This window comes from Epinephelus lanceolatus, chromosome 16, assembly GCF_041903045.1.
Source record: "Epinephelus lanceolatus isolate andai-2023 chromosome 16, ASM4190304v1, whole genome shotgun sequence".
NCBI classification, from domain to species: domain Eukaryota; kingdom Metazoa; phylum Chordata; class Actinopteri; order Perciformes; family Serranidae; genus Epinephelus; species Epinephelus lanceolatus.
Window position 1 is genome coordinate 9,399,367 of NC_135749.1, and position 72,068 is coordinate 9,471,434.

The 72,068-nt window shown below is 41.6% G+C and overlaps 1 protein-coding gene across 2 annotated transcripts; it reads left to right on the top strand.

The window, feature by feature from the left end:
* Nucleotides 1–20,085: 20,085 nt before the first annotated feature.
* lrrc3b (leucine rich repeat containing 3B) lies at nucleotides 20,086–55,133 on the top strand. 2 transcript variants are annotated; one of them, XM_033636741.2, is made up of 2 exons: nucleotides 20,086–20,286; nucleotides 45,692–55,133. In XM_033636741.2, the coding sequence occupies exon 2, from the start codon at nucleotides 45,838–45,840 to the stop codon at nucleotides 46,618–46,620; it is 783 nt and encodes a 260-aa protein (XP_033492632.1). In that variant the 5' UTR covers nucleotides 20,086–20,286; nucleotides 45,692–45,837; the 3' UTR covers nucleotides 46,621–55,133. The 2 variants fall into 2 exon arrangements, with proteins under 2 accessions (XP_033492632.1, XP_033492631.1); XM_033636740.2 differs by having other exon boundaries at nucleotides 20,086–20,267.
* Nucleotides 55,134–72,068: the final 16,935 nt, after the last annotated feature.

Here is a 72,068-nt window from a genome sequence, read left to right on the forward strand (position 1 = left end):
CTGGCAGTCGACCAACTGAATTAGGTTTCTTTTGTCAGACTCCAGCTGCTGTGAGAGGCAGCAAAACATCCTTTCATTTTACAGTTACAGTTTACTAATAAAACTCATGAGCCTCAAAACCAGCCACAACTCAGCCCTGAGCAGAGTGACCGTCCTCTACTGACCAATCAGACTGCAGTGTTCACAGCTCCACCTTTTAGTACCAGATCTATGTGCTAGGTACCCCAACAGAGGGGGCACCAAACATGGGGACGGTACGGAACTGTTCCATTGGTACCATCCATGACAGATAAAAAGCGTACCGATCTGAACTGAACAGTACTGCTCGCTGGAAACAGGGTCAAGCGACTAACGTCACTTTTTTACTTGTGGTGATTGCATTTACGCTCAAAAATCATAAAAATGGCGTTCATTTGTGAAGATTATCATGGTGCAAGTGCAAACGTGTAAGTATCATAAACATCACCATAGAGTTTATTTTCTGCAATAATCCTAAATCCAATGGGAAAATTCCATTGGATTAGCACTCAATTATGCTGTTGTAGTATAAAGGCTAAAATCTGTTATTGAAGGTTGAAACTACAGTATTATATCTTTTGAACAATGTTAATATACACTGAATGTAGTAGAAATACTTGTTTACAATTCCATAAACAAGTAAAACAAAGTGTATGAGGTAATATTGTTGTGTAATTATATTGTTTGTTAAAATCAATCCATCTTTAAAAAACAAACAAAAAGGCATACATTATTAGCATAAGATACCCATTCGCTTTTGTGTGATATTTGAAATGTAACGTCAATCAATGCAGTGAGCATGTATTTTAGTCCTTGACAGAGCTGGATCTCTGCTTTACCTTTAGTTACAGGTTTTAAAAGGCAGAAAAGCAATAAGAGTGAGCTCAGGATTTTGTCAGCTTTAAGTCTTGCATACTTGCCACTTGACAGTATACTGACCTCTCTGTGGGGTTTTTCAGGCAAAGCGACAGTGTGTTGCCCATGGTGTGCGAGCATGTCAAGTGTTATTAATGTCAGACCAGGGAAGGGAGAAGGAAGACCACAGCCACCACTGTCAGTGCAGCAAATGTACTGTAGAGGTTATTACACCAAATATCAGGGGAAACAGCCTGCCCTGCTCACTGTGAGAATCTGTCAGTCCTGACCCAGCCGAGAGGATCCACACGCCTGCTGTAGCGACCATATACAACCCTGTATACTGAAGGAGTCTGGAAATAGCTACGACATACTATCCAATTAAATACAGTTTGTTTCGATTGACATAATATTAACTAATGGGTTAATCAGGTGCCAAGCAGCAGATGTTATATGATCACCTCTGTTTGTTTGTTGGTGTTGACCTTGAACTGTAAATTAGTGTGAGCACATAAATGTTCCCAGAAGAATCTAACTGTGTGGTTTCTGTTACCCTACGACCTTTATTCAGGAGCCACCTGCAGGCCGAACTTTACCCAATTTTACACATCGGCATTTGGTCTGAAAACGATTTAGTGGCAGGGGGCAATGGCCAATATTCTGGAGGTTGCAGTGATGCAGGATGGTGGATATCAGGGCCTAGACTTCCTCTTTCTTGCGCTGGTCATTGTCTACAGTCCGATTTGCAATTCGTCTCAGCAAGAATGGAGTTGGAGTTGAGATACGGCAAATCTCTATAAAAGAAATTTTTAAAAGCTGATATTAACCTCCGACCATTCCACTGTAAGGGCTTCTGTCATTGAATTATATAAGTGTCAACATACACTGAAATTAAAGGGCCTTTTTTCAGTGTTTGCCTTAATATTGCTTGAGAAAATATGCTGTAGATGACAATAACTGAGACCTAACAGCTGGAAAAGACAGCAGTACACAGCATGAAGCCTCATTTAGTCTAAAATCAAAGTAGATCATCACAGAAAGCAACATTTGGGTAAAACAGTGTACTGAATCTGTGATAATGTGAAAAACATATTCAGCCATGACAGAAACTATTTCGGAGCTTACTACTATGATGCCAGGAACCTGTTCAAAAGTGCACTCAAGGCCAGGAGTGTCATTGACTACAAGACCCATAAGCCACCGGGCCAATTGCTTGCTCAAGATTGGATCTGTGAGCTGAGAAGCAAGGCAGGCCCTTCCTTTCAACACCGGCCCTTGTTTGCTATTGTAGCTCATGGTGAGAACGTGGAAGCTCCTATTGGCTCAAGTGAGGTGTCAAACAAAAGGTCAGTGTTCAGTCACCATTTTCATATCAAGATGTCGGCATATTTTCGAGCAAACTGGAGTTATGTGTACAGTAAGAAGAGAAATATGAGCATTTGAAATGATGCAGTGGTAGTTCATGGATATCTATGGATGTAATACTGTCACGTGTCAGTTCAAGGAGGACCCAAATGCAAACCGGTTGAAATTTCAACAAAAAGCGAGGTTTAATGTAGCCGATAGAAAACGTCCAGTACAGGCAGGCAACTCAAAGTCCAAACGAAAATGAATCCAAACAGAACACCATGCAGGAAATGACACCAGGAACACGGGATGAGCACAAGGAATGAACACAGGCAGAACATGGGATGAATACAAGAAAGAATGCAGGAACGACCACAGACGAACTGACAAACAACAAAGAGAAAAAAACACACAGGTATACACAGAAAACTAATCACAAGAATGAGACACAGCTGGAGTAGGTGAACACGGGAAAAGCAGGGTAATGGAGACTGGCTAACAACAAGGGTGTGGAGGGAAACACTGGGGTGGAGCAAACAAGACTAAGGTCCCGTTTATATGACGATTTCAACTGAAAACTGTAAACTTTAGTTGCTTTTGGCCGATCGTTCACACAACAGCAGCGTTTTGGGTGCCTGAAAAGGAAATGTTTTGAAAAGAGTGCAATTTTTTGGAAACGGCAGCGTCTCCGTTGTCATGTAAACGTATATGCGATATGCAGTTCCTCTGAAAACTGAGACTTTTCGCTCATGCGCATTACAGTTCCAGTCACTAGGCATGTGCGAGAAAGTCGACCATCACAACAACAATGCCGAGCTCTGTTTGTGCTGCTTGCCCTGTTGAATTTATCAACGCTTCTCCAGCAAAGTGTGGATCTACTGTAGCAACTCCACCTCATCGTCCGTCCAGACAAAGTTATCTGTGCATGCTTTTGCCATTGTGTCTTCTTTGTTTTGGTTTGTAAACACTGCGTTGTAGAGGAAGGCGCTTCATGCCGTGGTGTTGCTTTGAAAATTTACACTGCCACCCATTGGCCTGGCGTGCATACTACAGCGTTTCCAGTAGATTTTGCAGCTCTGTGTGAATGGGGATTGTTTCAATAACATCGTCATATAAACGCAGAAGTTTGTTAAAATGCAAAGGACAGACTTTTCAGTTTTTAGAGAGACCGTTGTCGTCTAAACAGGGCCTAATACAGAACAGATGTGAAGGGAAGAGTCTGGGAACAGGGAAGAACTAATGAGACAGGTGTGACAAAACAGGTGGGACAAAGACAGGAAGTGAAACCAGGCCAGACACAGGAGGAGAGAATCTACAAAATAAAACAGGAAGCAGATTAAACATGAATGAAAACATGAAACAAGGAAACACAAACAGAAAACTCCAAAACAAAATCCACAGGATAACAGGATATAGACAAACCCAGCATCATGACAAATAATGTGTTAGGACCAAATATTTCACTGGATTTAGATCATGTGGAACTTTGGAAGTGTACGAGGATGTTTTTTGTTTGAACATAATCAGTCTCTGGATTATGATAAGGCATAATCGATGAGTTATGACTCTGTTTGTCTGACAGAAGTGTTTATTGAACCTGCTATGGTGGTTGAATGCACAAACACAACCTTTTTTCCTTACAGGTTACAGGGCGAACAGAACGTGCCTCTGACAGAGGTGAAACTCTTCTAGTCTTTTCATTAAACACCAGCCAAAGGCAAGGTTTTAATGTCATGTGCTTATTGGAGTGTTAGTTTGGATTATATTCCTGAAGCTTTGGGTGAGACGACTAAAAGAGACATATTATTTTGCATATAAAGGAGGCAAAAATGTGTGTCGCTTCCCTCTTTTTAAACGAAAGAGATTTAAGTGTTTGCTTCAGTACGACCTTTGTCTTCTCTCCTCTGCACAGTTTTAGGCAATTATCATCCATAATGTGAATAAAGTCTTCAAACATAACTGTTGAGGCTTGCTTCTAAATATAGACCAAGATATTCAACCCAGCAGTCTGCTTTAGTTTTTCCTGCAGATCGAAACATGACCGAGAGAGTCGACTGTATTTCAGTGCTGTGAAGTGTTAATGAACTGTAAATGACAGAGAAGGTGTTCCTCATTCTTTCATATCGAAGTTAGGATGAGGATGAATGTGAGAGTCTTCCCAGAGGGGCAAGATGAGAAGATCAGAGGGTGGAATGGTTGGATAATCATGTCCCCTTCATATTTAATTGCTGTATGAAGGTAGGCCATTTTTAGCCCTTTTATCAGCGGGGCGTATATGTGTGCCTTCACTGTGTGTGTGTGTGTGTGTGTGTGTGTGTGTGTGTGTGTGTCAGTGTTGCACTGAACTAGTTGCCACCATTCAATAACTCTTTTCTTTGTGGCGGCGTACTTACAGCAAATCACAGACATTTTGTTTGATCCAGTGTTGTTGACTTTGGCTTTTATTTAACAAAAGACCTCTTTCTAACAATTACATCATGCTGAGTCAAAGATGAATGTGCCACATTTAAGCCTTATAAAAATATCTTTGGGTTATTGTCAAGACTTGAGACAAATATACCAGCCTCAGCTCTGCACAAAAACATAAAAATATTGAAAGTCGACAGCTGCAATGTCTATTTCACTCCCTAATATAAAAGTGTGGAACAATAAAAAGTCCTTTTTACATAGAGATTGCACTATAGGGCCACTGCGAGGTCCCTTCTTCATATCGCCTTTGCACTTTCACACAGAACCAAACAACAACGGCATCGAGCCGCTCAGTGTGTGATTTTAAGGGCGCGACATGTAACACAACAACACGTTTCCATGTCCAGATACGATGTGCAAGGTACCCTGGATGCGTTGGTTGTTGACATTCTGGGATGCTCTGTCAAGTTCTGCCTGTTAAATGCATTGTCTTCTTTCAAAATACATTTCTGTTTTTACAGGAAATTTAACGTTTACATACAGTCTCTTTCAAAATAAAGGCACTACATCAGTACAGCACTGCGGTTGGGTTTAGGCAACAGATACACATGGTTAGGTTTAGGAAAAAAGATCAGGGAACTGAGGCTGTTAACAGCTCCCCCGTCAGAGCTAGGGCCCCAGGGAAGTGCGCCGGGCTTTAAAGCCAATTTTCATAGTGGCGAAATGGTGGTACTGCAGTTCCCAGAGTCCAGTGGTGTAGTGGAGGGTATATGCAGGTATATGGGGTATACCCACCTTGCGATCCTTTCATGTTAACCAGGTGTAAAACTCAGAACACCAAAGGTCATATTTGTCACTTTGGCAAACGTTACTGGCAAACGACCTAATCTGTCATTTAGGTTTGAGGACATGTTTGCTTAATACATGCCTGCCAGTTCAAGTCACAAGTCATATGTTGGTTCAAACACTGCATCATATACAAATGTTTGAACCAGCCACCGTTACCAGCGACTGGCTGCATATCATGCTGACGTTAAAGGACGGCTTTTTTGTCTGTGTCTGATGCTGGCAGTCACAGTGTGACATATAACTTACACACTGGCAGCGCCTTATAAACAATAACAACAGCATTAACATGGCAAAAACAATTATTTACCGTCTAGTCACGATACCAAAATCTTTGTTTCGGTACCGATACCAATATGAATGTCGATACTTTTCTATACTTTTCGGTACTTTTCCTAAGGAAAAGTCCTTTTGGATACAAACCTTTAGAACAATAAATAGTAGGGGTGTAACAGTACCAAAAAAATCATGGTTCGGTAAGTATCTCGATACGGACGTCACAGTTTGGTTGCTCAAATGTTTCACCAAGTTTGTGTTGTCTCGTGTTGTCTCCCTTTGCGAGGCAGACTTTGTCTTGTCTTTTTTCACGTGCACCAGCTGCGAATGTTGATACAGGTGTTGTCATACACACCACTTGCGCAATATGTGCTCCAATAGGAACAAGGAAGGCGTTTGTGTGCATAAATGAATTAAATAAATTAATGAATTGAATCAATTTAAAAAGTACCGGTATTTTCCAAATGCAGTATAGTACCGTTTGGAATACTCTACTATTTTAGTACCGGTATACCGTGCAACACTATTACCGTCCCTTTTCTATGGCAGCTGATCTCATCTTATGCTCGGTCAGTAAAGAGTTACTGGACCTCATTGTTTTCCCAATTGGTGGGCATTTTCGGCTGTTCTTCATCTTCCTTGAGTTAGCTGCTAACTGATATCAGCTACTTTATAAAATCCCGCAGTGGGCCACATGCATAACACATCATTAAAATGTCACATGTATCCCATGATCCCGTCCTGCTGGCTGTTCCATTTACACAGATATTGCTACGATGCTATTACTACCTCCACCTTAAAGGCAAGACAACTCTGACCCCCGATTCCACGATTCCATGTAACTTTTATACAGAACAATGAGGCGGCATAATGGCGTAAAATTCCCGCGTTGAAGAGTCAGTGTAAAAGGGGCTTAGGCCTGCTGATGATTTTGTGTTTGTTTCATACAGCCTTAAGGCCTTTGCACACCAAAGTCTGTATTTTTAATCTGAAATTGTTGCATGTTTAAAAAGAAATACAACCTCACATTGTGTCAATGACGTTTACACACTGATGCCTTGTTTTCACATCTGTGTATGTGTGCAAGTCAACTGGAAGTCCATTCAGTCCTGTGAGAACCTGCGTGATTTCCAATGTGTTTGTGAATCTCCTCCTTCTGTTTTTTGATAAATGAAACTATTTTCTGGTTTCTTTATTCCTCCATGACAGTGAACTGAGTATCTTTGACATTTGTGGACGCCATCTTGGGCTTCGGGAAACACTGAACGACATTTCTCACCTTTGTTTAACATTTTATGGACCAAACGATTGATTAATTGAGAAAATAATCGACAGATTAATCAACAATGAAAATAATTGTTAGCTGCAGGCCCACAAGTCATTATGAGAATATCTGGACCAAAGCACTCAGCAGACAGATGGATGGAAAGGATGACCGATGGATTAATAGAGAGATATATGGTAATCAGGCCTATTCAGACTGAACAAATTAAATGCATCTATAAATGAACATGGACTCATAAATTCATTTCATTCCTTTTTATCTTCTTTGAACAGATATAAAAGCGAGGACATACTGTCTCTGATCAGCGCCAGTTAAAGAAATCCCTCCATCTGTGCTCCGCTGTCAAACTCTCCGCCATCGCTCAGCATGTCTCACCACTGAGACTCTACTAACCCACTGTATCAGAGCGGCTGACCTTTACACCCGAGCATCACAGATCGATAAAACGTTATTGGATGGTCATGTTGATGTTCAAAGAAACAGTCAGGGGCCATTGTATCCACATTCAATACCATAATAATTCATGAATGATTCATGAGTAGTTGATGTTCCTTCTGCGAGGATAAAAAAATCATTTGTTAAATTCTGGGACCAAAGTGTTTCTTCCATCGGGCCTCTGTGTGTAAATATGTGTAACATTACTTGATTGGAAATTGTTAATGAACACATGAGTCATCCCGTGACATTTGAACAGGAAGCATTGTTTATGCTTCACACCAGGTGAATGGCACGATGAGCTGTGTACTGCGCAGATAAAAGCTCTCTACGCATTTATTATGCTTCTCTTTCCTCCGTCTGTATACACAGCATATAATTATCTCCAGGCTACGGGGAAACTGACCACTTAATTAGGGCAGGAACAAATTATGATCCTGTTTCCTGTAAGCATAATGGAATTCCTACTCCATGTTTGGTCCCTCTAAACATCAGTGGAAACACACCAAAGGAGTCTTGGGAACACAGTGAACACGGGTGTTGGCCCTCTCGCTGTGGGATAATGACTCATCTTGTGCTAATGAGCCTTTCGGAGATGCACTTGTCGTAGTAAATGAGCAGTTCAGCTGAGCAAAGTTGGCGCCTCGTGACAACCGAGTTGCCAGGGGATTTAAAAGACAATACCAAGTATCATCTTAACCAGCCTGACGTCTCAGTATTCCTGTTCCTGATAACGTGTAAACCTAATCATAATATCAATTGTCCAGCTATAATCACAACAATAAGAATAAGTACAATTTTTCAGGTTAAATCCTCCCATTGACCTCAGATGTATTAAAGAAATTAGCAAGGATCAATATCCATCAAATTGGGCACCTTTCCAGAGGTCCTAAACCATAATGGCCCCTTAGCCCCATGCTTACTGGGCTTCAAGTGGTACCAGTGTTAAATTTGGCACCTCATTTTGATTGCCCCTGTGGACATCAAGTGTTAGGACATCTGTAAATCAGTCAGTGGAGGCTGGTGGCTTTTAAAAGGGCAATATAATGGCTGTCGGACAGCAATGTAAAGTGGTAAAAATAATCTGTTGCCTGGCACAAAAATACTGCTTTGGCCTCTCCTCTATGGGGACTGAATTTTTATATAAGTCACCTGTTTACATTTTTTCAAGGCTTAAAGAAACAGTCAGTTTTATAGAAATAACTTTTGGCATATTTGCAGAAACTGTTACAACATCTACACCGAAAAATTCAAGCCTGATTCCAAGGTTCTGTCCAAGCCTGACCTGAGCCCAAACCACAGCAACAGTTTTGGGCCCAACACAAATTTAAAGCCAAATCTCTACTGTAAAAAAATGTGTTATTTGTATATATATTTTTTTAATATTAAAATATTTATTTCTTCTCTGTTACTTAAATAGTCTGTCGTCTCTCATGCACCACAGGTCGGGCAGAGTGGGCTGCACCCCTCGGTGAGTCTAGTGTGCACGGCAGTCCATGCTGATGCAGCACGCAGATAATTGCCACTCTTTGCTGCATGTAATGCACATCTCTCCTACTACCAGGGAGGCTGAAGCAAACACTGACGCTCACTCTCTCTTTCTCTTGTTTTCATCACTCGAACATGCTCTATCTCTCTGCCCCGATTCTCCACTGTATGCTCTGTTGTCAAGTCGAGCCCAGTTGTGCTCAGGCAGAGAATCAGAGCTCTACATAAGACAGACAGTCTGTGAAAAATATCAGGTTTCTCCTTCCACTTCATTGCTTTAAGTGGCATCCGCTTGAATCTACCACAGCTCATGGAAAGCAACCAATCAGAGCTGAGGACTATCCAACCCAGCTGTCAACCATGTCAATCATTGTTGTGAACTGCAGTCAAACTGTTAAACTATACACCGCTGATGAAATCTGAAACAAGATTCTAGTGCTGCATCGCATATTTATCTTCTGAAATGTTTATATAAATATATTTTAGTGTTCTGTTCAGCTGTGAAATGAGAAGGTTGGTCCTGTTGGTGGGCAGTACTTTGTTTTGGCTCAGCTGTTGTCAATGTGGACACTTTGCTTTGTCATGAAATATTGACAGCTTTGTCAATGATTTCACGTCAGATACCACTTTCATGGCGGTATAATACACACGAGGTGGCTATTTCTGACAAACAATCACAGGACTTTCTTCCAGGAGAATACTGTTTGTTTCCCGCTGTGAAACTAAAAGTTAATGGAGTTACTTTGATAACGACATAGTGTGCTAGTACGTGTAGGATGCTACATTAGAGACATATATGACATGATGACGTGACATTACATTAGTAAGACCCATGCTTGTTTTAAGCCAAACCACTTTTGTTGCCTAAACATAAGGAAATAAACGTATATACTACAATTCTAAGTGTTTTACCTCTGTAGTTAACTTAGTTACAACACTTGTAACAAGTGTTGAGAAACTGTTTGTGAACGTCCAAAACCAGTGCAGGTGGCTACCTTGTGCATCATATTTTGACTTTTAGGGCACTAATAAAGTGGCAGAATTTGATGAGGTGGGATGAGAACAGGTTGGGCAGCTGGGTCACATTTTAATGAATAATAAAATAAACTCAGTGTGTCTCAGTTGTTCTCACTTGAATATATAAGTTTAATTACAAAACAAATCTGATGTTATTGTCATTGGCACAGCACATGCACATGGACAGAGACAAACCAAAAACTTAAAGTACAGCACCATCATTCCAGCCTGATACAGTGTCCGCCCCACGTCACTGAGACCCTCGTATCATCACATCACCAGACAAGAGTCAGACAGAGTGTGTGCGTTGCTCGGGAGCATCAGCAAGGTCAACCTCTTATCTTTAAGACAGGAGACTCTCAACATAAGACATGCAAAATGTGAAGGGCAGTGATGCTTCTTAAGTCAGCTACATGTCGATGCACAGATTTAACATCCTTAGGAGACACAGAGTCGAGCATTTCTTTATGATCGAAAATTCCACCACTATCTATCGCCCAAGAGAATTTATGGTGACGCAGCACATGTGGATTTTGGGTACTTTACCTCAAATTAACCAGTCAAAAATGAATCAGAGATCAAGAAGGAAATGTAAATCAAGCAAAGACATACAATGAATCCACTTCTAACTAATACATGTAAATAAATCAAATTTAAACAGTCAACTGTAAACAAAAATTTACAGTAGAACTAAGGATTCTGTTTTACATTTCCTTTGTCAAACTACTGTCAAATGGTGAACAGCTCAACCAGGTGATAACTTTAACAAGCAGAGTCTGAATCACCGTATGAGTAAGTGTGTATTCAGGATGAAAAGATAGGTGGAACTGACTCTGATCAGAGGAAATCTTAGTAAAACATAACCAGAAGAGTGAAGTAGTTGTAAAAAGAAACATTATGATTAATTTAATTTAATTTGATTCAATCAAATTTTGTTTTTATTTTATTTTATTTTATTTTACAGGGACAGTGCACAGCTACTTTCACCTGCAGTCCCTGGGCAGGAAAATGAGAATAAATCCTCTGCTAAAAGACGCTATTATATAAAAAACACACATTAGAGTCTGTGGCAGTTGTTAACAGAAATTAAACAAATGTGATCACAAGGATGCACAAAGGATCGTCAAACCTGGGATCATCCCCCTCTAACCTAAGCCAGCCTTAGAATTAAACCTGACAGAAATGTAGCTGCGAAAACAGAACAACTGGACCCATTAAAAAAAACAAAGAAACAAAAGCAATAATCTACATCAATCTCTCATCTTATTGAGGATTCCTACAAAGATTGTATAGTTTCTTTTATAGAGGTTATAGAATGAGAACAAACTGAACTCAAGCACTTACTTAGATACACTGGTCACTTCATATTTGGTCCTGTCCTTGATGAGCAGTTCAGTACTGTGTGTAGAGCTCAGTACCTTGTGTACACGAGACATATTGACACCTGGAGGTTGATAATATCGATTAACCTGCGACACGAGGAAATCAACTGCTTCCCTCTGTGAGTCCAGGAGGTGAGATCAGTGTCGACCTGTAAGATAACGACATTCATTAGTTTCATCAACCCAGATCATACCGGTTAAACATTTCCCAATGTAATGTAATGAATGGAATTGGATTAAGCTCTGGTGGATGATATGAATGTGGCAATCGGTGACACAAACAACAGGCTAACTCTAATCTGCCATCATTTTCAGAATTAAATCAGCGGTATCATGAAAACTACATCTTCAAAGTGTGATGTTATCGTCTACTGTTGAGTGACAATCATTAAAAGGTTAGTGATCAGCTGAGCCCTTGTGCTCGGGTAATACTTTTATTTCGTCCTCGCAGGGGAGCATCTCCACCTGTGCCGGGGAGGAGAGACATGGCCGCCCACAACCACACAGTGACACCAACCGCTCATGTGGCTTAAATCCATTCTGACTTCTCCTCCACCTGTAGGGCGGTTCCCGTTGTTAGCCGCACTTGGTATGGGCCTCTCTGTCTAAGGGCCTTTTGAGCACCTGAAAGTCTCAACCAAGGTCTGAACCAAGGTTTGTATTTGTGGACGTGCTCTTTCATCCTCTTGGAGTGGAGTCCTTGTGAGTTTTTCCAGCTGACTCTTTATAAACGTGTCACCTACTGTCCTCATGTGCTACTGTGGCTCAAGCTGCATTGTTCACGGACAAACTGCAACCCACACTGTACGTTTACTACACTCTGATTATCACCACCTGTCTGCCCTGAATGTAGCCACCTGCACTCTCTCTGTTGGGAAACCACACACACTCTACGCTCTTATCACATGACGATACCCTGCCAAAACTTTCTGCAATTAGCATGAAAGTCCATTCAAAAAAAATCTTTGCACACTGGAAACAAGCCAAACCATGGTTCAGTTTGATCCACACTGAGACCACCTGTTTCCATCACACCAAGGTTCAGCTGTTTAGTCCTGACTGTGGTCCAAGGGAGGATTCACATCTTTAATTTTGGTTCGGATTAAACTGAATGCCTGCAGTTATTAGTTCTGCCTGAGAATGAGTGCATCTCTGCTTTGGTGTGTGGAGGAGGCACTGCAGACAGCAGCATATCTCTGTCTGGTGAGAGGAGGAGATGACAATGTTCCAAATTGTTTACCATATTGTTCACTATTGGCTGGCAAAACAGTAATTCAGCAAGGATGAGTTTAAGTATCTGTTCCATTAAAAAAGGCAAATACTATGAATAAGTACCTCATACAACCTCACCTCAAAAAATCTAAACTTTCCCTTTAAGGGCAATTCATACTTTCTGCATGTCTACGATTTGATCCACGAGACGAAATGTTATCATCTGTCATGTCTACGAAGGTCCGTTTTGGTGAGGTCCAAAATTGTGACCATATGCCTCGGCATGCTCAAGTTACAAAATATAACCTCTTGTTCGACAGTTTAGTTCAGCTGGTGGCATATGTATCTATTTTTTTTTAATAAAAATAAAAATCCAAGTGTCTTTCAAAGAGGGGGTGCCAGGAGATCTGCCGTTACTCACATTTATATGATTTATTTTTCAAGGAATACAAAGTCAGCCAATGGCGTTGAAGCTCTGACAAGAAATCATGCAAACACTGCTGAGAAATGAAAATGCCTGCCTTACAAGTGGAATTATCTGAGAGACAGATGTGTTGTTCCACTTGTTGCCATCAACTGGAAAAGACGAGCATGGGTCAGGAAAGTGGCGTGCGTGAATGTTAGATTGACACAGACCCAAAATTGTGGTATAAATGGAACAATGTGTGCATCTGTGTGACCTGTTCAAGTCTGCAGCTGTCTGCAGATAAGGTATGCACAAGCTTTTGGAAAACAGGAAGTATGGTGATGATATCAGGGGACAAAGTCGAAGGTCAGTGTGCAAATGTCCACAGCAAACTTTACGCAGGTGAAACAAACAGATGGAAAAACAGTTGGACAGATGGAGGCAGACACAAAACCTCTGCTGCTTGCCTGAGGAAAACATGTCATCGAACAAACTGTATTGTATGAGTGCTGTTATTTTATCAGAGGTGGACACCACTTGAGTCATGGCTGATTTACTGTACACATGTCCTGTCCTCTCGTGTTAGGTTTGACTGAGGGTGAAGAATGATAGACTGTCAGGCAGACGGCTGTGGCCTGGATTGGTAGGAATGTGCAGTGCTCTGACCTGGTTCTCTTTGGGTCGGTGTGACCTGCTCAAACACTGGGACGATTTCACGAGCAAACACCTCTCATAACTTTGATATTCCACAACATGGTTTCATATTCAGCTGCAGAAATGAAGCTGAAATCTTACTGATGACAAAGACCTCTGTCATAGACACATTGTTCAGATATACTCTACAGATATAGATAGAACATGTGTCTGTAATCCCTGGTATGCCACAGCACCAGCAGCTGGAGGTGCACAATACTACCACTAACAATAGATCAGCACAATAACTGTCCTTTGGAAATGAATTGTCATTAACACACACACACGTACACACAAACACAAACACACATGCAAGATCTATTGCCTGTCTGCCAAATGATGCCTTCCCATTCATTTCATCTGCTCTCTACATGGTGAACACCACAGCTGCATCAAGTTGCTGCAGTCGGCTACAACAATACCAGGAAACCAAGTGATTACCTTTTCAAAATAAAAGCGAAGCATTTGCTACTTTGGGGAGCAGAGTGTTTCAAACACTATCTGACAGACAGGTTAGCTAGCTTATAAGACGCCCTATTGAGGCCTGCATGGCCAATGACTTAATTCAAATATGGTGTAACAGAAGTCCAACTTCATACAGAGATAAGGTGTTAGAAGTATTGATAAATGGTTAGAATAAAAGATAGATGAACAGTTAAACAGAAATAAGTAGATTAAATTAATGAATAAATGGTTTGATTAACTCAGAACAAAAATATAAATGGCAGATGGATTATCTTGGAAAAGGAGAAATGCTCACTAACACAGATTTTAACACATTTTCAACCAAACTGAGAGAAACAAGTGTTATGTGTGCATTTATTCACATCAGACATTTATTTTAAACTCATATAAAATGTTGCATTTATATACTGTTTTGTCATTACATTGGCAAAAAATTATTTTTAAAAATGGTTGAAATGGTTAGCTCTGGACAAGTGATTAAAATACACGGCAAAAACTAATGGATAAATGGTTGAAATATTTACCTATAAGCACTGGTTACATAGTTTAAATAGATAAAAGCAACAGAGTGCTTCGGGGATAACATTTTCTAGGCTAACCTGGATTTTAGTGTCGCCCTGGTTCCCTAAACAAAAAGCCAATGGGATTTCTCGATTGGAAGTTTTGTTCAGCAAGATAATCTTCACAGATAAACACCACTTTCATGGTTTTTGAACTGTAAATGCAATCACCAGAAGTAAAAAACATTAGGCTATAAACACACTACACTACTATGGTCACATGATGTCATCGTCTCCACCACAACAAGGCTGTAAAAGTTCAGTGTGATGACATTTAACGTCCCCGACAGTGGCTAAATGGCTAAATTTTGCCATTTAGCCACTTGCTAGCAACTGCCTTTTTTAAGACACGTAAAAGCTTAAAGGAGCAATAAGCGAAATCGTTTCACTGCTAGGTTCGTTGTTGTGCACTGCCTGTAGAGCAAAACAAAGTGTGTCATGAGCCACTCCTCCCTCTATCTCTGCTCTCCAACACCCCCCACCCCCCCAACTCGCCTCGTCTGTGCCGGCGAGTACCGCAGCATCTCCACGGACTATCACATCCAGACGGTCCTGGTGTTTCTTCCGCAGGCTCCACTTCACTCAGCTTCACTCAGCTGCCCGATATACCCGCTGCTTCTTCCCACATTAACCTGAATAACAAACCAGGGCTCGGTGCTCCGGTTGGATCCAAATGGAAAGCCGCTAGCTGGGAAGCTAGCGGAGGCTAACTGGTTGTGTTAGCAGCTGAGTGAAGTGGAGCATGAGGAAGAAGCACCGGTTAGCCCCCGCTTTCACTGCAGGCAGATTCACTTGCCACAGGGGCGAGGAAATAAAACCTAAACAGCCAACTTAATTTAGCAGTTAGCAATGTCTTTCACTCACTCTCGGTCTCTGCTGTGTTTAGCTATTTCCCTGCTTTCCTGTTAGCGTTAGCACTACTCGGCTGCCACACTAATGCTCCAACTCCAACTGAGCCAGGAGCCGGGCTCACAGTCTCATGGAGAAGAGTTGGAACGTTAGCGTGGCAGCCCATTAGTGCTAACGTCCCCACGCTTTTCCGCCAGGCTCAGTGAGTCGGAGCCGAGAAGCGTGGGGATGTTAGCGTTAGCACTAGTCGGCTGCCATGCTAACGTTCCGGGACCCTGCTTCTCGGCTCTGGCGAGCTCTAGCGTGTGTAGCACTAGTTGGCTGCCATGCTAAGGTTCCGGGAGCCTGCTTAAGCGTGGGGACGTTAGCGTTAGCACTAGTTGGCTGCCATGCTAACGTTCCAACTCTTCTCCGTGAGCCCGTGAGCCCGGCTCATGGAGAAGAGAGGAATGAACGTACATGAATGAACGTACATGAACGCGCAGCCAGACTGGCTTGTAAACAATGGGCTGGAGATCAACACAGAGAGAGGGTGTGTGAGGTCATGTTATACTCCATATGAAATTACACCTCTAGTTCTTCACATAGCAATTTTTTAATTCCTTCAATCTAGAAATGAAGAATTTCGCTTATTGCTCCTTTAAAGAGCGAGGTATTTACTGACTGATTTTATATCGCAAAACCACAAACCAAAGACCTTATTTCAGGCATCTAACCAAACTGACTTTGATATGAGGGAAAAGAAAAGAGTCAAGAAAACACGAAGTAAGCTCAGCAAATATGATGATTTATCCGTGGGTCTCCCTCATACTGTTTGGAATAAGATGAATTTGGAGTTTGAAGAAACTTCAAAATCTAAAATGTAATTTTAAGATGCAAACACAGACGCTTAGAACACAACACTGTCAAAGTCGAGAGGACGAAGCAGAGATGAGGAGTCAACAGAGTGCTGGCAGAAGGAGGTAGGCTCTCTTACAAAGTGAATCTGCTGACTCAGGTTTGGTTTTGATTCTCAAGTAGCTGCTTGTGTCAAAACCTTTTATTGTTACTGTTTATCTAAAGTGTGGAATAAATGCTTGTCACACTGGTCACTGCTCAACAGCAAAAGGAACAGACGGACTGATGAGAACTACCCCAGCTGGAGATACAGAGATAGATTCAAATCATGAAGCTGCTGTGAACTGATTAATACAAAAATTAATGAAATGTTATGTTTTACATTCAATAGTGTGTTTGTATATTGCCTGGTTTTATCATTTAGTTCCCAATACATCTAAGCACCCACTTCTGCTGACTTAAAAATACCACTCTTTTAACTAGTTTAACTCTTATTGGTAAGAACAAGTGGGTTGTTTTAGCCCTCCAAATATCTTCCATAACATCAACCTCAGGGGCGTAAATATAGACAGTGCAGGCAGTGTGGTTGCACTGGGGCCTTTGAGGTGGGGGGCCCATAGAGAGAGTGGGCCCGCCAACAATGTGTTGGGTGGAGAATGGGCCCTTATGAGTGACTGCCACCTTGGAAATCCCTGTGTTCAAAGAAGAACTCTCATTACATTAAAAACATGATTGTTCCAAATAAACTGTAATAAATTGTCAAATTTAACGAATAATTTCTAATTTTCTTTGGTATTTTTGTGATATACAGATATGCAATGATGATTGCTGGGTAATATATAAGTTAATGTTATTTAATGTCAAGTGTCTGATCATGTGACGAGATGATATGTGCACTATAGTGTACACTATCAGGCCTGTCATAGCAGTGAGCACCGGGGCCTGTTGTACGCCACTGATGAACCTCTCTGCTCTAACATGGAGCTGGAAAACGTAGAGCTGTGTGTATAGCCAGAGGCCAACAGCTGATTATATTGGCTGTGATAAAATTAGCGTGCATATTAGTCATTTGATTAACTCTCTCATTTATGAACTCCTTCAACTGCCATTTAGTCCAGATTAATGGAAGAGCATCAACGTGATAAATTCTCAGTGGTTTGGTTGATTGTAAATGTGTTTGGGCACTAAAGTAAATACTGTAAAAGGCAAAGTGTTTGTGAGTCAGAGGTAATTCAAAGTTTGCATACAAGGTGTCCATCTTAAGGTGACTCTCGTGATCTGGCCCTGTTCCATTCTCCGCACATGACCTCACCATGTCAAACGTCTGTTTTCTTGCACAGTTCAAGGCTGGACATTTTGTTTGGCATCTTTGTCTGAGGCATCCGTTGTGAAAGACTTCCGCTCTCCTCATGTCTGTTTTGACCACTCGCTAACTCTATGAAACATACAGCAGAACAGACCTGACATTGCTGTTACACAAGAGCATCTTGGTTGTAAGGCTGTGTCGCTTGGATCTGCAGACAGAACAGAGATGGGAGAAGGCAGTCTGAAGCTTTTCCCAGCCTCGCTCTGATGTCTTTTTGGGTCTCGCTGACCTCACCGATGAGGCTATTATTATCCATAATGTTTTTCAGCCAGTTCAACCTGAACTCCAGAGATATATTGTAACTTTATCTGGAGATTTCGGCTATATCCCATGACCTTCTTTAGCTAATGGTACTGGGTCAAAAGGAGGCAGTGGGATACCAAATGCCTGTAAAGTTTGTGTGCCTCAATGTTAAACTTTTATTATTCATCAGTGACTTGTAACTGTTTTTTATTTTCTAATTTGAAGCCTAACTTCACTTTCCTTCCTAGGTTAAGGAAAGTGAAGTTATGTAGGTTTGGTTAAGGAAAGGAGTGTTGCGTGGTTTAGGAAAAGAATCATGGCTGGGTCTCGTTACGTTGCATACTTAATGCAAAGTTGCAGAGGTGAGGTTCAGAAGTTATGTAGATTAGGTTAAGGAAAGTGAAGTTACGTAGGTTAGGTTAAGGAAAGTGAAGTTATGTAGGTTTGGTTAAGGAAAGGAGTGTTGTGTGGTTTAGGAAAAGAATCATAGCTGGGTCTCGTTATGTTACATACTTAATGCAAAGTTACGTAGGTTAGATTAAGGAAAAGAATTTTGGTTGGGTGTTATCATGTTACGTAGGCCCTACTTAATGCAAAGTTGCACAAGTTAGGTTCAGAAGAGTAAAGTTACAGTTAAGGAAAATAATTATGGTCAGGTGTCATCACATGACGTACTTAATGTAAAGTTAGGTAGGTTAGGTTAAGGAAAGGAGTGTTATGTTGGCTGGGTTCAGGAAAAGAGTCATGGCTGGGTGTTGTTAAGTTTGACAGGTGTCAGCAGGCTTTACTATCTAAACAGCCATTTTTGGCAAAAACATTTTTTAAGAAATCTGTTTGGAGCCGCAATACATGTTTGTGCCGTATAGCGTTGGCAACACAGCCTATTTTTATCTACATTAGCCTATGAACATTCCTAATAGGTCTAAATCAGCATTCAATAATGTATCACAACAAAGTAGCTGCTCTGCTGTGAGATATTTATGATTGTTTGGTACTTGGCAGCATTAGTGGTTGAAGCAAACAAATCTGTCCACTCATTATTTTCCCCTTTTTCCATTTTATTTTAGATGTTTTCTTTTTCAGATTTGGAATCAATAGCCTCACTGAGGAGACTCAAGCTTAGCCATCGATATAGAGATTTGGCAAATTTTACAGATTTAGAGAAGGTGACGTCTGACACGCATTGTTGACAAGATGTTAAGACTTTTTTTTTATATTCAGGCTTTTCAGTGTGTAGGCTACACATTTATACAACTGGAAAATGCAAGAATCACTTTCAGGCTACAGCAATGTTAAACAAAAAATAAAATGTTACAAACATAACTGGTATTCAGTTCCATATATTTTTTGTCAAGGCCACAGGGAGCCACTGGAGAAGAGGCTAAAGAGCCACAGGTTGCCTAGCAATAAGTTAGGATCAGAAGAGTAAAGTTATGTAGGTTAAATTTTGGAAAGTAAAGTTAGTTTTAGGAGAAGAATTATGGTTTGCCATCATCAGGTAAAATGTTTAATGTAAGGGCAGTCTCCTGGGGGAAAGTCCTGTGTTTGTTTGTCCCATCCACACGCCAGCCTGCCTCCTTATGCAGACTTTTGCTCTTTGTACTACCTCCTTCTTTACTCATCAGTGCATTTGTCACATGGTTGCAGCCTTCACAGTGATGTAGGTTATATAAATGACTGGCTCATGGTTATGTTATGAATTCTGGTGCATTAATTTTCATAGGTATACATGTGAACAGAACATGAGAACAGCCTGACAGGCTACATACATGCACAGATTGGAGGACGTGGGTCAGTATAGGCTCAGCATCTCATTTTCACTCTGGCACCTCCAAACATGTTCATATGTCCCTTCATGTTACACATTACAGTCCATGAACTGGTTTCCTAAATGTTTTGTTTGTGTTGTTTTCAGTGTATAACAAACATGAAAATATCCAGAACAAAACTTAGATGCATTTGTATTTATAATTTGTTTATTCTGCTTTATTTCTAACATATCTTACATTACATACAGGAGTAAATTACTCACACAGGGACTCTGTTTTACACTGGAGGTTGCCACCGGACGTGGTGCTGTCTCTGTTCCCCGCTCACTTCACATAGAGAACCCCTCCCATTCTCCCCATTCACTCCTGTGCAGTGTTTTATACTGAAAGGTAAAGATGCGAATTCACACTGCGACTTGTACATCAGTGAGCGGATACATGAGCAGGCAGGCTGCCCTCACAGCCTGTCTGAGCTGCTTCATGTGATAAGACCGTTTCCACTCCACCAGGTAATGACTGTGTCTGCAGGTGAGGAGACTTGTGTCGCCTGTTGCTCTTATGCCTGTCTGCTGTATTATGTTTGCGCTGTCTGTCCTCTGCATGGTCGCTGCCGCTATTTATTTCTGCACGGAGGATTTGTTTTTGGTAAATCTGACCCACAATGTAAATATTGTCTGATTATAAATGTGCACTTGAGCTTTGTATTGTGTATGCTGTGTTTTCTTTTCATAATCAGACAACATTAAGCTTTGATTTGGTGTCGGCAGCTCAGGTAGGCTGATGCGTGATGTTTTCACAGGGAACGTCCCGCCAGACGCCATTTGAAAAAAAACTAATTGAGCTTTCTTCGGTTATTACCGAGAAGACACAACATACAAAAATAAACCAAATAAGTATTTGAGATGTTTAAAAGCCACGCATTCATTCGGCGTATGAATAAGCCACAAATTTCGCTTAATTTTGATGCAAAACACCATCTTTACGCTGCTTCGCTGCAGTTTCTGTCGATCTTTTACCAATGAAACGCACCGCGGAGGGCGGTAGCGACCAATGCGAACCATCTATAAAAGTTAAAATGCTGTTGAAATAATAGCTGCTGTGTGTGTTCAATGTGAGCCGAAATATAGTGTTGCCCTTAAAGATTAATAATCTGCGTTTTATTTGACAGCAAGCCCAACAGTTACCTGGCAGTGAATACGGATATATTAAAATGCTAAATTATTAAATTGAGTTTTGCGTGACGTTCTTTCCATTTACGAGGCGCATCGGGGCCACAGTTAAGGCAATGTTAAGTTTATTGGACTGGAAACGCTGATAACATTACGTCTGTGTGTGAAGCTAATTGTCTTGTTATCTGCTGCTGTTTACCCAGGTCATATAAACGCCCTGCTGTGTTTGCAAAGCCTCGTCTGTGTCATATGATAGCAGGGCTTTAAATCAAATGCATGCGGCAATTCAATAGTTGTGTTCACGCAGGGGAGGTTTTTTTTTCCTCCACATGTGAGGCAACAGCTGGATTCTCCGGGGATTCTCGGTGTATCCCTGCTGTCCGTGCAGACCTCAGGTGCATCCCGGTCACAGGGTGTTGTGTTGATGCATATTTGGTTATTCATAGAGCCTGTCACAGTCTCAAGGCGGCAACCAGACTCCTGTCAGACGAGGTAAACCCCACAACAGTTATGGAGTCCTGTCTCATTGGAATAGAGACAGCCTTTAGAGGAGCTCGATTAAAACCTGCCTCTTTAATGTTTTATATTTTAAGGCTGAGTGTCAATTGGTATTCAGACCCACACAGGCTATCAGTAACTTTTAGAAATAGCCAAATTTTCAAGTGGACTCTGGCAGAAGAATGTTGGAAAGGAGGGACACATTAAAATGATTACCTTATAGTGCTGTTATCTTGTCTTTAATATGGGCTGAACTGAAGAGGTTAAATCTTGTGTTTGATTGTTTGTAAGGCACGAGACAGTTTGTGCAATAACATGATAATAGTATAATTGTTGAATGAGTTATTTGCAGATGAGGAGACTTATGTCTGGGACTGCAGCTAACAATTATGTTTGTCAGATGTCTGACAGAACACAAAGATATTTGATTCACAACATATCAAATCACATAAAGCAGCCAGTCCTTAAAATTGAGCGGTATCTAGACAGTATTTAAATAATAAATCGATGATCAAAATAGTTGCAGATTAATTTTAGTTTTTTTAACTCTGTGATATACTGTGCAAAAACATGTTCACAGTATAACTGGTTCTGGCCATTTTGAGAGGATGTGTCAACCTTTATTTGTTCTGTCATATTATCTGTTTTATTTCCAAGCACAAAAGTCTAAATGCATCGGAAGCCTTCTCCAAACTGTCCCGAATAAAATTCTAGCATCAAAATTGTAATTATTTTACAGGGCTGGATAACGAACTGTGATTGCGTTCTTGGCACAGACCAAAATGTGTCTGTAGCATCAAGAATGGTGCCAAATATCAAGTGCTTGCTCAGATCGTTAGGCTTGTTTAACATGACTTATTGAGTCCTTAAATCATGTCTGACTTTGGCTTAGTTGATTTGGACAGAGCTTTTTTTATTCAGGCTAACACTGAGGCATTGATAAATAAAAAACAAACATGTATACACTCCTAAAAGTATCATATAGCCACAGATATAAGGTCCTGGCCTGGTTTTTGTTAGAGTAAATGTAGTCTTCTTTACATATACCAAGTCTAAACATGTCAGAATTAGTCTGTAAAGTACCCATCGTGACTCAGTGTCATGTTTTTGGGTATTCCTTACTTTATTTTTTATTTTGCACAAAGCAGATAAACAGTATCAGTACATTGTCTCAGTTTAATGAACATTTAAAAACCAATTTTACTTCTTAACTGAAAAATAATTAGTGAATCCCTGTGATTCAGATGCGCTCCAAAATGTAATGGGTTCTTTCTTGGCTCATGCTACACCCTTATATCAAGTTTCATGAATGGTGCCAGTAGAACTCTGCTGACAAACAAACCAAACTGAAAACATAACCAATAACAAAGGTAATAATAATAGTAGTATTAACATTTCCACAGGCAGCTGCAGGATGAGATTGTCTGCTCTCAACAGACAATAGATAATAGCTTAAACACTGCTGATGAAGGTATTTTAATGAGGACAAAAATTGTCAAAATGGAGCGATTGTGATCTGTGACCAATGAATACATAATATTAGATCATGTCCATCATGACCAACACCTGCTGCTTTTCCAGTGGTTAGGGCCAGAGCAAGGAAAAGTTCTGGATGCCAGATGATAAGGCTAAGGCTCCATTACCAGTTACCTAGTTAATAGTGCGTAGTTAAGAACTATTGAATAATTTGCGGCATGGTAGTACAGTGGTTAGCATTGTCGCCTCACAGCAAGAGGATTCCTGGTCCGAACCTTGGGTGGGGGAGCCCCTCTGTGCAGAGCTTGCATGTTCTCTCGGGTACTCCCAGGTACTCTACCTCCCACAGTCCAAAGACATGCAGGTTAATTGGTGACTCTAAATTGTCCGTAGGTGTGAATGTGAGTGTGAATGGTTGTCTGTCTCTATGTGTCAGCCCTGTGATAGACTGGTGACCTGTCCATGGTGTACCCCCGCCCCTAACAGGATTAGCGGTTTGGGAAGTGAACAAATATTTAACTATTATATCCCACGACCAATTGACCTATGGCTAAGCCACGCCCCCTCCACTCACTCGGACAAACTATCAACATTCAGTGACCGGCAGGTGTCACAGTACACGGCATTTCGCAGGAGGCAATTGATGATTTTTGGGGACATAACGATCAGATGTCATTGAGAAGTAACCAAAAGGGCCTAAACTACGCATTGGAGGGATATATTCATCATTTTATTGTTGAGAAGGTCGATAAAAAGCTTAAATTACAAGCCAAAATTTACAGGTCACAGTGTACGCTTGTGAACCGCATCTCGTTGCCGTCACAACAAGTTAAAGTGCCACTGAAGTTAAGGTTTTTGGCTCAGAATATGAGAAAAGGATAACGCCCTTTTTACCATCTTTACCAAGAGTGTCTCTCCGTTAGTTTGGTGCTACAGTATTTACACTGAATCATTCAGCATAACGTTTGCCAACCTTTGTTATCTCTGTGATTACAGATAAATTAATGAAGCTAAGCTCCAGAAGTTAACGTTAGCTTAACTAGAGCCCTTTGGACAACAGCTAACAATGATGTACGATCACCAAAGTACAAAACTAGAACAAAATAGGCTAATGAACTCCCAGCAAACAAGGTGACATGATGAACAACGCAGCTAGGAGCTAACGTTAGGCTAACTTTAGCTAACGTTAGCTAGAGATGTTAAAGATAACTTTATATTTCTTTCCAGCAAAGTGACAATATGTTGCCTCAAACACGATGTTGACTTACCTTAGAATAGATGTAGACATCATTGTTAATCTTATTCACATTGAGTTGATGTTGTGGTCTAACGTTACCACACAACTTTATCCAAAGGAGACACTTTTCTCGGTTGAGATGTGGTTTAAAGTGTAAAAAATACACCTGGTCGCCCAGCCTCTCAGGATACCTTGTGTCAGAGTTGCATGTACCCCATGCACACCGTTTGACCATTTTTAAACTTCAAATCTCCACAAAAGCTCATAAAACCGAACAAAACTGACTTTCTGTAATGCATTTCAATGAACGTCCAGGCAGAGAATGTCAGAGTGTATGGGAATGGCTATACGCACTGTGATTGGCTCATCGCGTTTGAGGGCGGGGCTTAGCCATAGGTCAATTTCCCCACCGGAGACAAATAAAGTTATTTATTGATTAATCAATCATATCATAATAGTTACTGGGATGTAATTGGTCTTTTCTTATTATTTTTTGGCCACTAGAGGGCAACAGAACACTGACATTATTACTGTATAAATTTGTTATGGCATGTGTTGGCTAATGGCTGCCAAATACACCTATTACAACATGTCTGGCAGATCGAGCAGCATTAGCCTTCATTTGGAGTCATATTCATAAACAATATTCAAGCCAAAATTCACTCTCCTGTTAGTTGCATGTCAGTCCCTTGAGAAAAATACCTGGCTCTTAAAGGGGAACTAACCTTTTTTTCAACCTGGGCCCTATTTTCCGATCTACTTTTGTCTAAATGAGTGATAAGATGTTCAATATTTGACATTTCTCCAGTACGAAGCTAGGGCTGACCTGCCTGCAGCCTGTGAGCGTGCGCTATATTAAATAATAGGGTACTCAGACAGCGTCAAACAACGTCAAAGTACGTCCACTAAAAGTGCATTTTTTCACACAGATAGGCTCGGATTGTTAGCATAATTATCTGACAACATAACAGAAAGGAGAAAAGAACGTCTGTGTTGACCTTTAGCTTGAATCGAACATGTTCCTCTGCCTGTTGCTACTCCCTCTCTCTCCTCGTCCACTCTTCAGTTTCAATGAGTTCTGCGTCTATGTACGTCCGTGTACTGGAGAAATGTCAAATATTGAACATCCTATCACTCATTTAGACAAAAGTACATCAGAAAATAGGGCCCAGGTTGAAAAAAACATTAGTTCCCCTTTAAGCTGCTTAATGCCCCACTGTGGTCACGAATTGTGTCAGTTTGCTGTTCGGTGCTCGGTTCAAAAGCTACCTGCTGGTGAGAGCACCAAAACAGTAATAAAACAACCAGCTGAAAGATACTAAAGGGTCCATCAGTGACTCTTTCACATAACAAATAGCTGTTTGATCCATTGTTAATAGGATATTATTTGTGTAGCTCAAAAGAGTACGTTATTTTGTGCTCTAAAAGTGAAGAAGACAACCTGTTGGTTAAATTGGTAAGACGATGTATCGTCCCTCCAAACTGATGTAAAAACGTGGCAGGTTACGTAGTCGTGATCTTCAAACATTTTGATTTTAATAACATTAAGCTTATCAGTCTTTTCTGAGTCACAGATATCACCTGATATTTTAGCCTGGCTGGTCACCAGCATGACCAGCACAGATGCCAGCTTAAACCAGCACCAGCAAGACCACCAACATAGACTGGTCACCAGCATGAACAGCAAATGTGCCCAAAACACATTCTAATCTGCACATTTGCTGTGAGGTTTTGGGGCTGTGGTATGTCAGCTCTGCCAGCCCTGCCTTGTAATTTGTCTCGCTGAAAAAAAGAAAAACACAGGGACCGTAAGTGCTTCCTCAGTAGACTAATAATTCTTTGATTGCAAGCTCCTCCCTTCTCAGGAAAATCACAAACATCCTGATTGCAGGCAATTTGATGCAGGAGGAGCCGTCCTTATTTTCCTCAAATGTGCATCCTTTAAAAATAGAGCTATACTACTCAGTGATAACCCAGTGGCAGAATAAACAGATGACTGCTGTGTATGGATCAGACTGCTATAATGGCCTTATTCTCAGCATGTTGATATTTTGCCAATCTGTTTTGCAAATTATGATGTATTAGAGTTTTAAGGGCTTTCCAACTGACATCAGCTGATTGGAAAATTGGCAGCTTGATGGAGTAATGCTGACCCCAGCTTACTGCTCTGTCCAATCTATTTTATGTCATTGTTACAATGATGTTACTCTCTTTATACAGACTCTACATTCAGTGAATGTAGAGTCTGTAGGCAAACCCCGGAGATCTTGAAGAAGAGCGGAAGAGCCCTGGTTTCCGGTTGTAGGCTGTTTGTAGTCTGCGTGATATTGACGGATCACGTTTGAGCCGGCTGCAGTTGTTGCCAGGTTAAACGGTCCGTGCGGTGAACTAACGAGGCGCAACATAATTGGCGTCACTGCAAACTCTGAATCCATCGCAATGGTTCAGCATATTTACTTATATATAAACGGAAGTCGGAAACGGAAATTCGCCTCCTCCGCCCAAATCGGGGGTCTGCCCCCCGAGGCTGTATCGCCGTCTGCCGGAAGTCAGACGCCGAATACAGCCGATGGCTTCCGAGAATACAATGATGTCAATGCTTTATGCTTTAAAACTGCATTGATTTTTTTGGCCACTTGGGGGCAGCGGAAAAAGCACCAAACTGACATAAAATGAATCCATATTAACTTGTTGTGGCTAACATGTTAGCAGATCATTTCCTCCTTACTCATCCAGCAGACACAGAGCAACATCAGCATTCATTTGGAGTCTAGATGATGAATTTAAGTCTAATATTCACGCTCTGGTTCAGTCTCCACTAACTCCTTAGCTGCTAAATCCTCCACTATGTTCACCAGCTGGTTGCTAACATTGTGTCTCTGTTGTTTGGTGCTGAACAGGTAGTTTACTCTTTTGGGTGAGATGATGATGATTGATGAGAGCAGTGAGACTGAACCAAAGCAGATGAAAAATTGAAACAATAAGTTCAACAAGGTTTAAATGCTCGCTGGAGCTGAGGGGAACTGCAGGTGATGATTCTCTGTGGGTTTGTCCCTTTGAGCAACATTTCCATATTATACATTTGTGCATATGTGTCATTTTAACCATTGAAAAAATGTTGACTGGAGCTGCTTCAATATGAGGTTGTCTAATAGTCAGGGTTTTGTAAATTAGAAGTAAAAATTTTAGATTAGACCCCATTGTGGCGTCATATATTGTAAGGGGGCTGTTGAAGCTGTATTAGAATAGGAAACCCCCTATGGAGTCTAGACGCGGGCGGTGGTGGTGTTGGTGGGGATGAGATGAAGAGAGATGTGATGAGGAGTGGACTTTTGATGAGCTAGACCTGGACATAGGACGTGGTGACTGGGGTGTAGGAGGGTGCAAAGATTCTGCCCGAAATGACATCTGACAGCAGCAGTAGAGAGGAAAACAGATTTAAAGTTTGTCAGCAGCAACATGATTGGCTGATAGAGATCGTGGCTTGGTTTGAGCTGATTGGAAGAAGTGGGGGAGTGAGGTAGAGCGAACTGTGAATGTGAATGAAGAATGTAGATAGCATTTGTTCTTGTGCCATCATTTTTAAGAAGGTCGACATTGCCTCAGTTCCTCTGAGGGTCATGAGATGCTACCCCCAATTAGATGCTAACTGTGATGAAGTGAATGAGAAACCCCCCTCAATCTGTCTCTGAAATGCACAGTCAGTCATTTTTTCTTGCAAGAAGTTAGATTATTAAAAAATAATGCCACCTTTTCTGATGATCCATGCAATTAATTTGAAATGATTCCTTCATCCAGTCAGTCAGCAGACCAGGTTCTGCTGACTGAAGCTTGTTGAGATGTTACACACAGGTTACATACTGTTCCAACATTATTTTAACAGCTATGTATTCATGTGTGTGTTGTTATGTAGTCATGACTTGATCGATATCGACATATCGTCATGAAAAATGTTGAAACAAATGTCAAGGCTTCAAACGAGGTGCTCATTGGATCGTCTATAAATGTTTGAAGACCGCTTTCCAATGGAGGAATCAAGGGGCGCTGCATCCGAGAGTTTTGATAATTTAACGAGACAACCTGACGAGCATGTCCACTTCACTCACAAGTGCTCTTCTTTTCATTCATCACACAAATATATCCATCCACTATAAATGTTTTAAAAGTCTGAAAATGTGTGTTGGTATCTCCATTTGTATGAATCATCTATTCATGGCTCCTGCTGACATGATGCCGATATACTACTGATTTGTTTTGAAGTGTAATTGCTGTCTGGAACGTTCATGTGAAGCATGTTTTATGTTCTTGTAGATGTATAAAGCCCAGAACTTTGTACCATAAGTGCTGCCTGTGGGGAGGTAAAGGCAAGAAAGACGCTTGTCTGAGGGCCTTGACATGCCAAGCCAACTGTCGGCCATAGGTCAATGTCTGGTTGTCAGTGTGCGCCTGTTGCCCTAGTTTCTGCGGTGCATCGTGCACCATTGACACTGGTCGGCTCTTGTTGGTCCTTGTTGGCCCTTTTATGGCCAGTTCAGCATGTTGAATCGGGGCTGGCAGTGAAGAAAATCACTTTGATTGGCAGTTATGCTCAGTGCACGAGGAGAGAGACAGAGGTGAGCTAGGTTGTCAAGAGGGCGTGAGATAAAAAACAAAGTTACTCGTCCTGAAGTTTCTCGCATTAAAGGTTTTTTGGGGAGTTTTTCCTTGTCTGCTGTGAGGGACCAAGGACACAGGGAGTCGTATGCTGTAAAGCCCTCTGAGGATAATTTTGATTTGTGATATTGAGCTTTGTTTGAAGAGAGATAGTTGCACATCCAACTGTCTCAGATGCAGATGCGTTGGAAGATATCACTTGAGTCTTTGAACAGTAAATTCTGCACACTAGTCTTTCTCACACTCTTGAGGAAAGTCCAGGAGGACCGAGATGTTAGTGTTACTAATAAACCGTGAAGCTGAGCAGGAGCAGTGTGCAGGGTTTTCTGATATTGGGCTTCAAAAATAAGATTGAATTCAACTGAATTTTTTTTGTCTTTGAGCTGAAATGGTTCATTTGTGCTATTGTTCACAAGCGCAGGGTAAGACTACCACCGCCTGCTGGTATGGAGAGGTACTTTCTCTCAGGCAGGTGCAGAACATATGTGCTAGTTGGCTGTTTGCTGTAGGTTTTACTGTGTTTTCATGGGCAGCTTTTTGGCCAAGACACAGGCGACATGAGACAACACAACAGTCTGCCGTCATCGCCACTAATTTATGATGTCGGTTTGATGTGTCTAAATCTTAAGGACAGATTGTGGGTTTGGTTAAATATTGCTGAATAACATGAGTTTTGAGTTGTGCTTCAAGTGAGTGCTGAGTTTTTCCATCCACTTCCCAGACACTATGCGCCTTTCATAACCATAACCAAATGCTGTGAGTGTGTAGGCTACACCTAAAATGTTGATAAGAAACATACTTGGAGTGGGAATACCTTAAATCTGGAAACATTTTTGCCGTTGTATGTAGAGATGAAAAACATGTCTCTACTTACTCCCACTGTACAAAAATGAAGCCAAAATATCCCAGATATGGCCGCTGCCATCTTGCGCTTGTGATGTCATTTGAAGCAGAAGTTCCTGCCATCTGACCAGGCCTTTTCTAGCATCAGATAACTAGTTATAACCAAACTTATCCAAACTAGAATTGCCGCCCCTCAGTTGTATGTCTCCGTGCACCACTCAAGTTGTTCTTACAGTTAACATCCATGTCTGTGACAACATGGATGCCTCACACTCATCTTTGCCCATCAGCATCTATACAATCAGCACAATTTCAAGGTGGACACCCAGGATTAGTGTCACCAATGAAGTATCTGACCAAATATTTTCCCTTCTGTGCCTGAAATATTAAATTAAATAATGGCCAGAAAAGTGTTTTGTGCAGAACATTATGATGTCACAGTGAAGTTGACCTTTGACCTTTTGGATATAAAATGTTATCACTTCATTATTTTATACTATCAGACATTTGTGTGAAGTTTTGTTTTAATTAGTGTATTTATTCTTGAGGTTACAGTGACCTTGACCGTTGGACTATGACCACAAAACTCTGATCAGTTTATTCTTCGGTCCAAGTGGACGTTTGTGCCAAAATTGCAGAAATTCCCCAGGGTATTCTTAAGATATTTTGATCACGAGATTTAGATGTATGCAAGGTCACAGCAACCTTGGCCTTTAACCCTTGACCACCAAAATCTAATCAGTACATCTTCGAGTCCAAGTGAACGTTTGTGCCAAATTGGAAGAAATTCCCTCAGGGCCTTTTTGAGACAATATTGTCACTTGCCAGTTCAGGAAGGACCCAAATGCAGACTGACAGGCGGGTTTAGGTTTTAACAGGAAGCGAGCTTTAATACAGCAGACAAAAAAAACATTCAGATACAACAGGCAAACAAAAGTCCAAGTGAAAGCTGAACAAAAACCAAACCGAAAACCAACCAGGAAAAACACAAACACAAGATATCAGGCAGGACATGGAGCATGGACGACATCAAGAACACAGGGATTAACGCAGGGATGAATGCAGGATGAACAACAGAAAGCCTGACAAAGAACAAAGGGAAACACACAGGTATATATACACAGAAAACTAATCACAAGAACGAGACACAGCTGGAGTAGGTGGACACGGGCAAGAGGAGGGAAATGAGATTGGCTTACAACAAGGGTGTGGAGGGGAACACTAGGGTGGAGCAAACAAGGCTAATACAAAACAGGTATGAGGGGAAGACTCTGGGAACAGGGAAGGACGAACGAGACAGGAAGACAGGAAGTAACACACGACACATGAGGAGAGAATTTACAAAATAAAACAGGAAGCAGATTAAACATGAATGAACAACATGAAACAAGGAACATAAACAAAAAACTCCAAAACAAAGTCCACAAGATAACAGAATAAAAAAAACTCAGGATCATGACAATTATGTTCACAAGAATGAGACAGACAAGGTCACAGTGATCTTGACCTTTGACCCATGACTACCAAAATCAGTTCATTGTTGAGTCCAAGTGGACATATGTGCCAAATTTGACAACTGCAGGGCAGTGATTCTAAATTACTTTGGCCCTTACCCCAGTAGCTTACAGGAAGGGGTGGGATTTATGACCTACACTGCAGCCAGCCACCAGGGGGCGATCAGAATATTTTGGCTTCATTTTTGGGGAGTTGTCATGTTCTCCATCTTTATCATACAGTCTGCACATAAACACTCTTCCCTTTAGACACAGCCAGGCAATATTTCTTATGGACTTATTCGTCACAGGCCTTCTGAGACCTTAAAATGTAACTGAGACATCAAAAAACTAAACTTACCAGCCAAACCCAGATAAAAGCACCCACACAATGCATGTACAGAAGTCCCATTGGATGTCTCACACCTCCGACAGTCTGTAAAATCTTTAAGTCAGGGTCTGTCTAGCATCCAGACAATCCAGTAGAAACAGTCTTAAACTGAGTAAGTGGAGTTCTTAAATTCCTTGATAGCTTTTTTAATTACTCTCCGCAGAATTGTTCTGTCTCTGTGAATGGGACATTTAATTATGTTTCCCATGCCAGCCTTGAATCATTAGGCACCTTAATTTACTGGTACATAATCAATGAATAATGGCGGTAGGTTTCATAACCCCGGCCAAGAATCCTTGAAATACTGCAAAGAAAAATTGAACTCTTGAGGAGTTGTTCAGGAACCTCTGACCCAACACAGGAGACCTCTCGGTTGCACGTACAGCTTGAAATTCTGTGTAGGAACACCAATGTCTTCCTACCTTCCGAAAACATTCAATTTCAGAGTATTACACAAATCCCTGTGTGTAAGGAATCCTCTGGTTACCCCGCTGTATTCAATTTGGGGCTTAACCAGATGGTAGATGTTGGATTTTCGATACTGCGACATAGGTTAGTTTTAAACACAGCAGAAGTTTTAGCCTGTAGATGAGATGAGATGGGGTGAGACTGTAGTTCACGAGGTTAAATGGAATTGTGTTTCACTGGGAGGAAAAGCAGAGAGCAGACCTTTCTCCGTCTCAAATTAAAAAGGACCTTTCACAGCCAGCACAGCCTCATTTTATAATGTCTAATATCCAATGCAGAGTGATAGAACAGAGGTCATGGAGGTCATACTTTCTCACACTAGGCTGGCTTTTGAAGTTCCCCCTGCTGCATCCTCACTGCTCCACTGCAGGTTGGAATATTTATGTAGTTACTGTATGTGTAAGTGTATGAAGTCACTTCTGAAAGGCCTCCTTTCTCAACATCAATAGCATAAAAAAGGTCATTAGTCATAGTTTTGGCTTCTAAAATGCAAATCCTTTGTTAAAATGGTTCAAATGAGCATTTACTGCAGTGAAGTTTAGGCAACTGAAGCTACTTAGTTAAAGAGCAGCTGCATTATTATTATTATGTTCTTGTTTGTTTCTTTTTTGAGGTTTTTGTATCGTTCTGTATCTTCCCAGTAGTTGTGTTATATATTTAAATTCAAATTTTTGTTGATTTATGTATATTTTAGAGTCAAAATGCTATTTTCCATGGGCGTATTGTGAGACAATGGGCCCCTGGGCACAGACATGCAGAGGGCCCCACCCCTTTTCTTACATAAGAGCAAGAGAGAAAGACTTTGTGGTGGTTTTGCCTCTTTTTTTGTAGTTGTTATGCATCTCTTCATGGTTGTTATGCATCTTTTTGCGGTCTCGTGTCTCTCTGTATTTATTTTGTATCTCTTTGTGTTATTTTTGCCCCATTTTATAGTCATTTTATGTCTCGTAGTTGTTTTGTGTGTCTTTTAGGTAAATGTGTGCCTTTTTTTGGTCATTTTGTGCCTCCTGATATTATTTTGCCCCTTTTTGCAGTTGTTTTGTGTCTCTTTGTGTTGTTTTTGCTCCTTTTTGTAGTCGTTTTGTGTCTCTTTGTGTTATTTTTGCTCCTTTTTGTAGTCGTTTTGTGTCTCTTTGTGTTATTTTTGCCCCATTTTGTAGTCGTTTTGTGTCTCTTTGTGTTATTTTTGCCCCTTTATGTAGTTGTTTTGTGTCTCTTTGAGATAATTGCGTGCCTTTTTTGGTCATTTTGTGTGTCTTTGTCTTATTTTTGCCCCTTTTTTGTAGTCATTTTGTGTGTCTTTGTCTTATTTTTGCCCCATTTTGTAGTCATTTTGTGTTTCTGTGTTATTTTTGCTCCTTTTTGTAGTCATTTTGTGTCTCTTTGTGTTATTTTTGCCCCATTTTGTAGTCATTTTGTGTTTCTGTGTTATTTTTGCTCCTTTTTGTAGTCGTTTTGTGTCTCTTTGTCTTATTTTTGCCCCATTTTGTAGTCATTTTGTGTTTCTGTGTTATTTTTGCTCCTTTTTGTAGTCGTTTTGTGTCTCTGTTATTTTTGCCCCTCTTTGTAGTGATTTTGTGTCTCTGTGTTATTTTTGCCCCTTTTTGTAGTTGTTTTGGTTCTCTTTGAGATAATTGTGTGCCTTTTTGGTCATTCTGTGCCTCCTGATGTTATTTTGCCCCTTTTTGTAGTCGTTTTGTGTCTCTTTGTGTTATTTTTGCCCCATTTTGTAGTCGTTTTGTGTCTCTTTGTTATTTTTGCTCCTTTTTGTAGTTGTTTTGTGTCTCTTTGAGATAATTGTGTACCTTTTTTGGCTATTTTGTGCCTCCTGATGTTATTTTGCCCCTTTTTGTAGTTGTTTTGTGTCTCTTTGTTTCATATTTACCCCCTTTTGTAGTTATTTTGCATCTCTTTGCAATTCCTTTACATATTTTTGTGGTCATTTTGAGTCTCATTGTGGTTGGTATGCGTTAATTTTGAATGACATTTTGCAGGTGAAGGCCAGGGTGGCCCCTGACACTTCGGGCCCCTGGGCCTGTGCCCGGTATACCCGTTCAGTAATCCGTCCAAGCTATTTACCCTTGTAAAAACTTTATCCCACCTCAGCTGATGTGGGTTTTTGCATGATGACATCGCTATATATAAAGACTTGTCATTGATCTTGCTGCTGGTTTGGAGAACCGGATGAATACCAGTATGGAAACTGCACAATGTACTGTTGACGCCCCGTAGGGTCACAATGTTCTCAATGTCACACAATAACACAAACTAAATGATAGAGGCAGCGATAGACTGCATATTGTGTATAACAATTCCTGTGTGCTGTGAGATAAAGTCACTATTTCTGTCAATGGAGTCTGGTGACTTTGAAGAAGGAGATATAACAGCTTCAGTTCACCGTCAAAAAGAGCTGTCTGGTGGCCAGGTAAAGGGGTAAAGACACATCCAACTATAGCATACGCATAACTGATATGGATTTTTTAGTTGGACCTTTTTGAGGGGGGTAGATTCTATTTTACTGCTGCCCCTGTCCACAGTAACCAGACTCCTTTGATAGAACAGCAACTTTACCTCATCAGACAAAGGAGAGTGGCTAGTCCTTACAGCTGCCTCTGATTGGTTAGTTAGTTTGTGTTATTGTGTGACATTCACAACCAAACAAACTTGGTGTCCACAGCAGTACTTTGCTTAGCTTATGTGCCCCGGTATCTCTGTCTGCTTCTCTTCAAACTGGGAGTGTTGTGTCCGTAATCTTCTGCAGGTAATACACTGACTGTGGGTTTAAAATATGTCAAATTGCAAGAAGGTTTAATGATAATAAAAACCACCATCTTCCACCTCCGAGCTCAAACTTACAATGAAGTCCTTTTTACACCAGGAATGAAATGAAAATGCAGAATAGTCCTTGACTTAATTCAAACCTTTCACACCAGGGCCGACACAAATATTTGCATTCCATGCATTCAACTAAAACTACTGGGGAGTGTTTTCAGCGGTGATTAATCCACTTTTGATGCTCTAGTGAGTATTTTCGGCCACAGGACAGTGTGTGTGGAATTGAATCAAGAATAAATTAGTGTGTGTGTTCATGGTAATGAAGGAACATGTCACCCAGTGCACACTGTGACTCACTGTAGTTTTTGGACAAAAGTGGAGCTATGGGATACAGGAAAGATATATCAGGCATACAGTACTACTTAAGATATATTCATTGTTGGTTTGGGTCTTTGTTGACAGTAAGAAGTATAAAGAATATCACCAGACTTGCTCTTTAAAAGGGATTTTTTGGGGGGAATATGCAACATGTGGTAAATAAAAACTAAGCTAATAAAAGGTTTAAAACAAGAAGTCCCATCTGCGAGCCTCGAGCATCTTCCAGGACAGTGCTGTTGGTTAAACACACAGAAATAAGACGTCTCACAGTAGCATATTCGTGTCATCTGAAAGGCCCCTCAAGCTAATGGCTCCAAATTCCATTTGACAGCTCAATTTTTTTAGTCACGCCGGCTGTGTGGCTCCAGGGAGGGAAATATTTTGGCGGTCCATCACTTTGGTCCAGACTGAAATATCTCAACAAGTATCAGATGGATTTCCTTAAAATTTTCTACCACACATATCTATGCCTCCTTGAAGATGAGTCCTAATGACTCTGGTGATTTTTCCTCCGAAACATTATGAGATTGACATTTGAAGTTCGGAGTGAAATGTCTCAAAAAGTATCAGATGTATCATTAAAGTAAAGTCCCTCAGGATGAGCTTCACTACATTTGGCTGCTTGGACTCTTTTCTAAAGGTAAAAATTGTAATTTGTCCAATACTTTTATGGCCCTGAACAATCACAGTCAGTGCTTCATAACCTTGGTGACAAATACACTGTGTTCCCTTTGAGTTCTTCACAGTTAAAGTCACACCGTGTTGCACCAGTTGAACACTGTCAGCACTGTCACTAGCAGCAAAAATAAATGTTGGGTTTCTTTAAAATGGTGTAAAGACATGCTGCATCATTTCTTTGTTTCTTTATATCATCAGAAACCTTTTTTTTTTTTCAGTGTATTACTGGGGACATTTTGGTCCCAAGATTAGGTGCTTTCACACCTAACCTGTTTGGTTCGGTTAAAATGAACTCAGGTCTGTTTGTGTGGTTAGTACGGTTCGTTTGGGCTGGTGTGGAAGCTGTCAACCGAACCAAGACCGCTCGAAAAGGTGTCTCGGTCCGCTTCCCAACGGACTCTGGTGCGATTCGTGAAATTAAACAAACCAGCCACAGGATTTTATGATAGCAGATGTGTGGTTTTAGCATTATTTCAACAGCTGAACCAATAATAAATCCAACTGCTGATTGTGAAATCTGTCCACGATCTCATAATTGATCCTGATAAAGGCCACGTACTGTTTATCCCATAACCTATTTATCCTAATTTATCCTAAAAAGCTGTTAAACCTGCCATCATTGTATCCGACTCCGTGTACTTTGTTCATTAAAAAGGGTGTGACAGTGATGCCACAGTGTTAAGCCCCGAATCATTACTATACAAGACACCTTCTTTACATCCTGTCTCTATGTTAGTCATTATAACTTGTGACTGAGCAGCCTAATAATGCTTACATCCGGAGCTTGGACATGAGCCACTGCACCTTTGCGTCGAAAGGTGGTTCAGGCATTTTATCAGCATGCTTCCTGGGCACGTCCCACTGGTAGGAGGCAGACCCAGAACACACTGGAGGGATTACATACCTCATCTGGCCTGGGAACGCCTCGGGGTCCCCCAGGATGAGCTGGAAAGTGTTGCTGGGGAGAGGGACGTCTGGGGTGCTTTGCTTGGCCTGCTGCCCCACGACCCAGCCCCGGATAGGTGGATGAAAATGGATGAATGGATGGAACTGGATGGATGGATAATGCTTACAATCAGTTATTTCTCTGTGAGCTCTTTGTGACGACAAACAACATTAATATAAACACTTTAGACCTTGTTTAGACGACAACAAGTCTGTCCTTTGTGTTTTAAAAAACCTCTGCGTTTATATGCTGACGTTATTGTAACGATCCCGTTCACACAGCGCCGCAAAATCTACTGGAAATGCTGTAGTATGCACACCAGACCAATGGGTGGCATTATCACGGCATGACGCCACGCGCCTGCACTGAAGCGCCTTCCTCTACAACGCGGTGATTACAAACCAAAACAAAGAAGACACAATGGTGAAAGCACGCACAGATAACTTTGTTGCTACAGTAACAGATCTACACTTCACTTCAAATCAACAAGGTGAGCAGCACAAACAGAGCTCGGCATTGTTGTTGTGACGGTCGACTTTCTCGCGCATGCCCCGTGACTGGAACCGTAATGCGTGTTATGTCTGAAGACGTTCAGTATTGTGTTCCTGTGCCTTTAAGTTTTCACTGCACCATGTACAGAGTGTCATAAAGTGTTAGGTGTCGTCAGTTGAGTAAAGGCTCCTAGACGAAGCTACACAGAGTGGTTTTTGTCTCCATCCAAACACAATAATGCGCATGTGCGAAAAGTCTCTGTTTTCAGAGGAACTGCATATTGCAAGTTTAAATGACAACAGAGACGCTGCCGTTTCCAAAAACTCGTTTTCAAAATGTTGCGTTTTCAGGCACCCAAATGATCAGCCAAAACGCAACTAAAGTTTACGGTTTTCAGTTGAAATCGTCGTATAAACGGGACATTGGAAGCATCAAAGTGCTGCTGCATTAACTCCGATGTCAAACTAGACTCCTGAATTTGATTTCCCCATGTCGGCTCTGATGATGCAGGACACGCGAAAATGTCCAATTAACGAGTTTCCTGTCAGTCTTTAGAATTTCATGTTTACTCCTCTTGTCTCGTTTGCAAAAAGTCAGTGTGAACAGGAACCGAACCAAAACTAAAATGCAACAGTGGGTCATTTTCTCCCTCTGGTGCGACCGAATGAACCGAACTGCAGGTGTGAAAGCACCCTGAGCTGCAAAGTGAGTGCTCTTTGCTTTCAAGCTGCTCTCTGGTACAAGCAGCTGCAGACCCAAGTCTAAGTGCGAGAGAGGCAGCTGTTATATATAGCCCTTTCAGAAACAGTCTCCAGCATCAAGCATTATGAGCTTTACCATTAATTGTATTGTAAGATATTTCTGCTATTTTGTCTGCTCCTTGTGGATCCACTCACAGCTTTTGTTATTCCCAAAGTGCCGTGACTGTTCTTGATGAACAAACCAGTCGTGGTGAGGTAATTTATGAGGTGGTTTATGGGCAGCTGTTTACAGTAATAATGAGGACGCATGTCAGAAACAGATCATACCTACCATAAGCACAGTGCAGGTTTAATAGATCCAGCACAGAGCCTGTTTCCATACAGCAACAGGTTTTGCCTCTTGTGGCAGAGCAGCAGCTGGATAAACAGCTTGACGTGGGCCTGGGAGCTGCTGCTGGTCCTCGCTGTGCGGCAGAAAACAGATAATCCCTCGCCTCGCTACTTCCTCATAGGCTGTTGTTAGATAACACTGTATTGTCTTGAGCCAGGACAAAGAAATACTAGATGACTGGATGAGTGTTAAACAGCCTTTCAGAGTCTGTCTTTTTAAGCGGTAATGACATAGAGCAGCAGCTTAAATGTCGTAGTACTGTGCACCTATTTAGCCTCCTCAAGGTCTCCCAGAAAAACCTATATGACCTCCAGTTTACAAGAATGAAATAATAACATGGGTTGTTCTTCTGTTAAAGGCTCTGTATGTGACATTCAGAGCATTAATAGAGCAGCAAACATTATTTGCTCTGTAAAGATATAATGATGTAATGGCGTCCAGACAAAGAGATCGCACTACCTCTGGGTGTGTTGTAATCTGAACTACTCTGTGGTTTGTTGATATAAGCCGGTCTAGCCACATGTGTCTGGCTAGCTCATCAGTGCCGCTTTGCGCTGTGCTGTTATGGCGGTTCCCTCTAATATTGTAAAGGTATCATCACGGAGGTTTAGCACCTGCTCTCCAGTTCCTACCTGGTTAACACCGTCAGCACTGTTCTTGTTTAGCGCTGTTTGTGGAATTAGCACCGTTAGCTGCTAGCTGCCAGCTCACTTGCCTCCATGTTAAGAATTGTGTCGAGACATCAAGTCCCTTTAACGCCCTGTGTAATCTCAAGAAACAAAGATTGTGAAATGTATAACTTCCTATGTACCATTACAGTTTTCCTGAATAACAAGCTCTGAGGCGGTAAAAAACGGTATCGTTAAACCTCTCATGAAGCAAAATCAACATGTATATGCTGAAACATTGCAGTGAATATAAGAAAAGATGATGATACAGGGCTTGACGCTTACCTTTTCTCCAAGTAGCAAGTAACCACAGAAACATGCTCTGCCACTGGGCATTGTATTTGTACTTTTTCTTCTTACTAAGTTTTCGTTCGTCCTTTCGGCACCGATGCCTCCTTCTTCCTCCTTCCCCCTCAGACACTCTCTCTGACTGGGATCTCTCCACCTTGCTTACCCTGTCCTCTTCATGGATGTGGTCCGGGTGTTCTTCGTCGCTCTCGTCTTCATTTAAGTCTCTCCCATTATCCCCCTCATCCTCCTCTCTGTTCTGAAAATAAGCCATAAGTGGCTTCATTTTAACAGCATTCTTTCTCCGCTCCATTTTGTCTTCAGCTCATTTGGCGCCCTGGTTTTCCCAATGTGCGTGCGTTTGTTCATGTGTCTGTTTTCAAAGGGCTGCATTCAGGTCTGATTACGTAGCCTACATATATCGACTGTGCCTGTGTTGGTAGATTCTGAATCAGTAGCCTACAGCCTAAACATTTGTGTTAATTTTTTATTCTTTTTTCCCCAACAAAGAACCGAACTACCATTCACGTTCAACAACAAAACAGTGCATGTACTAACATTTTTGTAGCACTCGTGCACTGGTGCTACTGAATGTCCCTGTGATGGTACCAAGCAGTGGTTCCCAACTGGTGAGTCACAGTCTCAAAGTGGGTCTCGGGTCCATTCTGAATGGACCGCAACTGACTCATGAACATGTCAAGTTTGTAAAAAATAAACACTTTATTTTGAGGTGCAATGAACTTCTGGCACAGAGCTTTTATTCCAAGGTTCTGTTTTCTGCTGTGGAGTAAATGACCAAAGCCCCGTTTCCACCAAACACGTTCAGTGTGGTACCTTTGGAACCAAAAGTAACCCTTCAGACATGATACCTAGATCCTTGCATTTCCACCGAAGACAGTCAGTCTGCACCTCGTTTATCGTCCACAGAACGAGGTTGAAAGTTGTCACACAAATTTAAGGTGTGTTGATGGATTCACATCGTCAACTCATGCATTAAGTAACATTACAAGTTAAAGTTCCACTTTAAAAGTTGCCGGCAGTCGGCTCAGTGAATGAAGTTATTTTTTCTCAGACTCCAGCTGCTGTGAGAGGCAGCAAAACATCCTTTCATTTTATAGTTACAGTTTACTGATGAAACTCTCCACAGTATGAACAGTGGTTACATGAGCCTCAAAACCAGCCACAACTCAGCCCTGAGCAGAGTGACCGTCCTCTACTGACCAATCAGACTGCAGTGTTCACAGCTCCACCTTTTAGTACCAGATCTGTGTGCTAGGTACCCCAACAGAGGGGGGACCAAACATGGGGACGGTACGGAACGGTTCCATTGGTACCATCCACAACTTTTCACAGTGGAAACAGAAAAAAAGAGTACCTAACTGAACTGTACTATACTGGTCAGTGGAAATGGGGCTTAACAGACAGCTGCTTGACAGAGAGACACCAAACTAGCTTGACGACATGGCCAAATGCAAGTATAATGCTTTTATTAAGAGTGAATGTTGTTATGTTGATGCTTTTATCTGAGATGTTCCAGCACCTGATCCTTGAGACTGGCTGTGCAGAGGGAGTTCTGTTTACCAGGACTCTTTACATGTTTACACATAACTGTAAAGTTACTTTTCCACTTTATTGAGGAACAGACGCATCAGAATGCGCCACGCAGGTCACTGCTCCAGGTAGCCTTTCAGTAATAGCTCTTTCTCAGGCTTCTGATTGGCCAACATCTTCTTTGAGTTATATCGCCACTCGTTGGTTTGGGGTGCTCTTGACAGCATTTCAGTTGTTTTTCTGCATTTCTGTTTAGACAGAGATGGGTGTTTTTTTTTTGCTTGAGAATGAAGGTGAGAAAAACCTCACCTGAATGTGAGCACCAGTGGGTGTAGAGCTGTTGTCTCTGTGTGATCTGCTGTAAGACTGTGACTCACTCTAATAATAAGATGTATCTGAGATCAGTGTGAGGTGGATGATTAGAATTAGTCACCTTTGTCAACCACGAATAATTATGTGCATGAATGTTGTTGAAATACTACCTGCAGGTGTTTCCCTTTACCTTTCACATAGATAGTTACAGTTGCGTTTATTTAGCGTGCGTGCGTAGTATGAGAGCACATCATGGAGGCCTGTTTTAGGGCGTAGGTGAGGTAGTCAACACCAGCAGTTAGAGGAGAAAGAAAAGTGAGGAATTTTTTGTAGCTGATTTCTGACACCTTATCTTTTCGTCACACTGGTTCCTGTGTGTGCATTACACTGTTTAATAAATCTAATGGTTGCACTGCAGTGTGCACTTTATTTTCAGAGGATTCTGCAGGCAGAATACGATTCTCGCTGTCATATAATTAAATGGAAAAAAATGAAACTAATTTTGTGGCCCAAACTGCTCAATTATTGACACAGCTGCATATGAATCAGAGATTAATGAGAGTGCTCGAATAACAGCTGTCCAACATGCCCACTTGTGCTCCAATAAAAGACAGACAAGAAAGTCAATATGTCCCTTTGAATAACACACCTTGTAACTGTTGTCTCCGAGACAGAGTTCAGATCATGGCAGACATACAGTATATAATTGTTCTCTCCATTAAACAGCAGGGACCCATTATTTGTACAGTACATTGCTTCATTAAGCCAGGTTAATATGTTGTGAGAACCTGAAGCAAAATGCCCTGACCAACACAGCCCCTTGCAGAGTCCTGCACCGGGTCAGGTGCCCAACAGGTAACCCACAAAAAGCTGTGTATCATAGCTTTGTGCAGTATACGTGTAACATTTTAATATCTAAATCACTATTATCAAGCCGCAATACCTTTTAATGTGAAAGTCAGTGACACAAGTTGAACCTTTGGTGATAATGTCACGTTCGTCACCAATATGGAGGACTCCAGCCATGAAACTTTACAGCCCGAGGATGAGGTGGCTTAAGACACCCAAGGAGGATCCTTTTAAGGTTTTGTGGCGGTGGAAGGAGCATGCTCAAATGTCTCCTAACCTGGCAGTGATTATATATGTACCTTTATTAAGCAGGATAAGCCCCTTGAGATGAACTATATCATCTACTAAACATACAGGCAATATGCAACATTACAGAAACAAACAAAGCAAAAAACTGGACAGCAAACAGAAAACAAAACAGACAAGCAAATACAACACTAACAATGGCTCTCACAGGGTTAATCAATGTTGAGCACCTCTCCCTCAGCAACAGGCAGGATGCTATAAACCAAATCTGAAATTATTTAAGCAAATAGTGCAAGCTAGCACATACAAAGGCTTATGAACGCATAACCAACATACACAGTTAAAAACAGCAGCAGGATGTCTTCAGAGAATTAAAAAGGGTTCTTTTGAAAATATGAAGTGAATTAGCAGATCTTAAACATCCAGGCAGATTGTTCCAGTCATTTGGGGCTTTGTACTGAAAAGTACATCGACCAATCCGATTGTGCGGAATGTTTTCGCTTTCGACTTTTCCTCCGCTGGATTTGTAATTCAAGAACGATGAACCCAGCTTAATGTCAGTGACTGTAGCCTGTGTGTGTTTAATCATGGGTGCAGGTCTGGTTGCAGGACTTTTATTGACGGGTTGCGGCTTTGACTTTGACATAATGATGGGTAAAAGGTCGGTTCTGGTACTGAGCTTCATGAGTATGGGCAGGTGTGGGTTTTCAAAAATGGACACGTGCAGGACTGGCGCCTTGTGTTCTAACACAGGGCTGCTCAGGTACACTGGGAGTACATTAGTGGAATGTTGAGCAATGTGTAAATGCTCACAATGACAAATCTGTTATGCTGATGTTTAGCAGGTGGGCTTATTTTTTACTATGCCCACCATCTTAGTTTAAGATATTAGCACACTAACATTTGCTTAAAATAATTAAATAAAGAAATGTACAGGTGAGAATGATGGGAATGTTGTATATTTTGCATATATTTGGTCATAAATCAAAGTTTTATTCAAATTTTTCACTAATTGACATATGTACATCCCATTCCTGTGAACCCGATATTTCAGGAACACCGTATGGTAATTTCCTCAACTTTGGCACAAACGTCCACTTGAACTCAAGGATGAACTGATTAGATTTTGGTGGTCGGAGGTCAAGGTACTGCCTCTAGCAGCGGTTGTCGATGGCAGAGAGGCATAAAAATGCGCTACTGTTTCTGTTTTGCTTCTTGTTTTTCTCGTGCAGCATTAAGGGATTACAACTGCATTTTATTATGCAACCCTGTGTTTTCGAAATAACAATAAATAAACTTTAAAGGAGACCAAACTTATAAGGATTCATCCTATGGAAACTATGAATTTGCACCAGATTTAATAGCAATCCAAAGTGGTGGACAACCCAACACTGCCAACCCTAGAGCCACACCGCTAACAGCTGGGTGTGAGATCATATATGGCTATGTTGGGTTTTTTTAGAATGAAAGTCAAGGGATCACCAAAGGTACTACAATTCATTCTGCTGGGAACATGAATGCGTCTGTAGTACAGCAGTCCATCCCAATGAATGTCAACCTGCTGGTGGTGCTACCAGGGCTGTTTCAAGACACTCTGGGGGCCCCAGGCAAGAGGCACCTTGGATGCCCCACCCCCACTCCCAGGGTGACCAGGTCCCAGTAAACCAAATGTGGGACAAGGAGTAGGTTTGTGAGGGATAATGTGGGACACCCGCCCCAGCGCGAAGTTTAGCCATCAGACACTTGTCACGGTACCAAAATTGGGACCCATGGTACGATACCAGTGAAAGTATCATGGTTCTGAGTAGTATCACAATATCACAGCCAAAATGAGGCAGATGTGCCTTTTGTCATTTATAAAAAGATAAATCACTTTTCTATAATACATCAATGATATTTCAATGGAATAAATTACTTATTGACTTATTCATACTTCAAAAACAGCATCAATGAATGATTAACATAGGGGGGATCAAAATAAAATAAACAAATGAAATAAAAATCAACCAGCCACCCTCCTCCCCTGACAAGTAAAGATCAGTCCCTCCATAAGTAAAGAACAGTCCCTAAAGTGCGGTAAGGTTTGTGGACCGTTACCTGCCACAAAGAGAGAAATGTGAATGGCTCGTTTCTCCTCTGACACGTCACATACCTGTGTGCCGCCACAGCTCGGCTGTTCAGGTACTTCTGGGCAGTCATGAAAGCAGCATATTGAGTGCCAGGTGGCCAGCGCGCGCCGTTATTGGACGGCGCATGGACACTCATCCTCTTGCGATTGGACTTTGAACTTATCCCACAGTAGTGGTACCGTGAGGTACCGTAGTACTACAGTTCTCCAACAATGCTAGCGCGGGTGGCAACCAATCATGCGGGACATGGTCTCAATTTGCGTGACGCGTGAAAAGAGACAGAAATGCTCGGGGCGTCGGTGGCTTAGTGGTAGAGCACGCGCCCCATATACAAGGCTGTTGCCGCAGCGACCCGGGTTCAACTCCAGCCTGTGGCCCTTTGCTGCATGTCACTCCCTCTCTCTCTCCCCCCCTTTCACGCTTGTCCGTCCTATCGATTAAAGGCTTAAAAATGCCCCAAAAAAATCTTTGAAAAAAAATGAAAAAAAGAGACAGAAATGCTGTGCAGTCCCGCACAATGCGGGACGTCTGGTCACCCTACTTAACCACTCGCAAGCAGCGGCTAGTAGGGGGCCCCATTAGGGGGGATTCCAACGTGTTGTCATTGTTGCAGTGTCTATATAATAGGAGTTCCATCATATTGTCATGGACCAATGTCAGCCGTCTCTGGGGGCCCCCTTCCAGCTCAGGGCCCTAGGCAATTGCCTAGTTTGCCTGTTAAGAACTGATAGGATCACAAAAGAATTCATCTGGCTTTAAAAAAAAAAATGCCAGTCTTGTAGATGTTTAGATAGATGTCCACTGCTTTCTGAGTCATTATCATCATCATCATCATCATCCTCTGGGCAGCATGAATGTCATTTATGGTGTCTTGCAGCTGGCTAAAAATTTAAATCGCCATTTAGCAATGAATTCGTCCCAAAGTGTGGCAAAATAATTGTGAAAATAAGTGCGGAGCCCATAATCGTAAAAGTCATACAGTTACACTTCTATTTCGCATACACAGAAGGATCTTGGTGAATAGAGAATATAATGTACATATTATACCTTGCAAAGAAGCTACTCATCTTTTGGATTGGACTTGGTATCAGCAGATACTTGGTTCAGGATCGGGGGCAAAAAACTTACATGCTTACTTCAAAATATGGGCCCCTGTCACATTGTCAACAATCACATTCAAATTTGAAGGGCCCGTGATGGTGATACTGACAAACATAAGTAATAAAATACTACACAAGATGAAATGGTGAAGGGTGTCACCATATTTATTGACCCTGTCTTTCTGTTTGATCTCCTTTCAGGCCTCATCGCAGCATGGTAACATCTGTTCACACTCCAGTATCTTCAGTGGGCAGACAGTGAGGACCAGTCGCCACAATGCGATGTGTGTAAGGGACCAGTGTCAGAGTAGTGGCCCCCGGCGGGATGCTGCTGACAGCCGGTCAGTATGACTTTGCTGGACTTGTGGCTGTCGCGCTCCATCCCCATGTGCCTGCTCCTTCAGAGCCTTGTCCTCATGGCCCTGTGCTTCCCCTCGGCCAGCATGTGTCCAAAGGGCTGCATCTGCCACCGCGACCCTCACCTCCACGGTCTCAACGTTACATGCAGTCAGTCCCGCCTCAAAGAGATCCCCCCCAGCCTCCCGGTCGACACTGTCCTGCTGAGGCTAGACCACAACCAGATCGGCGCTGTGCCCGATCAAGCCTTCCACGGACTCAGACTTCTGAGGGAGCTCAACCTTTCATACAACGCGGTGGAAACTTTAGGGGAAGGTGCGTTCAGTGGCATAGAGGCGACATTACAGGTGCTGGACCTCTCCCACAACCGCATCACTAGCGTACACAAGGATGCCTTTGCTCGGCTCAAGGCCCGCGTCATTGTGGACGATAACCCCTGGCATTGTGACTGCGCCCTCCAGCAGGCCATCGGTGGAATGGCCCACAACCACGAGGCCGCCGCCCGGGTCCTCTGCAGGAGCTCGGAGCTTCGTGATCAGGAGGGCCGACCTTTCTTGGCGGTGGACACTGACCTCTGTAACCTGGCCAAAAGGACCACAGACTACGCTATGCTGGTGACCATGTTCGGTTGGTTCGCCATGGTCATTTCATATGTGGTGTATTATGTCCGTCAGAACCAGGAGGACGCCCGACGCCACCTGGAGTATCTCAAGTCTCTCCCCAGTAAGCCCAAGAAACCTGACGAGGCCGATGACATCAGCACTGTTGTCTGACAGCAGTGTCAAAGCGACTGTGTCCCACACAAATCTAATGAACACCAAAATGTTTATTGTAACAGGACCCCCATTTATAGTGTTTACTATTTGAAACTTTTAGGTGATGTGAGCATCAGATCTGCTGAGAAATCTTTGTATTTTGGGAATTCTGTTGTATGTCCGTACCAGGGTTTGTTCATGACTGATCCGAGATGAGATGACACGTGAAGGGAGGCCACAGAGTCTAATAGTCTAACACCAACATTATCTTTTCTACAAAAACAAAAAAAAATGCATACGGAGCTTTGAAAATTTGAAACTCAGGTTAAAATATTGATATGATAATGGCTTTTTGTAGATGAAAATTTGGAATATCTGATAAAAAGAAATATATTTGTAAGACCTGACACCCTAAACTTCATTTGCCAGAGCCTTCATTTTGGTATCTAAAAGCCCACCTTAAAATACTCATTGAGTTTTGCAAACACCTGCTAAACCAACTGCATCTTTTATACCCCTTAAAATTAAATACAAATTAAAATAGTTCTGCACAGAAATGTTAGCATTTCTGAAGCCAAGGCCGGCTCATTGAAATTATTTGATCTGCATGTTGTGTAATATTTTAGACCATTAAAACCTTGGACATGGGGTATGCAGATGTGAGATAGTCTCATTTCCCTGATTGCCTTGAGCTGTGGTAGCCTGTTTTGTATAGACAAATCAAAATGAAGGCAAATATAATAGAGGTAGTAGGCAGCCACTGAAACACTGAGTGAACCATGTCGCAGCTACAGAGAATACTGGATTGTATGGAAGCCCATTTCTACCAAGAAAAGACATGAATGAAAGGTCTGGAATGATTAGCATTAAAAATACTCACTCAAAATTATGAAATATGAACTTAAAATTTGGACTTGGGTGAAAATGTTGAGTTACTAAGTCAGACGAGTTATAAGATCACAACTCAGAAGTATCATCTATTAAATCATTTTGAAAACTTTACTTTTGAAGTCAAAATTAAGAGATAGTAGGTTAAAGTTTGACCGAGCTTTTTAGCATTTCCTGCTACGTCACTATTATAAGTCAAGTTAAAAGTTTAGAAGCAGGGTTCTGATTTGTCTTGTTACTGAGGCAGATATTGAGGTTGAAACAACACATTATGTACTCAAGTATCAACAAAATGGCCAGGCGCTGGTTTCACTAAACACCTTCAGTTAAGATTTTCCTTAAAGTCTGAGTTATGGTTAATTTAAGCTAAATTCAGTTGCACAAAACACCCTGAAGTCTTAAAGATTTCCTTAAAATGTTCACTTAAGTATTAAAGGTTTTCTCCTTATCTCCAATCTGATGCTCTTCACTAAAATGAGAGCGCTGTTGTTCGAAGATACAGAGCGTCCTATTTCTACGTGAATTAACGAACAGTTAAGTTAATCACACGGTCACTCTGCTCGGCGCTCTGCTGCTCAATGTGTCCAGAGTGTGCTATGCCACTCCGAGAGTGCGGTGCTCTGGATAACTGAACGTTAATTCCAACCGTGCTCCAAATTTACAAATGGTCCAGTTTGTACCAGAGTGCACTCCGGCGCTCGAAATGACTCGAATGTACCCATAGTTAAACCACTGCGTGAAAGACGATGTAAAACCTCTTTCAATGCAGTAAATAAAATTAATGATAATGATCTTTATTTATAAAGTGCTTTTAAAAACAGAGTTACAAAGTGCTTTACGTATCAATAATTAAAACAGACAAGGCATGAAAAAACAACTTTTAGAAGAACTGATAAAAACACTTTAGTATATAAAAACTGAGGAAATAAAAGACAGTCTAAATGTACCTAAAACTCAAGTAAAATCACAAAAGGCTCGCTTATAAACGTATGTTTTAAGAAGAGACTTAAAAGAGATCACTGACTCTGTACAAATGTAAAGTTAATATTTTTCCTTAACTAAGGGAACCTTTTAAGGGATTCTGTGCAACATATTTAGATCCCTAAGTCCCTAAGCCAAGGAGAAATTAAGCCTTAGGTGTCATACTTAAGGAAAAATCTTAAGGTATTTTGTGCAACCCTTTATTTATTTATTTACTATATGTGTTCCTCTGTATTTTTCAGGGTGTAGCTGCTCTTACTGAATAGCCCATATGGATTAGTATCTTAGAATAATGACTTACTGTCTTATAATTTTGCTTTACCTTGTATTTTTGTCATTCCTTACATTTCAGGCAGGTATGGGCATCCATTCATCCCTGATTGGTCAGAGGGTGTGAATTGATTTCAGATAGCCACACCTCCTCGATGCAATGTTCTCTCTGGCATTGTGAATTAATTCTTACAGTTGGAGCGCTGCTGATTTGAGTTCTTACAAGTCTACAGCTTCTCTTTGTTGGACTATGAATGTTCATTACAAAGAAAGTGCCAATACAAAGTTTCCATTTAAAGAACTTACTGTCCCAAAATTTAAAGAAACAATACTTATCTTTCAGTTGTAGCAAGTTTCCATAAACAGGATAATGTAAAATAGGGTGCAAATAGTCCATGCAATTTTTTTTAATAACAGCATTGTGGATTATGTTTCTGAATACAGAAGTTTGTTAATCATAATGCTAATCCCAATTATGGTTTGTGCTTAGGCTTGAGAATAAGAGTTCATGGCATTAGCAGAGGGTTTGTGAGGAGAACTTACTGATGGTGAGGTTTTGTTCCAAAATTATATCAGCCTATTGCTGCCATCATCACAAAGAAATCTGCACTCATTATACTGACAAAATGGCTTAGTTTCTTGTTATTACTACTTACCAAATTATTCAGTTTTAACAAAAACATTTGTCACTTTATCTTGACATATCAATGAACTGTTATCCGTACACGATTTCAGTATTTAATTGAAACAAGAGAGCTTTTTTGTGATAACAGAATATACAGACTTCACTCATTAAAACAACGTCTGTACTATGTTATGAGAAATGACACAATCGGATCCTTAAAAAGAAGACACTAGCCTACACCAGTTCATTACCACATATTAAAATAGCGTACTGTTACATGACAAACCATGACATCCTGGTCATAAGGTTAAAAAACAGTACTACCAAACCACATTGTTTCTGCCCAACCAAAACCCAGATGGAGCTCTGAGTTGATCAGAATGTTAATATGCTCGTCTGAGTCACCTCCAGTTTTTACTATGCACTCACAGCAAATAAGCTTTACAAGCAATAGTGAGTGAATTACAGACTTTTTTACACCACTTTTTGCCCCTCAGGCAACATGCAAGCTGTTCTGCTTTCTTGGTGGTGGTTGTTAGGGCTGTGTGCAGATTCAGGGTTGATGAAAGCCACCGCCAACTCCTTTCGCATTTTTTGGGTAAATCATAAAATGCATCCGGTTTTATTTAAAGACAATTCTCATTTAAGGATGCTAGAACTGATCGCAAATCAAAGATAATGCAGTAGAAGACAAAGCTTTTTGTAGTAAAGACAAATAAAATTGAGTTTAAATGGTCATTGCTGATACTATGGTAACGATAATATGAAACCGTATCTACACTCTTATGTGTAATAACAACCTGGTGTCATTTCGAAGTCATTCAAATCCGATGCTTGGGCAATGACTTCAGGCATCAGACACCGCCAAAAAAGCCTTCCTTAAACGTCGACATGATATGTGGTTGGTCGCCGGTATAGTTAAATGGTGGCAGGGGGAGATACGCAGTGGGGCAAGCAGGGCGGGGAAACACCGACTTTCACCAGGGAGAGCAGTGTTTGTGTTCTGTAAGATTCTAAGGCCAAAACCTGTTGTTTTTTCCAAAACCCACCCACATCCGTTAGTTGTTAAAGGAAAAAAAAAACAAAAACAAACGTCAATTCGTGAAGTCATACTGTGCTTTTATTTTGAAACAGACTATGTAAATGGTTAATTTCCTGTGCAAACAGAAGTGTATTTTGAGGGCCTCACTCCGAAGTCATCCAAATGTGGCGCTTGGGCAGTGACACACAGTGATAGAAACCAACGAAAAAAGGTGTCCTTTAACATCGGCATGATACGCTGCCGGTTGCTGTTATAGTTTAATGGCGCCCGGCTGCGTCAGTGGGAAACGCGGCGGGACAGGGATAAAAGTTAAGGCAGCAAAAGCCCGACTAGGGCAGGTGGAGGGGTGGTGACCGACTTTCACCCGAGAGAGTGGTGTTTGTGTCCCGTAAGATTCTAAAACCAAATCCTGTTCTTTTTCGTAAACCTAACCACGCGTGGTTGTTGTTGAAAGAAAAAAGAAAAAGTCAATTCGGGGTGTTGTACCGTGCATTTATTTTGAAAGAGACTGTATGTAAAGTTTAATTTTACTGTGAAAATGTAAGTTTATTTTGAAAGAAGACAATGCATGGAATAAGCAGAACTTGTCACAGCATCCCAGAACGTCAACAACCAACGCACCCAGGGTACCTTGCACGTACTTTCTAGACGTGGAAGTCCATGACCAAACATCGATATGTGATGAAGTCAGAGTGAGAATGTGTTGGTAATAACCAGAAAGCTTCTTGAAAAAGTGATATATTGTCATAACAAACAAGATTCCTGTTGAAATTTCATCATTTGGTATGTAGTATAAACAAGAATAACATGTCATCGTAAGATAATAATACACTATTATAACTAGGTTTCTTATTGGTGTATTAAGGAAACAGCAATGGTGACAACAACAACCTGCCAGACAGAGTCATCACTTTTAACAACTCTGTCACTATTGTTACGTTCCCTGATCAGGCTCAGAGGATGAGGGAAGTAACAATAACACTGAAAAAGGCAAGCGGAGGTGGGTGTTTATGGATTCCACACATTCATTGAAGCCATTATCATTATCAGTTCAATAACAATTAACCCTTAAACTTTTTGAAGGTTGTCCTGGCATGCAAAACATCAATTAACAATCAAGTAAAATTGGACATTTGCAAGCCAGAAATGTTTCAGTGGTTATATGTAAAAATCAGTTTTGCAGCATATCAAGATAAATGTTTATTTGTACTAGATTCATTTATCTGCCTTGCAATGACATACTTTTTTACTAATCTCTTAAATGTTATCAAAATTAACGCTACATTTATAAAGTGAAGAATATGTGATTATTTAAGATATAGACCTAAAACAGACCTAATCTTACAAAAGAGTTGGTACAGGGTTGCATGTTTTAAATCTATGCCTGTGTTGAATCTTATTTTGAAGTACTTAAATTCCACAAAATACGCTCATACAATGCAGAAATCTTGAATTTGAAAATGTGTCCTTGTGTTGGAACCAGAACGGTACAAGTCATATGACTGTAGTTTATGGTGCTATGTGTAGCAATTAATCAGTTTACTGTCGGTACAGCGTTTTAGATTCCCCCTTCTCCCTTCTCCCTTCCTGCTCCATGACAGACATGACAAAAAAATAGGGGACAACAGCGATGTCCCAGTTCAGCATAGGTCTCCTCTTGAGTCTGCAGTTTGAGTCCAGATGTGTTGTAGCGGGCCAACAAGGCATGCCCCATTCCAGAGGTTCTTCCAGACTGAGCCTTCTTGGCCATTGCAGCTTTGTTTTTTTGAGATGTTGGAAAACAGTGTATCCTTTGCTCTCTACAGAAACCTGTCCATCACATACAAGCTATTCAACATAAATGTGCCATTCTGCTTGTATGGGCATGTGCATTTAAATTTTATTTCTAGTATATTTATGCCTTAAAACATTGACAAACTTGGTACAGTTAGCTGAAAGAAAATGGTTTCCAATATATCCATTGGTTTTGACAACTATGGTAAGAACTACAGTGCTTCGTAAAGGACTGTCACTGATAAGGACCCTGAATGTTAAGTGATGTGAAACAATAGGTATTCAACAACATTTTATAAATTGGTCCCAAAATTGAATTTACAATGAGAGAGACAGTTTCATTCTTGACCTTGGGAGAGATAGTTTCCATAAAATAATCTTAACTCACGGTCCAATTACTAGCTTTTTCCGAGGATTTTGATCTCTAGTCATCATCTGCAGATGAATGGTGCTCAGTTGACATGGAGTTGGCTTAGCTGTCATCACGGGACCTAACTTGAACCAGAACGTCAATCAGCAGATGGTGATACTTCATGGATTGTAAGAATCCGAACATAATACCAGGATGGACATTGCTAAATCAATGGGGACCACTTCATATTCACATCCAACACCAGAAATCTTGCAGTGTCAGACAAATGGCTGTTTGCTACAATGGGGCATTTTTCAACCTATTGAGGCTTTGGAATTATGAGCCGTCCCAACAACGGCATGGCACCTTATAGACAAGTTTTAAAAAGACCTACATCAACGAAATCACTGAGTGTTACTAAGTATGTCCAAGAAAGCAAAGGAGAAGGGAACCTTACTACCCACTGTGAATGAGGCTCTAATTTATCATATTCTCAAAAAGGGTAAACTGGCTTCTGACTGTAAAAGTCATAGACCCATATCCCATCTCGGATAAGACCTAAAGATCTTTTCAAAGGTCTTGGCTAATCAATTTCAATTTTATTTATAAATCACAAATCACGATTAGCCTCACAGGGCTTTACAGCATACGACATCTCTTTGTCCTTGGACCCTCACAGCGGATAAGGAAAAACTCCCCCCAGAAAAAATTTAATGGGGAAAAAATGGTAGAAACCTCAGGAAGAGCAACTGAGGAGGGATCCCTCTTCTAGAAAGGCCAGACGTGCAGTAGATAGCATGTGTAGACTGATCAAACTGATGAAATTATAACAAGTATAATCTTGATAAAGTGGGTTATATTAATTCGAGAAGCTTTGCAGACAATGTCAGACGCCTACTCAATATTACATCGTTTTCTCTGAGCAAGAATTGTCCTATGGCAGCAGTCTCATTGGATGCAGAGAAGGCATTCAATAGAGTCCAGTAACGGTATCTGTTCCTCACTCTTGAACATATGGATTTAGCCCAAAATGCATGACCTGGATTGTAAGTCTCTGTTTCTACAATGGCCCATTGTTTGAGATTGTTTGGAGGAATTGCCCCCATGTATCCTTCCTAATTATCAGGTAGCTGAAGTTTCTGAAAATCGTAACTCTCTCTGTGACAACTGAGCAAACTCTGCAGATGAAGACCAAGAAATGTGTCCAAACGCCCTTGAAAAAGCTCATAAACTGAGAGTGTCTTATTTGATGTTTTGGAATCCAAGGTATTTGGGAATGGTTTAACATCTGTGGACAGACTGTTGCTGTGTTGTACTGTACATTTCTTCCTTCAGTTTGTGAAGTCTATGTTTGTTCCTGTTGTCTTTAGTCAGCTGTTGTCCGTCAGAGTCGGTCTTTGTGTATCTGTACTGATCAGAAGTAAGCACAAAACTAAATGTCAGTTTCGGTGGACTTCTTCTCGTTGGTGTTGTGTGGTTACTCTGGTCCTTCAGAATTAATGCAGTTTACCGTTTACTGTAACCATTTGCCTTCACTTGATTTCACTTTCAAGGACAGATTTATTTAAGTCGGAGACTGCAGACTATATGATCATCTCAGTCATGACAAATCAACACAAACATCCCTATTCAATCCGAGCTGCCAGTGCATGCATCATTCCCCTTTAATAACACTGTGTACACTAATGTTCCCGGCAGCGGGTGAAGAGAAAATTGACGCTGTCATTTTCTCATATGGCCTGCCTTCCATCACAGCAGCTGGAACATACGACCAGAGAAATCCAATGAAAGCCACTTGAAAGACAAGATTGATATGTGAAGGTACAGGAAATTAGATTTTCACTGGAAAAAAAAGCTCATTTCATACATACTGACTACTTTAAATAATGACCTAAAGAACTCCTGCACAATGAAATGTTGGATACTGGGTGTTGCTGATATATTGTGAAATTTCCTCTCAGTTCATGTTTCAATTGTTTGTCATAGAATTTGTACAATTATGGTTGTTAAAATGACGTCTTAGGGGATATGCAACGAGAATACGTAGGTACACTAGATCACATGTAAATAGGAACGTTGATGTTGTGTGAAAATACTTGAAATCCCTTTAATTAGTTGTTCTTGAATGTGCTGAATCCCTTAGCCTTGTCTTGTAGAGGCGACCTCATACTCCTCATGACAGGATCAGGATAGACTATAAAGTGCATGTACAATGTAATGAAGCACAGTGTAGCCAAGGACCTGAGAGTATTTCTAAGTGCCTGAATACTTCTCTCACCATTTTATTTTTTTATTTACATCTTCTGTCTCCACCTCTGGTCTTTGTTCTAAACGCATAAGCCTCTCTTAGTTTAGGATACTCACTATTTAGTGGATTTGCCGATTTAGGTTTATTTTGCAACTTAGAAAAACACTGAATCAACCATGCTGATGTAAAGAGCTGTTCAACTAAATTACACTGTACCATATCACAGTTTTCCGTGCACGACAGGGTGTGATAGACTAACACAGTGGAGGATAAAAATGTTAGCTCTGACTATCATGGTTGTGTTGTAATGGCATGACATACAGAAAATGAAATAAAGGAGGTATGCATTGGCTTATGGTATATTTTCTTTCTTTCTGCTGATTGAAAAATACTCAGCTTCAGACAGTAAATGAGTAAAGCATTAAGGTGATGTGATAGCTTTTCCCCCAGGGATGGGTAGTGAAACAAAAAAACCCTACCTTACACCCAGCACAGCGGGTACCCACGTTGTGTAAGTACCCTTGTGTCCATATGTGCACCCGTAGGTGTGTAGGTCTTTAAATGAGTTGTGGTCAGGCACATTGGTGTTTTAAGGAAGCGGAAAGTGAATGTGTCACTGACCAACAAAACCTGGTCTAAGGTCAACGGCACAGTATTGTCATGCTATTTGAAGGGCACATTATTCAGAAAGGCGTACACTCTGCCAAACACACAGGAACCCGCAGATGGATTGCAGGAGGGTGAAAGGAAAATATTAAATACATTCTCAAAAACTTGAACATAGCAGAGAGCAGAGAAGAGCTGCAGAGCTGCTGTACGATTCCCCACGAAGAGAGATGCTTTGCACATTTACGCACGAGACCTGTGACCTCAATAATTATTTTAAAAAGCTAATAGTTAAGTTCTCTTTTCTTTGTCAGGTTTTTAACTATAGTTTTTAGTTTTCTGCTTAAATGTCCAATGGCATTTGCTGTAGTGGCATTGCTGCTCTTACTGCATTAGGGTATGGTCACATAAGAGCAAAACTAACATCGGCCAATATTCGCCTCCCCTTCACTTCTATTCAATGTGAGCAAAGGGGCAAATAAAACATTCGTTTTCAGTGGCAAAGCAAATTCACAGCCTCAACCAACAGCAAAGGAGTATGTGTGTATGTGATGTTAATTATTGCTGTTTCCAACCAGTCAACATTATATGATACTGCCTATAAAAAAATTAACTACCATAAGAGATGCTGCCTGGCTGGCAGTGAGTTAGAAGACAGGCATGAAATGTAGGAAAGTATTGACAGCCTGTGATCAGATACTCTGAAGTTAACCTGCTCCGGGGCAGGTTAGCTGTTCAGCATAAGCACAAGGCAAAAAGAGAACCAGCTTCGTAGTACTGAAAGCCCAGAATTAACCCTGAAGTTACCTTGCTAACTCCAAATTCTACTTCATAGTACAGGCCTCAGGTTTGGTCTTTAAAAAGTTTTGATGGCACTATTCTGGCTGGCAATGCAGTAGTGTCAGCTGCTTTTAATGCCATTATCCCTGCTGGAAACACAGTGAGCTGCTTAAAAACTGCCATGCTTGGTGGCTAAAAAGCTGCTTAAAACACAGATATGACTCCAAACAACCATTTTGTTGTTTGTTGGTCTCAAACAGTGTCAGCGGCTTTGCAAATGTCATGCCATCCACCAACCCAAAGAAAAAGTCGGCTCATACGCTATATCACTTTAGAAATATTGATATGATACCTATGAAATGTACAAATGTAACGTACCTGTTGTTTACAGAAACTTACAATGCCAACATTTTCTTCTGTGGACTAGGCTGAACAGTTTTGTCTCTCGCTCTGGGTCATTAAGGTGTTTTTGCCATACGATGAGGACAGCAATTCTGTTTGTTTTCTTCACCACAATCAGTAAGCAATACCTCAGTTTTGAAAAACAGAACAGATGCACATCTTTATAGTAGTTAGCATTGTTTTTCAACCCATGGCAACATCATAGCAGAACATAGAGCTGGTGGAGTAAAATGTGTCATTAAAAAGCTTGTTATATAATTCAAATTCAGCATCTCATGTCACACACATCTGCTAATGAGTGAATTTAAATGAAACTGACCTTGGATATTTATAGTTTGCAGCGTTAATATAGATCAGTTAATTAATACAGCACATGTTCCTCAGTCTATGGGCATATTAATTAATACTGCTAGGCAGAATCTGTTACCTTTGTCACAAAGATAACAAAGCCAAGGTAACAGTCTCCTGGCTGTAGCTCCATAATAACAGACATGACCAATGTGAGAGAGGTATATCGATCTTCTCATCTCACTCAGAACAGTGTGTTAACACAGGAAAATTGTTATGTAAGGAAATAGTTTGAGAGAAATATTTGAGCCCCTGCATGCAGTTTATATAACAGCCTGCCTCTCAATTGAAATGTCCATCAAGATGGACAAAACAGAGCATATTTACAAAGCGTGTCTTTGTCCTTAACCTGGTATTGAATTCAAAACAATGTTTTCCTGTAGGCTGTCACAAACACACTGATTCAGAATGAATGGAATGAGAATGAATGTGCTCTAAAAGTCACTCTGTCATTAGTCTCTATATACAGACTCTACGTTCAGTGAATGTAGAGTCTGTAAGCAAACCCCGGAGATCTTGCCTCTGGAAGAAGAGCGGAAGAACTCTGGTTTCCGGTTGTAGGCTGTTTGTAGTCTGCGTGATATTGACCAATCACGTTTGAGCCGGCTGCAGTTGTTGCCAGGTTAAACAGTCCGTGCTGTGAACTAACAAGGCGGAACATAATTGGCGTCACTGCAAACTCTGAATCCATCGCAATGGTTCAGCATATTTACTTATATATAAACGGAAGTCAGAAACGGAAATTCATCTCCTCCGCCCAAATCAAACCGGAATGCCAAAAAATCGGGGGTCTGCCCCCAGAGGCTGTATCGCCGTCTGCCAGAAGTCAGACGCCGAATACAGCCGATGGGTTCCGAGAATGCTCTGTCATGGAATTGTGTTCAATGTCATTTGAAAAAATATTCAGTCTGCAGGTGTTGGAAATGGTGACCTTCACAGACATGATGCTTTCATGTTTAGCAGTGCCTCTTCCTCATTCCTGGGCTGCGTTTCCTCAACATGCCCATGTTGACTGGAATCCCCGCTGAACTGAAGTGAACTCGGTGAAATCAACGCTCAGAGTGTTGAGGGAGCAGGTCAACAAGTGTATTTCAGCCGCAGTGCATTGCAGTTATATATTTGCTGCAAGCAATGCATGCATGGTTAGGTGGCAGAAATGTACATAAAGCTCTGGTTGCTTACCACTGAAGAAGAAGAAGATGAATACAATGGAATAGAAATAAAATAATAAATTAAAAAGTAAATATTTTCACTATCTGACATGTTTTTCAGTTTTAGTTTTTCTCATCTGAGGGTCTATTTGTGCCTGACTGAAAATAGTCGCACTGCAGCTATTTTGCAATTTCACCCATCACTTCGTCACGTTGATGTGTCGAGTTTGGAGTTCGGAGATAGTTAGGGTTACGGCAAAGAGGTCATGGTCAAGGCTAGTACTACGAAATTTCAGATGTTCTCTGAGATTAAAGTGGTAGGTTTAGTACCAGAAAATAAGGTGCCATGGTATAAAGAACACAGTTCATGGGGTTAAATGTGGTGGATGATTGGGTCAAGCACAGGACTTTCACAAAGGAGACTGGGGTTTGAGTCCTGTGTGAGGCGATGTTGGCTTATTATTTTCAGACTTCTTAATATTAAGTAATAGTTAAGATAATCATGATACAGATCACAAACAGAAATTTCTAAATCAGACACTGATGAAGCTGATTACCAAGTGCCTGCTGATGCATTGCAATTATCCTCAGAAGACGCTTTTGCCTCATTAAAATGAGTATGATTATAAGCCTATGCATATAATTACATCCAAAACACCACACAACTCAGAAAAACCTTTAATACTGACATAACCGTGCTTTGAAGTTCTTATGGTTGATACAGGCTGTGGATGTTTAATGTGACAAAGTAGTAGATTCCCCAAAGAAGAGTCGAATGGTGTGTCACTTCAAATGTTGCAGCAGCAAGGAATTGTGGGACAGCATTATCTCCTTTGGTCTAGTGTATCCTTTGCTAAACAAGATAAGAAAGAAAGCACAGAAGCACCTGTCCTTAGCTTCTAGAGAATTCAAGCAGCTCATGGCGGCCACTGAAATACTCCTGGGTCGTTTCACTAAGGTAGGAACCTTCCTAATTTTCTGCTGGTCCCCTGTTTGTTCTGTGTGTGTGTGTGTGTGTGTGTGTGTGTGTGTGTGTGTGTCTGGGCTTGGCACTCAGTTCCCCTCCTGCTGCCAATCAACAGCTCATTCTCACTCCCAACTCAACAAATACTGCCACTTTATTGGTGATCTCTACATCAGATACCGACACAGACAGGCACCTTTCACAGCATATTTTATGCATCAGGTGGCGGCTATTTCTGACACCGCCGGCAACAGCTGAGCTCATCAAATACTGCCGCTTTTTCAGTGGATGTTGGTGTCAGACACCAACTCACCAAGACACTCTTCATGACAGTATGATTCACACTAGGCGACAGCTATTTCTGACGCAGCCAGTAACTTGTACTTTAAAAAGTGAGAAAGTCCAAAAAGGATGGACAGCAGGGGAGGTGGATGGGTCAGACAGACTCTGGACTTTCACTCAGGAGCCCACTGTTTGTGTCACATGTGAAAACAAGTCAATAGAGCTAGAATATGTAGAATGTAGAATGCTACAGTAATGATGTATTTCACATGTAGTACAGTCATGTGACGTGACATTACTTTCGTACTTCTTTGAAGCCAAACCATGATGTTTTTTCTACATCTAATCAGGGACTTTTGTTGCCTTATCCTAAGGAAATAAATCTAACAACAAAGTTTATTTTGAAAAAACTCAATGTATGTAACAAGTGTCAATTGACACACTGTCCATGAACGTCCAAAATCGATGCAGGAAGCTATCTAGCACATCATATTTTGACGTTTAGTCAATAGTCCCTTTTACACTGCCAGATTTTCGGTGAATGTTGGGCAGTTTTGCCGGCAAGCTGCGAGTGTTTAGACACACAGAGCCAGATTGGCGAGTTGATCCGAGGTGCCCAATTTTACACCTCGTAGGGTAGACATATTGGCGGAACCTTTTTAGTTTAAAAAGAACAAGGTGGCCTTCCACCACGGGAGGGCTGTTGATGACTTGTGGGAGGAGCTGTTGATGACACCGCACATGCACACGGCCAGTCTCAAGTGTAAGTCAACATAATCATTCCATTTTCCTATAGTTTGAGTAGCTCTGTGTCTGAGCCTCAGGTCCATTGTCTTCCTGTGATCTCCACCTGCTTTGTCCAGCAACTCACCAGTCTGTTTCCAGCTGACCTCCCAGTTCACTTAGCCTGCACTGCTCCACTGTAAACTCTGGTTCAGTGCCTCAAACCCTCAGTTCACCAACTCGTAACATAAAATGTTGTTGACCTTTTTGGAAGTCTTTGACTGAGTCCTGTTGTTGGGTCCAAACAACAGAAATACTGCACTGTGTGTTTGGAAACAGCAGCAAGTAGTATTCAGTTTTCCATTTAGGTAAAAACTGTGCTCATGTTTCCATTATTTAGACCTTACTTTACCTCTAATATCCTCTGAAATGAAGCACATAAACATCCCTCCTCAGCCAACAAGATAAGGGCCTGCATTCACCTCTCAAGAGAAATTTCCCTCCGGTGTTTTAATTTTCCTCCACCTCATCACAGGGAACCCAATACGCTCTTCTATCTTTTCTTAATTGCACATCAAAATGTTATTTTATGTGGAGCCCAGGCAGGAACCTGATATTTCACTCGAGTACAAGAACAGTCACTTGTCATTTTTTGCTGGTCCACTGGGATCTGTTTATCTTGGTGCAAACCCTAACTTGGAGTCTGAAAGCCTGGTCTGAAAGTAAGGAATGGAAATTAAATGAGGGACTAATTTTTCAGGCAGAATGAGACAGGAAGTAGAGCGTGACTGTGTATGGACGCTTAAAGTTTATGTTATCATCCTCCAAAACACCAAATTTTTTGATGTATTTACATCTCTTTTGTCCTGTCACTGCCACTCATTTGCTGGAGGCAGCTGCCTCTGTTTATTGAATTTCACTGCAGCTAAGCAGAGATTAATATCGAATACAAGGGGCTCTCTAGCTCATGGCAGCCATGTGAGCCAACATTGATCACTTAAATCTGTCACTAGGATGCAGAGTCGATCTCAATCACACTGATTGATTCTTATGATTCATACAAATTCATGGCAATACAGTTGTAGAGAGCTGATGCATGCCGTTAATGTTAAGTGATCACCGTGTATTACAATTAGACTGATACTTTGCTTTGCTGATTTTGCCCTCTTTATTAAATTATTCTGTTATAAATCAGACATTAGCCACTCACTATCAATCATGATTTAAAATAGATAGATGGGAAAGAAGACACATACAGTATTGGATTACATTTTTGGCCATGCTTTTAGCAATGGATCCATAGATGAGACTGTTGCACTCCAACACTTTGACTGATATATCTAGTATTTCTAATTTCTTAGTATTGGATGGATTGCCATTAACTCTTGTCCGGACATTCATGGACCCCCGATTGAAAGGGCTGGGTATAGTTTTAAAAAATGGCATTACCAGTACCACTACCTCAAAGTGATCCCGATACCACAGAAGTACTTGATTCGATACCAGTGATTTGAATGGGATGGCGTGTGGTGTGTGGATGACATCTGGGCAGTTCCTTCAAATGCATTGCTCTCGACTTCACCACCAGAGATTGCATGTATTGTAGCTGCTGCTGCAGGAGTGTGAGCTCCGTGGTTTTAAGAACACAGTGACGGGGCTAACTGTTAGCATCACACAGCTAACGTTACCTAAACAGTAATAAATGGGTTTAACAACAGAGTTGAGCTGTAGTGGTGTCCGCATGAGTTTATTGGCTCTGTGTCAAATGTTAGCTGCTGCTGCTGCTGCTGCTGTTAGCTTGTGCTAACTAGGCAGACATTTAACTGACAGTTAAACGGGAGGAGAGTGGCTTTGGAGATGGCAGCAACAGAAAGTTTGGGACAGATCAGACCCCTGGTGTAAAAAGGATCGAATGCAGGTAACATTTGACTGGAGACATTTAGAAACAAAGGGTACTATGTTATTTTGGTTGATACCCCGAAGGTATTGGGAACAGATATCCAGTCCTATCGGATGATAAAGCAAAATGACTCTGATAGTCTTCCAATCATCTAATCTATTTCTCCTGCGCCACCATGATTTTGATGATTTGTGGGGGGTTTTGTGAAGTATCTCAGCAACTATAAGACAGATTGTTCAGTCTACTCAGCACTTCACCTGACAATCCCACATGGCCTCCATCCATAAGTATGGTGGGTGACCTGAGTGGCCTCCAGTGATTTTACAGATGGTGCACAACTGTCCACTGAGAGAATGAGACTAATACTGAATGTGCTGCCAGTTTTTTTTTTTTTAATGATAGAAGTCATGTTCAATCTTCCTTTTAATGCTGTCTTAAATTACGACCAAAGAAGAGAGTGTACTGCCAAACTAGATGGGGTAGTCTCCACAGAATGAGCCTCAGTAGAAAACATTAGCTCAGTGGGAAAACACTTTGGTGCTGATTCCTTCTCGATTTTATGGACGGTAAGATGAGACTGTCAGGGTGGCTCTGTGTATTTGTCAAATGTTGTGAGCCACATTGGAATTTTGAAGTGGAGAGCAAATCAAAATACATAATAATAATGTTAATAATAAACCTACAAGACACTTCAAAGCATGAAATTCAACATAAAATATGTGCAGATGTTGTCCCATAGCAAAAGTATTCTGAGCATCCAAGTATTACCCCTCACCGACAACATGATGCATGAAATAAAATAAACCTCATGAGCATTCAAATGCTACGAAGAATTCACAGATTAGAGCCTGAAATAAAAATGCCATTTAACATGCAGTTTTTATGCCGAATATCCAAACAGCACTGGGGAGGAACCTTCTTCTGAAAGGGCTTGTTAGTACTTAATGGCACAATATCGTCTGCCTAATGGCAGTGAGGTGAAGGCAATGAGGGCAACCCACCGAGTGGGCAGTGAGGTCTGCAGGCTTCTTTAATGCAAAGTAACCCAGACAGCACTTTGAAGCTGGACGTCCTTTAGACTCTGGAGGACAGTCAAGCACTTTACTCATGAGGCAGACAACTGCTCCAAAGGGTTTGAGGTACTGTGGCCTGCAACATCACAGCACATGCTAACACCAGCGAACAATATTATTTAGAAATGTATAAATACTAAATACAAACTTAAAATCACAACCCAAATGGAGGAAGTCATTACTTATGACCCACTAGAAATGTGTAGCAATGTATTTATCTGCAGAGACTTTCCCCTCTGCCTGTATTTTCTTATTATTTTGCTGTGGTCAGGATCTTTATGGGTGGAAGCCCCCAGCCAATAGCACACACAGTTATGAAAAAAACGTACTTATAGTGAGGCAAAAGGCAGAGCGGTCAAAGCTTGTTCCAAAACAAGGGCAAATCAAGGATTGGCTTTCACTTTTTCTGGCGACCACTGAAACAGAAGATGAAGAGTGGCGAGTAGTTGGTCTGTTTCTTGTTGGACAGGTAGGTGTCTGTAACGATCTAGTACAAAACTGGGACTCAGCTGTAGAGGAAAACACAAAACACCAAGAACAGTTTATCAAATCCAAATCTTTGGATTCTGGAATCTGGAACAAGAGCTCCAGCCCCCCCCCCCCCCCCCCCCCAGAAAAAGGATGAATGAATGACCTGTTTAGATTTTATTAAAGCTTAACGTAATGTATAAAAGGGCCTGGCTGCTTTGAGTGACAAGCTGTCTGTGGATAGTGTCCTCGGCTTCTTAGTCAGATCCACATTCCCTCTTCTCATCCAAATTCAATCACTTTGGCACTAAATCTGAAGATGGTGACAGCTGCTGATCTTTAGTCTTCAAAATGGGAGTCTGCAAACCAACTGGTGATGTTTCAGTCGCTATGTCTATAATTTGATACAGTCTATGGTACATACAAAACAAACAATAGCCAACAATTTCTGCATAGTATATCATTAAATAATAACTATTTTCCCCTTTAAATAATAACTCAGCCTGAAATATTAAACAGTTTTGATGCTGCTGCAGTTTATTATTCAGCAGTTAATATTACTAATTTTTTTTTTTTTATAAATCGACGAATACTTGTACAGTTAACATTTGGAGCTCCACAACAATATTGTTTTAATGTATTATGTATTTATACATGTGAGGTGATTTATTGTTCTTCAAATAGGCTGGTTGTTCTTTTCCTTAAAAAGGCAAATATACAGCTTTAAATTGAAGGAGATTGTAAGGAACAAAACATTTACTGGAAATGAGCCTTCTGAAGTTAAGGGGGGTCCTTGGTACCCACAGAACTTCAAGGGACCCCTCGCCAAAATTTAGGGCCAGTCCAAATACCCCCCCTAGCCCTACCCCCTTAGCCCTATCCCTTGGCCCTACCCCTAGATTTGTGCGTTCCTGCAAGGAGTAGGGGAGTCCCAATTCCTTTTTGTGTGTAGGGGTAAGGGGCATAACGAGGGGCAGTGGGTATGAAACTAGCTCTTTGAAGCAAGAGATTTCAGATGCTGACTCGCCAGCGAGGGGTAGACGTCGCCCTGGCTACCACCGAGCAACATCCGGGGAAAAAAGTTCATACATAGCTAACGTTAGCGTCATCAGGTTGCTTGTTAGCTAGCTAGCTAACTTGCACTATCTGGCATCTGTCATCTGTCCTGTTCTGCAAAATTGTCGGATTTTTCACATTACGATAACACGCCAGCTAGTATAACTATGCTGCCTCGTAATGTTAGCTGGTTAGCTAGCTAGCTAGCTAGCAGAAGTCCCCTGTCGTCTGTCTTTCTTCAAACGAAGCATGATGAATACAGCAAATGCGACAGGTAGGATGAACTCAACCAGAGACCCCATTGTAGATGCCGGTTGGAAATGTAGATGGCTCACGGCTTCCTGTTTTAAATAGTTATGTATGCGTGAACGTAACTGACGCAGTGACGTAGTGAGTGGTGTCCTAATTCCTAGGGAAAGATTTCAACCTCTACCCCTCGTTGCTTCATTTCGAGGGCCAAGGGGTAGTGGGCAATGGCTGAGGGGTAGTGGACAAAGGGGGGTATTGGGATTGGGCCTTAGTCCAACTTTAGAGCATTATGTAGCCCCCTTCCTGACAAGCTATGCTGTCATGGTTGGTACCAGTGGATGCCTTAGGGTGTGTAGTTTTACAGGATGCCACCACCTAGGTTAAAAAATGAGTCACAGCCTCTTAAAATAATATGATAGTGTATGATACTTATAACATACAATAAAATGGACCACTTGACAAACGTGTTGGGTCGGGTACTTCATTTCACTATTCCCCTTACTACTATGCCCATGGTTAAATGACAATGCGTGATGATGGCTTTGAGATGAGGCTAAAAGCGGTGGAGGAAATCTGGCAAGTGGATTTTGAACCAAGAATTTTTGTGAAACTATAATATCCAAGGTCAAGAATGAACCCTGAAGCTTGACAGATACTGATGTTTGTCTGGGGAGGACTGTCTGGCTCCATTCAGAGTAAACAGGGATTAAATTCAGACTATCAACAGTCTGAAGAGATGACCTGATGTGGGCTCTTCTGATACATTTACACCAAACCTTCTCTACAAAAACCAATATTAGAGAATAATAAAAATATAAGGGAGGTCAGAAACCAGACCCAGGATGGAATTCAGACTGGTTTTATTGTTTTTTTGTCTGGCAACCTTGATTCAGTGGACACGGTCAAAAGGGTCGCACAGCTTTGAACATCTTCATGGTCACATCGAAAATATGCTTCTAAGATTTATTGGACGGTTTCAGGTTCTGCCTCCTTCTTACTGTGATTTGTATGAGATAATTGTTTTCTGACACGACCATTATCAGTTCATTGTCTCTGTTGCAGTCTGCCTTTTTGCACTGTCTACAACAATAAATTACGCAGAGCTCAGAGGCAACGCTCCCAGTCTCCCTTACAAAGGGACAATATGGACCATCTGGAGATATATTTATGCTGATGATGTAATGAAGCGAGCCATTTCTCCTCACACAAATCGTTACCTCCTGGCCGGATTACTCAGCTCTGACAATGATGCCGTCATAAAGAACTGTTAAATTTAGGACAGAACCCAGAGACGCGAGAGCAGTTTAATTAACACAGTGCTTTTCATTTGCTGCTGCTGCTTACTGGGATGTCAAACGTCTTCTTCCCATGATGTCTAACTCGGTAAACCATGCAAGTGGTCCCATTACTGTTTGTGATTCTTCATTTCCTTTTCACTTATTATAAAAGCCTAATGTCTTTTGGGGATGTGAGTTTGAAAACAATTATTACATAATTCTAATTATTGCACAGTACCTAATCATCTTGTCATTATTGAAACAGTCGGTTGTGTTTGAGAACATCCTACATTATTAAAACCTAACGTTAAAGTCACAGTTCCTAACTTTCATAACAAAAAATCAGCTTTTTTGTATTTGCTGAAACTGTCACTACATTCAAACAGCTCTTAATGAGACAGATAATCAGTGAAAAAGACATTTCTCTCGTAGCATTTCTAATGGCTTTGCTACTTGCGAATGAAAACAACCAGTCAGAGCCGAGGAGTCTCTAAAGGCCCTGACACACCAAGCCGACGGTCGGCCGTCGACCAAAGTCGGGCCGTCGGTGAGCGTCTGTCGCCCTAGTTTTTGCAGTATGCACCGTCGGCACTTCGGTGTTGGCGGCTTTTCGGTCGATTGTGCATGTTGAATCGGCGGCGGAGCTTGTCGGTGAGAGAGATTACTCTGATTGGCTGTTCAGGTTTTATTTCCTCACCCCTTGTGGTGGTTTAAGCATCTGATCAAGATGCCTCCTGGGCGCCTCCTGCTGGAGGTGTTTCAGGCATGTCCCACTGGTAGGAGGCCCCGGGGCAGACCCAGAACACACTGGAGGGATTACATATCTCATCTGGCCTGGGAATGCCTTGGGATCCCCCAGGAGGAGCTGGAAAGCGTCACTGGAAAGAGGGGCATCTGGGATGTTTTGCTCAGCCTACTGCCCGGCGACCCGGTCCCGGATAAATGGATGAAAATGGATGGTCCACTGACAACCAGAGGTCGCGTTAACCAGATATTCTCAATCATTTCCCAACAGTGACCGGAAAAAATGAAGGCCGTCGGTCATTTTGACCGGTTGCAATTACCCCCCCTGCCCACTTGGCGGCGGAGTGCACAGTCAGTGGTTTAAGTGGCTGCTGTTTTCACACTGCAGAGAAAAGGTCATTCATCTGTTTCATGTAGCGTTGTTGACATAACACCCTTGACACACCAGACGCGGAACTGAAGCACGGCGCCCAGCAGCAGAGGCAGTTTTCAGTCAGCGCCCATGTTAACCTATCTGACTGTCCACACAGGCCGCTGAGCAGAGCAGAGAGCCCGCGGAGGCAGCGCTTCAGTTCGCCGTCTGGTCTATTTTTCACGGGAGCCGCGAGCGCTTCTGTCAAGCTGGATCGAGCGGATCGTACCAAACAGGAAGTCGGACACAGAAAAGACAAGAGAATCCAGCCAATTTTCAAAATAAAATAACAACAGCAAGCACTTTGGAACGTGAGGAGAATATACCGTGTTTATAATTTAAAATAACACAACAGTGCATAACCGAACACATTTTTCAATACCATAATCACTTCATTACAATTTTAATTTTATGTCACCGAGCCTACAGGCATAACTACATAACGCCCTGGACACACCGGACGCGTTAGTGCCATCCGGTGTGTCCAGGGCGAAGCCTAATGGCACGGGTGTGTGGATGTCTGTTCATCTTTTCCTTCATGTCCTTATTAATGCACACTTTATAACTTGCTTGTTGGATTTATTAAAAATGAATGAATGAAAACTAAATGTCTTTGAATATCTTTATTTTCATTTAAAAACGAAAATTAAAATGACAGGTAAAAATAGATTATGACCGGATTTTTATGACCTGTCGGTCAAAATGACCGCCGACGAAAAAGTCTAGCGCAACGTCTGCTGACAACATTTGTTTTTTGTCACAATGGCCAATCTTGCAACACATTATCCACTTGTAGTGACTACTGCATTATTTTAACTGTTATTCAGCTGAAATCATGATTTTCCCCTTACCTTTAGGGGCTCTATGCAAACTTCAGAGCATATTAGTTGTCTGGACTCAGCTCTTAACGTGGAGGTGGCTGAGCTGGTGGCTAACAGCTAACAATGCTAACTCCATAGACAGTGCTAAACAATGGAAACAGTGCTTTGCAGGGCAACACATTCTCAATCCCACCTTGTCACATATTGATGTTTTGGTCATGGACTTTCCACGTCCATATACGACATGCTAGGTACCCTGGGTGTGAACATATATATTATTTATTTTTTATTCATTTATTTATTTTTACTGTTAAAGCTGCATTATTTTTTGGCCACTTGGGGGCAGTGCAACACACAACAACAGGACACATTATCACCTCTTAGCTCTGTTGATGTCTTCACCAATGATCTTTGTCCTGTCTGCTGTTTGGTGCTGGGCAGGTAGTGAGCAGTCAGTTTTTAAACCTTCTTTGTTGAAAACAGCTGCCTGCTGCTGCTGCTGTTGCTGCTGCTGAAAACATGATAAGAGCTGTCAAACAATTAGATGAAAGAGGCTAAAACACTCTGAAGAGCTGAGGGGAACTGCAGAGTATGTTACAATAATCTGTGGGTTCTGCTATGGACATGCTGAAAATGTATTTCCCTTAGTGTTTCATTGTGTTTCCCCTTTGTCTCTTTGTCTTTCTGTTTTAGAGGCCGTTTACACGTACACGGTGATTTTGATAAACGGAGACATCTTCCTTCGTTTGTGCCCTTCGTTTACACGCAAATGGAGATTTCTCCTCTGAAAACGAGTCTTTCTAAAAACTCCGGCCAGAGTGGAGATTTTGGAAAACTCCGGTTGCGCGTTTGCATGTAAACTGAGATAAACGGAGATAAACGGAGTTATAGGCAGCCGACGTCACAGTATGCGCCGGAACTTGCGCCTGTGTCAAAAGTGCGACCTATGTTGCTATGGTGACAATGGATACATGGAAGGCTTGAGTCTCTCGTTACACTGCCACCTACAGGTTTGGCATGCTCTTGTGTATATATACACGGGTAAGTGTAAACGAAGATCTTTTTGAAAACGGAGATGGTGAAATGTCCGTTTATGAAAATAGCCGGCGACGTGTAAACGGCCTCTTATTTTGCCTGTTTTTGCCGGCATGGGCACGGTCCTCCTCCTTCATTCTCCCAGCTGCACGCTCTGCTCACCACTCACCTGTCTGCTATCAGCTCATCAAGTGCACCTGCCTCTCATCAGTTCATCCACATGCATTTTATCTATTCTCCAACCACTCATCGCCAGATTGTTGTTCAGCCTCTAGTAGCCACATGTCGAGGCTGGCTCAGTTTACCCAGTGTTATTCTTTGTTGTGTTTTTCATGTCACTAACCTGTGTTTTCCCCTGTGCCTGAGAATCACCATTTAACTGTCTAGCAACTGCACCTGCTCTCCATGCTTCACCTCATTCTCATCTCAGCTTTGTCCATTCCTCCCCCAAACTCCCGTTCCTCACCATCAGTCCAATATGTGGCAGGATCAAAATCAGTCAAATGTCAAAACGGATCATTTAAATGTGGATTTATGTCAAATCTAAATTTTTGGTCACTTTTGGGTTTTGTTTGATTTTAAATAAACAAACTCAGGTGATGAATGCAATTCTAAAGCTTGTAAATATATGGTGACAAGCTTGCAGTGAACATTTGTCAATTGCACACTGGTCCTACTCAGCACCACTCTCTCTCCGCCCTCTATGTCTCCCTGAAATTATGAATGAAAAGTGCATGGAGACGACACAGAGTCCAAGACAGTGGGTTCCCGTCTACTTCCTAATAAACAAAATTTTGGCTTTTAAAAATGTAAAACCTATTAAAACCCATTGGGTTTTAATATGACATATCTCTTGTACCTCCCTGTCACATCAGTGGTTTACAACTTTCTTTAGCATCCATTACAAATAATCATTTCTGTGTGATTGGAATATACGTCTGCAACACTGGGGATCAGCACACCCGGCCTGCCTGCCGCCCGGCACACAATGCACCCGACCCCGATGCCAGTCCCTAAAGGTGGTGAGCCACAGGAGTGCGGCCCCATGTTACTCATTCCGGCCACCAGACGCTCATTGCCGAGCTACCCACCCCCCAGGTCTGGCTCCAGAGGAGGGCCCCGGTGTCACCATACCGGGTGAGGTACTCGTTCCTGAATGTGCCATTGTGGTCTTCTTGAACCGCTCTGAGTCTGGCCCCTCCCCTGGAGCCACTTTGCCTTGGGAGACCCTACCAGGGACAACACAGCTCCCAGGATCACAAGGACACACAAACCCCTCCACCACGTTAAGATGGCGATTCTTGGAGCCTTAGAGATAGGGCAAGGAGCTCAGACATCCAGAAGGAGCTCGGAGTAGAGCCACTGCTCCTTCTGGGTGTCTGATCAGGCTGCCTCCTGGGCGCCTCCCGCTGGAGGTGGCACGTCGCACTGGTAGGAGGCCCCGGGGCAGACCCAGGACACGCTGGAGGGATTAAATATCTCATCCGGCCTGGGAACGCCTTGGGGTCCCCCAGGAGGAGCTGGAAAGTGTTGCTGGAGAGAGGGACGTCTAGGGTGCTTTGCTTGGCCTGCCTTGCCCTGGATAAGTGGATAAAAATGGATGGATGGATGGAATATCTGTTTTTGTTGATGCCACTGCTTAAACATTTGGGGTGATATAGAAACCTTAGCTATCAAAAAACAATTTTCTCACCTGAACATATTTCTGTCAGTGGGTGGTGTGAATGCTGACATCTTGTAAACTGTGAATTTGCCTTTGACAGTTTGCAGGGACAGAATATTCTGGAGAAAAAAACAAAAAAAAAGTACTTCCTGTTCACGCCTGTCATGGATTTTTACATTTCCCCCTACATCTAGCGTGGTTTCATGCTGCACTCTCACAGTCGGTGTCAGCATTATGTAAAACCGAGGTGATGCCTGTGGAAACATCTGTGTCAAGTCTGAGAAGTTGAGGCCACAGCAACTCCCACAATGCTTCTGCTTTTACCTCTGCTGCTACTGTAGTTGTTTTTAACCGTACAAACATGCTTTCTCCTGCATATGAGGTTGCAGCCCTTGTTCTTGCATGCTGTACAGTATGTGGGTTGACCTGGAGGAGCCTGCGCGCCTGTGAAGACAATCTGTTTTTAGTCACTTTCACACCTGATGACTGTTGACGCTCACTTGTTTCTCTCACTCCTTTAGCATTCATTTCCTGAACTCCCTGAAGGAGCCAGGTAAACTGGGAAGTGCGAAACCTCATTAGGTGAAAAAAAAGGAAAAAACTGAAAACATTGGCTCACTGTTGTGTTAACTTGACGCACTTTGCAGAGGAAAATATGACATTTTGGGTAATGCTCGATAGCGTGTAGCAGAAGGAGCCAAGTTATTTCTCATTGCTGTTACTGCTCTGTATTAATGAGAGAACTTTGGGAGGATGTCGCGAGTCTGGGAATGATTCACCTACTGACCCTTGAGGAATCAAACTTGTGCGTATGTGTGTGTGTGTGTGTGTAGTTTACAGATGAGTCAGAAGAAGAAACACGCACTTGCCTCTTTTATGTTTCCTCAATAATCAAAAGTAATCTTACGGCACACAGGCAATACAGCTTTGGCATTCCAGCATTGAATCTGATCAAACGTCTGATTTTCATTTCTGAAAAACACAGCTAATTAAGGCACATAAGCCATGAAGGAAAACATTGGAAACGCGCTGCAAAGTTTCAGAATCTGGATCTTTGAAGCCCTCTAAGACGTGTTTCCCTATCGGTAAGCCTCCAGTTGATTCATGGACAGAGTAATCAAAGCCGACTTCCACTGAAAACCTCTTTGTTTAGGTTGTGCTTTGTGAAAAGTGGATGCCTCATGCTGTTATCTTGAACTTAAAGTTTTTTTTTGTTTTTTTATTTGCTGCCATCTCACAAAATCTCTAACTCGCAGCCTCCTCTCTTGTAGGACTGAGTAGGTGGATTCAAAGAAATCCCACTTTTCCAGCAGAGCTCGCTGAGCTCTGGTTG

What these genes read in the sequence shown, in the direction of transcription:
- lrrc3b (XM_033636741.2), top strand. Translation starts at nt 45,838, where the DNA reads ATGACTTTGCTGGACTTGTGGCTGTCGCGCTCCATCCCCATGTGCCTG.